At 35.5% G+C, this 58,283-nt stretch overlaps 6 protein-coding genes across 7 annotated transcripts; 3 read left to right on the forward strand and 3 right to left on the reverse strand.

Moving 5' to 3' along the window:
- The first annotated feature begins 696 nt into the window (after positions 1 to 696).
- Positions 697 to 1,664, forward strand: LOC111982904 (uncharacterized protein At4g22160). Its single transcript, XM_024014524.2, has 2 exons — positions 697 to 1,292; positions 1,396 to 1,664. The coding sequence occupies exons 1-2, from the start codon at positions 859 to 861 to the stop codon at positions 1,442 to 1,444; spliced, it is 483 nt and encodes a 160-aa protein (XP_023870292.2). The 5' UTR covers positions 697 to 858; the 3' UTR covers positions 1,445 to 1,664.
- A 1,595-nt stretch (positions 1,665 to 3,259) lies between these two features.
- LOC112006693 (zinc finger CCCH domain-containing protein 44) lies at positions 3,260 to 14,126 on the reverse strand. The gene is made up of 8 exons (XM_065781678.1): positions 13,595 to 14,126; positions 8,900 to 8,979; positions 8,115 to 8,302; positions 6,757 to 7,561; positions 6,440 to 6,552; positions 6,106 to 6,165; positions 4,493 to 4,543; positions 3,260 to 4,120 (listed from the first exon to the last, which is right to left on the reverse strand). Exons 1-8 carry the CDS (start codon positions 13,876 to 13,878, stop codon positions 4,001 to 4,003), a joined length of 1,701 nt encoding a protein of 566 aa, XP_065637750.1. The 5' UTR covers positions 13,879 to 14,126; the 3' UTR covers positions 3,260 to 4,000.
- A 7,875-nt stretch (positions 14,127 to 22,001) lies between these two features.
- Positions 22,002 to 22,673, forward strand: LOC136070971 (uncharacterized). The gene has a single exon (XM_065781663.1). The coding sequence runs from the start codon at positions 22,002 to 22,004 to the stop codon at positions 22,671 to 22,673; it is 672 nt and encodes a 223-aa protein (XP_065637735.1).
- Positions 22,674 to 28,532: 5,859 nt separating this feature from the next.
- LOC136070972 (uncharacterized) lies at positions 28,533 to 29,231 on the reverse strand. The gene has a single exon (XM_065781664.1). It carries the CDS (start codon positions 29,229 to 29,231, stop codon positions 28,533 to 28,535), a length of 699 nt encoding a protein of 232 aa, XP_065637736.1.
- Positions 29,232 to 41,497: 12,266 nt separating this feature from the next.
- Positions 41,498 to 46,005, forward strand: LOC111998155 (ultraviolet-B receptor UVR8). Of its 2 annotated transcripts, XM_065781681.1 has the most exons (5): positions 41,498 to 41,761; positions 41,923 to 42,102; positions 43,052 to 43,087; positions 43,234 to 43,361; positions 44,504 to 46,005. In XM_065781681.1, the coding sequence occupies exons 1-5, from the start codon at positions 41,680 to 41,682 to the stop codon at positions 45,776 to 45,778; spliced, it is 1,701 nt and encodes a 566-aa protein (XP_065637753.1). In that variant the 5' UTR covers positions 41,498 to 41,679; the 3' UTR covers positions 45,779 to 46,005. The 2 variants fall into 2 exon arrangements, with proteins under 2 accessions (XP_065637753.1, XP_065637751.1); XM_065781679.1 differs by lacking the exons at positions 41,498 to 41,761; positions 41,923 to 42,102; positions 43,052 to 43,087; positions 43,234 to 43,361 and adding an exon at positions 44,253 to 44,414.
- A 2,668-nt stretch (positions 46,006 to 48,673) lies between these two features.
- LOC111998090 (uncharacterized) lies at positions 48,674 to 56,699 on the reverse strand. The gene is made up of 14 exons (XM_024030202.2): positions 56,499 to 56,699; positions 55,665 to 55,819; positions 55,073 to 55,234; positions 54,363 to 54,493; positions 54,107 to 54,251; positions 53,699 to 53,970; positions 53,057 to 53,181; positions 51,279 to 51,322; positions 50,551 to 50,682; positions 50,292 to 50,369; positions 49,999 to 50,081; positions 49,777 to 49,899; positions 49,186 to 49,246; positions 48,674 to 49,027 (listed from the first exon to the last, which is right to left on the reverse strand). Exons 1-14 carry the CDS (start codon positions 56,614 to 56,616, stop codon positions 48,854 to 48,856), a joined length of 1,803 nt encoding a protein of 600 aa, XP_023885970.2. The 5' UTR covers positions 56,617 to 56,699; the 3' UTR covers positions 48,674 to 48,853.
- Positions 56,700 to 58,283: the final 1,584 nt, after the last annotated feature.

Below are 58,283 nucleotides of genomic sequence, written 5' to 3' on the forward strand. Positions count from 1 at the left end.
TTATGTAAATTTTGTTCCATTTCATAAAGGGAAAAAAAAAAATTTAAGTTAGTATTAAAAAGTTCTAAACAATTTATTGAAAACTGAAGTAGATTTAAACTCTTACAAAAAAATTAAAAATTTGAAACAAATATTATCTAGATATCATATGACATATCTCAGGCTCTTTTTTTTTGGCCAAATATTATGTTTTTGTAAAAAAAAAAAAAAAAAAAAAAAAAAAAAAAAAAAAAAAAAAAAACCTTATTGAACAGCTTAGCCTAAACTTATTTAGTTATTTAGCACATTTTTGGAACTTAAGTTTGCTAATCTTGAGTTCTAAGCATTATGGCAAACATATGCTATCCTTTTCACACCTCTAAAGACATTTATACTTGTGGTATTGTGATCATTACACATGGTTTATCATATTATATTGGTTTCAGTTAGATTAACTGATAAAGTTTTTGATGATTTAATAAGAGATCTGAAATTTAATTTCCGTCTACACCAAAAATTGATTGGTGTTTTTGCATAATAATAAAAAGTTATCATAAAAAGTAGACAGCATAAAATATATTGAAAATCACTTTAAAAAAAAAAAAACCATACTAAGCATTAAAGTATAGTGTCGAAGATTTATCATTTTATTATTATTATTATTATTATTATTATGTGAGAATAATTTTAGTATTCGCTAAGCTGTGGAATAGAGGTCACTACTCGGTAAAGGGTCTCAACAAAAATTGCTTTTCAAAAAGTTTTATCTTTCTCACAATAATTCTGTCTATTACTTGTTGAGAGCATCTCTTCCGCAAAAGGTGACACAGCACAACACAACAATGCAATTCTAAGTGCTACTGAGTCACTCACTGACTAATGGCAGAGCAGACCGGTCGAGCCGGACCAAACCGGGCCGTTGGCAACGAAGAGAACCGTCTAAGATACGCCGTTGACGCTGGACTCTTATCCGGCGCACACCCCCACGTCGAAGATTCCAATGAACCCCCGAGTTCTGACCCTGAGAGCACCGACTCGCCCACTGAGTCGACTCGGTTCACCGGTCTGGCAGCTAGCTTTCGAGTCTTCTCCGAGTCGCTGCTGAGGATGGAGCGAGCCCAGTTGGAGATGGCCAAGGCGCGGGAGGCCTCGCGATTGGAAGCGGAGAAGCGGCGGGTTGAGTCGGAGGCCGAGTTGACTCGGATGCTGCTCCAGACTCAGCTGCAGATCGCCTCGTTTGCCTCGTCGAGGCAGGGCCCGAGTCGGAAGAGGAAGCGAGTCGAAGAAGGTGACTCGGCTTTAATTTCCGAAAGGTAATGAAAATCATAAGCTTATTGAACTCGTGACTCGGCTGAGTAACTGGTTTTATTTGAGTCACTCACTGAGTTTGTGATTTTTTGTTAACTATTGTTGCAGGGAAGGAGCTTTGCTGTTCAGTTTAATCCAGTGCAATTTGCTCTTTTGAAGTTCACTTATTACTGCTCTAATTTTATCGCATGGAAATGTTATGTAATGTAATGTAATGCAATGTTTTTTTTTTTTTTAAATAAAAAATAAATTAATTATGTTTTTATTTGTTTAAAATAAGTAAATAAATTATGTTATTAGAGTTACTCCATGTTAAAGATAAATTATGAGATAATTGAGAAATATTGCATACAATTTACCCACCATCTCCATTTCAATTGATTGTTGTTTCCTGTGAGTATAAAGTGTATATGAAATAATATCATTTTAAATTTAAAATTAAGTGTTAATATATACTTTTTAGATTTATAATATTTACTCTGGATCAAGAAATGAATTTATTTCAAATAAAATTATTTCTAATTTTCTTGATGTATTCTTGCAATGGTTGTGCTCCATATTTAGATGCTTGTCCTCCTTTTATCTATCAAAGCTATGAATGAATTATGAACAATGCCATGGGATGAGACCACATAAAAAAAAATGATATGAGAGATTCTAGCAGTTGGGTTAATTGGAACCAACAAGTGGATTATGGTCCAATTAAAATGTAAAATTTCCCAAAATAAAGAAAATTATTGAATTGTACGTCACTTTCAACAACCCATTTTACTAATTAGAACACATTGGGATTGAAGTCAGTAACATATTACATATATACATACTAAATTCTCACACATATGAAATCCGCTGGGTTTAATTATTTGAATTTTATCTCAGTTACTTTGTTAAAGCAGAAAATAACATTCTGGACAAAATTTCAGACAACACAGTTTTAACAAATAGAGAAATACTCCCTATAAGTTTCCCTTCCATTTAAGTGAAAATAAACAAAAATATGAGAAATGGGTTTTCGATTATGAGCAAGAAGAAAATCTAGAGGGAGTGAAAGAGAGGGAGGTCAACTGTTTGCTTTTGATGGAGATTGAGAGCCATGGCCGTGAAATTTATGCTAGAAATGAGCAATTTTCTCTTTGTAAATATAATGATTTTTGATCTCTGTAATATGAGGGCTCTGTATTAATCCTATAAGGTATGCTTTCGATGTTATCAAGATTCCCAATTCTGATTCATCTGTTCTATGAACCTATTGCCTTAATTTTTTATTGTTTGGATATAAGGAAGTAGTGTCTCAAGTTTTAGCCAAACTATTTCATTTTCTGCACATGAGATACACTGAAAATCCCATAGACCACTAGTGTAGTTGATTGAACTTGAAACTTTTGAAGTTTATGTCACGCCGCACAATCTAATGAGTCTGCCACTTAGGTTCCCTCTTGGGGAGTCTATTACCTTAGTTCATATGATTAGAAAATAGCAAAAAGTGGGGAGAATAGAGAAGATCATAGAATTGAAAGGAGAGATGGAAACCTGGATCCATCGACTCCAAATGTACATCAGTATGAACTCCTAAAATTCAAGAAAAATTTTATTAATTGGAAACTTTAAGAGAGATCAATTTAAAAAACGGAAAAAAAAAACATTTTCCCCACGGGTAGTTCACAATTCTTCTAATTTTCTGGTAAACACCTCACATTTCGCACTCAATTAATTTGACAAACTAGAATAATTAATATAAATATATATATATATATATATATTGTAATGAATCCAATAGATTTGTTCTCCTCGTTTGCCAAGTTTTTTCTACGAACAAATATGAGGCCAGAGAGATCTCCAATATACCCAGCTCAAATTTGTGAGTAATTCTAAATTGCTTCAATTGGTAGTTCCGGAAAGTATGAAAAGAAGCAATATCAATCATCTAAATTCAAATAACATGATGCATAAAAAATATATTTACAAAGCTGTGAAAGTACTGTTTCAAATTTTTAGTTTCTTCAGACTAAAAAACCTTGGAAAGGAATTCTCCAAAGCTGGAAAAGATCAAGATAACATGATGCATCTAAAATATATAACATAAAATTACTAAAGGGTAAAATTCAATTGCATTGGACAACTCTTAAAATTTGAACTATTTTAAGTCACAGCCCTGCAGAATTTAACTCACCAATAAAAAAAAATTCAATTCAAGTACTGGGAGTTTTGGGATCATGCAAAATCGATTGTGGTGAGCATGAACTGAGTTGTTTATCAGATTCTGAGTTTCCAGAAGCAACTTCGAGCTCTACAAACTCTGCAACAACCTCTGGCACCTGATTTATCAATCGTTCCTGCTCAGAAGGCTTTTGGAGCAATGCTCTTTGATCTAGATATTGAGATAATGTATAACACAAAGCAGGTTAAGGTCCACGCCATCTACTGAGAAGCACATGGACAAATAAACAAAAAAGGATGCTCCTACACAAGTCAGCAAATGGGTAGAAATGATGCATGAACACATTAGATGAATTCGTTAAAATGACTGCCCAAGTATAAAGATGGGATGAAGTTCGTGAAAGAAAAATAATGGTAATTTGTGCATTACATTATAAATCTAGCTTCTTTGGAGAAACTTTAATGGTTTTTTAATCCCAAGATAAATTACCCTTCTGTGCTATTGAGTATTTAAAAGAATAAGAATCTGATATAAGCATTCATTACTTGGAATATGTTAGCAGTCCTGATTCAAAAATAACAAATCATACACCATGAAAGGATATTCTTTTCGCAGGCCCTTCTCATTTGAATAATCAATGCGGTTTTGTAATTGAACCAGCTCTCTCTCAATCCACTACAAAAATTGTGCATCAAATGCAAAAAAGGATCAGAAAATGAAGACAAAGCAGTAGATCAAATTGTTTAATAAAATTAGATGACACCAAAGTAAACAAAAATAAATAAATAAATAAAAAGATAAAACAAATGCATATATGAAAATGATACAACATTTCAGGCGCCATTAACAAAGTTATAAAGATAAAACATTGAATATTGCATTAGATAAAACTATCGATGGGATAGCTATCTTTATCATCAATCATCATGATATTTTGTAAGCATGTTCATTCAAAAGTTATTGATTATTAAATGTGTGTGTGTGTGTGTGTGTATATATATCATTTGATGATACTACTACTACTACTACTAGCATTAAATCACATACATGCTTCATTATATCCGCATGCAGACTTTTGGCCTTCTGTTCTAGCTCCACCTGTCAAAAAATGTATTCTGGTTCAGGTTTTGATTCTCCATATTAATCATTAAACTATAGAATGCAAACAAACAAAGAAACTGGGTAAATATCTGACAATTATCTAAGAACTGAAAAGTGAAATCCTTATTTTCTCATAAACATATTTTATAAAGAACTTACAGAGTTGAAAGAGCTTTCTAGGTTATGTCAAGAAGTGCACAAGCCTCCATGGTGAAACAATAAAAAGAACATGAAAATTCATTATTTCAATGTTCATTAAGAACTAGTTAAAGAGAAATCTAACCGCAAGTTTGTCAAGTTTCTATCAACAGTCTGGACTGACAAGTTACAACAGAAGGACCTAGATGATGGAATCTTCAAAAATTACATATGTCAATGATTCACGCAAACAAAATTAAAGGTTACTTCTTTTTTTCTTTTTCTTTTTTTAAACATTGTCATAGGATTAGAATTTACTTTAATTCTTGGGATGAATTTCTGGTGCAGAGTTCTTACAAATTATCAAATGTTTACTCACAATAATAATCATATGACAATCATAACAGCAAAATTTCAGGAGATTATTACCACAAAAGGCAGTCTGAGAATTCAAAGGCATCCCACAACTTCTAAGATTGTTCGACAAGCTCCAGGAAGTCATCTAGTCCTGGAATTTATTTATTTATTTTGTTTATTTATCTGCTTGGTAATTAATTCTTGCATGACTTAATACCAGCATATATGTTTTTGAGATCAGTGTAAATATCTACCTTCTTTACTTTATACATAGTTTCTGCAACCAGTGCTACCGCTTTCCCATAATCGAGGTGATGGTTTCACACAGTTAAGATACATGAAAAGCGTCTAATTATCTAAGTATACCTAGGTAATTGTTTCACGCAACAAATGGACATGAATAGCATGCAATTATCTAAGTAAATTTTTAAACAGACATGCAATGGAAATGAAGAGAATTTCCACAAGATGATGGGATGTTCAAGTTGAGGTGAGAAGATGGTAAGATAGTTTACCAAATTCCTATCAATTTATAGCTTACTTTTTTTGATAGATAATTTGTAGCCTTATTTCTGAAGATCTTTTTACAGAATATGGTTGAAGAATTTAGTTCAGATAAAAAAAATGGCTGGTTCTTTTAGTTTAGAAAGGGATTTCAATGCCAGAAAAAATTGACGTCTAATTAAATTAGCTAGAAAACTTTTCTTGAGAGAACAAAGATAACTTTTCATTGCTTTTTTCTTCTCAAAAACATTTTCTGCCATGGCATAGTTTTCAGATAGGCACCATATGGATCTTCAGTCTTTTCTGTAAATGTAATTGTGTTCAAATCTAAAACTTTAAAATTCATCTCATTGTAGAATAATCATGCATAGGATTGTTCTTCCTTTGCTGTTCTAAAAGAAATATCCCTCATAAAATCATTTTTTTGGTAATTTATTATTATTATTTATTATTTTCTTTCTTTAAAAAAAAAAACTTTTTCCGGATAAAAAACTTTGAAAAGAGTACTTACTAAAAACAACATAAATGAGAGATAGCTGCTTATGAATGAGAGAACATACAACAGTCAGTTTTTTGTGCACGCCGTTTTTTACTTTTTGCTGCAAATCCTCCAATTCCTCCTGCGAACAGCACTACACAATTAGCAACACAATGTTGTGGAGGGTATTTCTGATCAACTGAACATACTCCAAACTTACTACTCCAATTTTACAATAGAAACAACTGTTCAATGGAAATTTAAAAAAAAAAGACAATGGCTGTTCCTAATTTATTCTTATGAGTTATGACTTGTACCAGAAAAATAATTGATTCAGCCGATTTTAAATTAATCAATATTTAAAAAAAAATATTTGCTTCATTTAAAATGAGAAAGTTTCCAAACAATTTAGTTACCTTGGTGAAGTCAGAATCAGACAGCAGGGAAATGCGAATGTCCATTGGCACACTGGAAGCTTGCAGGAGAATTTCACTATTGATTTTACCAGCTGATGAGCTTTCTTTCACGCCTGAGACCGTAAAAAAAAAAAGGAGGGAGAATAAATATTATAAAAGAAAAGAAATCAATCATTAGTTATTGAAGATCATGGTTTACGTTTAGCTTAACAGACTATCTTATTAAAGAAACTAGACGATTCAAACAAGAGACCAAGCTTATCTAATCTGAAATATAAACACAATGCTAGCAGATCACTTTGCTTTGTAACAATTACCTACAACTTGGGCAAGCTGGTGAGAATTTTTCTGCAAATAATCCATGGGGTCATTTTTAACTTTCACAAGACTCCCCACTATTTTTCCATTAAAGCTATCGCGGTCCTTCAACAACACCTCCACTAAGCTCCTCCGTAAGTATAGAAGCTTTATGTTTTCAGTAATTATGGAGGCATAGCCTGTTTGTTGGAAAATTCTTTCAACTTCCTCTGACGGAGATTTATCTGAGCTCAATATTGTCTTCTTCTTAGACGGTAGCCTAAAATTTTCATTTTTGACTCTGGAATTGGTTTTTTCTTCATGCTCAATTTCATCCTCCTCTGACTGAACCAAGTTCTCAGCAAAATGTACATCCAAAAGATTATATATACGGTTCTTAGAAACTGATTTCTTTCCAAAAAGAGATTGCAACCTTTCATCACAAAGGACCTTCTTCTTCTTTAATGGGTCTAGAAGTTTGTTTTCTTGAATGTATTCAAAAATGAGACGATCAACATCAAATTGTGTTAACTGTTTGGTTACATCTTGACCCAGGGATTGGAGAAATTCAATGAGAGGTTTTGATCCCCATCCCATGAACACTTGCGCCTTGGACTTCCTCCGCTTGCACAAAGGCCTATATTGTTCCATATCATCCAAATCACACTCAGATCTTATCAGTTCATGTTCATTTTCACTGTTCTTCATCTTGGCTTTTGTATTACTGACATCATCCAAAGTCAGGCCTTCTTCATCCTTTACAATATCCCAATATTCCTTGAACAGCCCCTCATAGGTATTTCTGTTATTAAAGTCTAGCTTGCCCTGAAAAATCAACAACCATACAACCAAGGAAGAAACAAAAAATAGACATAAAAAAATGCTCCATTGACAATAAAAAGTAATTTTCCAGAAACAGAAAAACAAATTCAATCAACTCTCTTTAGTGATTATGCCAATGATTTTGTCATTTTTTATATAAATGTGAATCCTTAGCTCAATTATCTAATAAAAGATGACGCAATGAAGAGCAGAGATAATAGAGGCTGCTTGAAATCCAACTTCTCTCTCTTTGACATGCACACAAATTTGAGATTTTTTTTGGGCAAGTTACACAAGCACCTTGTGGATCGTGAACCCATGACCTCCATCTCATTATCAAGGAGGAAGTGCCATTTGATCTAGAGCTCACTGGCCAGTGGCTTCACGCCAATTTGAGATCTTAGCACCCCATTTTGGTAAACTTCTAAAAAGTTGACTGCAGTCATAATCTCTACAGAGTTTCATCAGCCCAAAACCCTATTTGGGTAATGAAAAGGATGTAGCAGAGGCAAAACCTATATATTTCATACTAAGCTTGTAGGATTGCATCACATACCCCATCAGAATCATACTCCACGTTTTCTTCTGCACATAGAACAAGCTTCAAACACTCACTGCAGAATCCCTTCTTCCCACGAGTTGGTGCAAACTCAGCAGCATTCATGCAGCACTCACATATGGCATAAGGACAGCAAAAGCACTGAAACTTTGGAGATTTATGGCAAATTGAGCAATAGTGCCAATCTGACATGTAAAGCTTATCATTTAATAATTTTGCAAAGCAAGCATGTGATTGAAAATGCGATGAGACAAAATTCCAGTGTGATAAAAAAAACTATTAAGTAGGAATTCAGCGCAAAATAGGAAGTTTCAACATATATTGAAGTCCTATCAGTAGGATCAGTTAAAACATGTTAAACTAGTTGTAGTATAAATAGTACTGAGAAATTTTTTTTATACTAATTTCTTGTGAGGTGATAATTCACACATACACATACTACATTTATAAAATAAGTAAATAATATAAAAAATAAAATAAAATTGTTAGAACAGAGAGCTTTTAATAGTTGATTTAAAAAAAAAAAATTGGAATAAAAAAGTGTAACATAGGAGAATCAGAATCATTTATTAAGATTGGAATGATCTTAGAAGATAGCCAAATGATCAAGCATGAGCCTTCATGCATGCTAGATCCACCAAAATCGTGCCATACTTGATAAGCAAATGTTTTGATGGAAAAGACGGTACACAATCATATCCTAACTTATTTATTTAAAAAAATAATAAAAAAAATCAAATCAAATTCGAACTTATCAAAGTTGAAAAATGTAAATGGCTTACTGCAAGTCCAGCTTTCTCTGCCCTCCAAAAATGAAACTTTCTTTCCCACACATCCAGGATGATAAACTTTTAGACAATCCCTGGAATCAGCAGATACATGAATAAAATAATGTAGACAACAATCTATGTAGAGCAATTAAAGGATCATTCTGTTTATATGGAATCCCCAAAGAAGCACAAAGAAACACACACACACATATATAGTATTGAATCAAGATTATCGTGTTACTTATTAAAAAAAAAAATCTACACGATCGTGTTATTTTACTTGATCAGCCCCACTAATTTTTCACTCTCACAAAAGCATACCAAAATTTTCACATGTATATTAAACTGTCAAGCTTGTTAGAATCTAGGTGCTGACAAATCCAACATGTGCCAAATCGCAAGTTTCTTAAATTTTGTCAAGCCATATTTGAGAAGCTAATGAACAACAATACAATCAAATGATATGCAAATGGTCCTTTGAGACGTGATGAATTACTACACTAGCTAAAAGACGCACGCTTCTTTAACATTCAAATTCTGGAATGCATATGTTCAAGTTTCAACAGCAGGAAAACAAAGGGTTCGTCATTAGAAGATATTTTCCATAATTTTAGAATAAACTGTGAACCCCTTGGCACTCTCCAAATTCAACTAATATATTTGGCAAATAAGTACAACGTTGCTCCAAACCTACAACAATGCCTCAAAGAAAATTCCCAACCTGAGCAAAATCAAACCAAATACAATTGGAAACTCCATTGACATGATACTCATTTATGACCCCTTTACTCTTTACTGAGATGTTCCTCCACAAACATAATATACAACATTGCAGCAAGTAGTTAACATAACTTAAATGCTATGGATACTTGATGGATTATAAGGCAGCAAAGAGCTCTTTCTGATGATGGTATTTTGATTAAAAGAGCTAAGAGCTTAGAAAAATGTAAAACAATACATGATAGTAAAGTGTAATTTAAATAAGATTATAGAGGGACACAAAGGGTGGTGGGGTCATGCATTTGGCCTATAAACAAAACCCTTTACGAGGGATCATGGATTCCTGCTGACTAGAAAATAAAAAGGGATCAGCGCAAACAAATTTTTCAGTTTAAATGGCCAAGAGGTAATCATGACTCATGAGCTAGCATTTATATATTATCATTTTAAGTCAATATAATAAATGAGATTCTGCATAGTATCACCATAGGTAATTCACTTGAAGGAAGCTTTCAAAAAGGGAGACAAAACATCATTCCATGTCTTTACAGGACCAATCACAAACCAATCAAAAAAAAAAAAAAAGTGGCAAACGGCAGAATTAAAAAATATTAAAAATATTTTATTTTATTTTAAAATAAAATAAAATTTTAGTTATCAATAATTTTAAAATAAAAATATTAAAAATTTTAATTAAAAATAATTGTTATTCATGTTCTTCCCCCCCAAGAACATGGTTGCCCAGAAAATATTTCTTCTCTTTTATTTTATTTTCTCGGCATCCAAACAAGCAAAAACATATACAAAACTCATTTCCCTTCACGCTCCGCCACCGATGCCTTGGTCTTCTTCTGCATAGTGATCAACACATTGTGCCAAGTGTTCACCCTCGACCTCTCTTTCCCAACAACTCCCACATTCATTTCCACCAGAAAAAGAAACCCAGATCAGAAGAACACAAAATGCAAACGAAAAAAAATGAAAAAATAAAATACTAAACAGGGAGAATGAATAACTAAGAACGAGTGAAAATTCAAGGAATTTCTATTCCAAGATTTGTATATGTTCTTCCACAAAAATCAAACACAAAGACCTTTAAAGATTCTTTCACTCAGATGAAAACCAATTCTTTCACAAACCACATCCATGTGTGTCTCAAGGTTAGATGAAAACCGATTATTTCACAAAGATTTCAACAATTACTCAGCCAATTTTTCACTATCTCACTACAAACACAAAGGACCTTCAAAGATTCAAAACACAAATAGCAACAAAGCAAACCCAACAAAGTAAACCGAGATGTCTTGGGTTTGGCTTTGGTGTTGTGGTGCCTGTCGTGGATGGTGGTGGTGCTCGTGGGGTTTGGCTTTGGTTGAACTAGAGATTTGAGGGAGATCTAGGGATAGATCGAAGCGAGAGAAAGAAAACAGAGAGAGAAGCGAGATCTGGGAATTTTCAGATGAAGGAGAGAGAGGGCGGTGGGGTTTCGTAGTGAGAAACGAGGGAAGCACCGCTTGGATAGGCGGTGGTGTTGAGTGGCGGTGATCAAGGAAGAGAGATCTGGGCGGAGAAAACAGAGAAAGATAGAGGGAGATAGATCGAAGCGAGAGAAAGAAAACAGAGAGAGAAGTGATATCTGGGAATGTTCAAATGAAGGAGAGAGAGAGCGGTGGGGTTTGGTAGTGAGAACACAGAGGGAGGCCTTGCCAATTTGTGGGTATCGAAGCTTTTGAGAGAGTGAGATTGAGAGATGATGATAAGGACGAAGAGGAGGATGGGGAGGTGGAGGATGAAGATGATGATAAGCAGAAAAATTTCTTTTTCTGGGCAACCATGTTCTTAGGGAAGAAGAACAATTATTTTTAATTAAAATTTTTAATATTTTTATTTTAAAATTATTGATAACTAAAATTTTATTTTATTTTAAAATAAAATAAAATATTTTTAATATTTTTTAATTCTGCCGTTTGCCACGTCAGCAATATCTGTTTATGATGTAACGGCAGGGACCAAATGGGAACCGTTTTTCAGGATAGGGACTAAAAGCGGTAAAAATAAAATGTAGGGACTAAAATAGAAATCGCCTTAAAATGTAGGGACTAAAATGTGCTTTTCGCCTACAATCAAATGATATGCAAATGGTCCTTTGAGACGTGATGAATTACTACACTAGCTAAAAGACACAAACTTCTTTAACGTTCAAATTCTGGAATGCATATGTTCAAGTTTCAACAGCAGGAAAACAAAGGGTTCGTCATTAGAAATATTTTCCATAATTTTAGAATAAACTGTGAACCCCTTGGCACTCTCCAAATTCAACTAATATATTTGGCAAATAAGTACAACGTTGCTCCAAACCTACAACAATGCCTCAAAGAAAATTCCCAACCTGAGCAAAATCAAACCAAATACAATTGGAAACTCCATTGACATGATACTCATTTATGACCCCTTTACTCTTTACTGAGATGTTCCTCCACAAACATAATATACAACATTGCAGCAAGTAGTTAACATAACTTAAATGCTATGGATACTTGATGGATTATAAGGCAGCAAAGAGCTCTTTCTGATGATGGTATTTTGATTAAAAGAGCTAAGAGCTTAGAAAAATGTAAAACAATACATGATAGTAAAGTGTAATTTAAATAAGATTATAGAGGGACACAAAGGGTGGTGGGGTCATGCATTTGGCCTATAAACAAAACCCTTTACGAGGGATCATGGATTCCTGCTGACTAGAAAATAAAAAGGGATCAGCGCAAACAAATTTTTCAGTTTAAATGGCCAAGAGGTAATCATGACTCATGAGCTAGCATTTATATATTATCATTTTAAGTCAATATAATAAATGAGATTCTGCATAGTATCACCATAGGTAATTCACTTGAAGGAAGCTTTCAAAAAGGGAGACAAAACATCATTCCATGTCTTTACAGGACCAATCACAAACCAATCAAAAAAAAAAAAAAGTAAAAAGCTGGCTGAGAGGATTGCAGATTTTATTTTATTTTGTCAAAGATGATTAGCCTTTGCAATTTTGATGTTGGTTTATCATATATACATTTACTAATCCCGATTTTGCAATTATATACACACACACATGTGAAGAATTAAGATTATTTTAATTGATGATCCATAACCAAAACTGACTCCATAGTTTTGAGACCAAGGCATTGCAGTGTAGTTGTACATAAATGTTCACTAAACAAGTATGTTTCTTTTCAAGTAAGAGAGGGTTCTTCTTAACCAAGTAGGTAATTATCTATCTCTACACCCATGTTGAATTTTTATGCTGGTTTCATAAGCTCAGACTGGTCCGTAAAAACTATGAGCAATAAGTAAATGAAGCACGCAGGGATCAAAAAAAATCTATAAGTATAATATATTTTCTTCTAACTATTCTAAAGGCCGTACTATTTTTTTTTTTTAATAAATAAACTCATTATAACAGATTTATTTAAAAAATCAAATTGACATTCCCTATTCGGTTGTCCCATCCATCACTTAAATTTTTATTTTATTTTATTTTATATCAACGTATTCTTCCTCTCTTACATAAGTGTGGAATCCATGTATATTATATACTGAAACATATACATGCTATTAGAATCAAGAAATGCAAGAATTGGAAAATATAAAACTAATAAGTACGAGGACACAGTATAAAACCAATAAAAGGATATGTGGTGACTGATTTGGATACTCCACTTTTCAAAGCACTGGCATCTAAAATTACACAATTACCCTTAAATTCCAATAAAAACAAAATTCCAAAACAATGATTTTTTTTTTCTTTTTTTGGGTGAGAAGTACCAAACAAAACAATGATTCTAATGTGAGACAAAAACAAAAAACAGATCTTTTCAGTCAACAACAGTACTGGAATTTTCACACAAACAAATAGTTTCTTTTCTTGCTTGATCAAAATCCAAAATACAAAAATGAAATAAAATAAATAATAATTAAAAAAAAAAAAAAACTGACCCGAGCTCGCAGATAATTAGCTTTCCACCATCTTTGCAAACGAAACACCAATCTTCAGCTACATTCTCTTTGTCAATCTCTTCGGCATTGTCACTCTCTTCCTTAATCCTTTTCCTTCTTCTCTCGTACATCATCATCTCAGACGACCCTTTCTCTTTCTGACTCTCTTCCTTGATCCTTTTCCTTCTTCTCTCGTACCTCATCATCACCATCTTTGACCCACCATATTTCTCATTCTCTTTGTTAATGCTTAGCCTTCTCGAGCACCTCCTCGTCATCATCATCTTCTTCTTCTTCAGATTCTCTTACTGTCTCTCTCTCTCTCTGTGAGAAGAGAGAAAACAGAGAGAGAAGTCAGAGCTAAGTTTGACGAAATGGGTTTTAATAATTCAGTACGAGAGTGAACCCAATTGTTTTGAAATTTTAGGCCATGATCCTCGGAGTCACAGATTTATCAAACAGACCAAGTTCTTCGAAAACAAGGTTGAGGTCGACTAGGATTCTTCTACCCAATTTATTTAAAAAAGTGTACAATAGTGATGGGAGTATGGAGTACTAGTATTACTTAACCGCAATTTCTTTGATTTATTTTTTTCTTTTTCAGTAAAAGTACTTTTTTTTTTTAAAGTAAAAACACCTCAGCAAAACGAAACCCAAAGAAAAAAGGAAAAAGATAAATAATAATTAATTTTATCATATGTTTTTTTTTTCCTAATCAATATTATAGGATTGGCTTACTTCAAGGACTACAATTAGACATATCATTTTATTTTAAATATACAATGACAAATGACAATGGGTTTTAATTCTCACTTTCTATTTAATTAATAGGTAATGTGACAATCTCTCATTTAAATAAAAGAAGATTCATTTTAAAAAAATACTGAAGATAAGTTAAATCTCAATTTTATCATATGGTTAAACCTTACAAACGTTATCAAAAACAAGAATTGAATAAGAGATTTGAAGTTCAATTTATGTCTGCACTAAAAATTAATTAATGTTTTACTTTGATGTCAAAAAACACAATCATCAAAAATTTTCTAAAAAACAAAAAGAACGATTATAGAAAGATTTTTTTTTTTTTTTTGTGTGTGTAAAATTGACCAAAAAATAAATCCAAATTTGATTGCCCGTTGTTTGATTAAAATTGTGTTGGTCAAACATCATGAAAAGAATTTCAAGTTCCTACCAATTATGTAGTAATTTAAAAAACTACTTAAGTAAATTTTTGAATCACATCATATTATGTACTGTAGAATAAAATTTGATTCTAAAAAATGAGAACAAATGACTATACTTTCATTAATTATTAAATAAATAAATTTATTTATTATTAATTCTTAGGATATTTTAATTGAACTAAAAAACTCTATTACTTATGTTTCAAGAAATTAAAATTTTTTTATTCCAACTAAAATTTAATAAGTATGATGAATTTATTACAATAATAATTAATAAATAAATTATTATAGTTTCAAGTAGCTCATTAATTGTTATGAAAGTTTAGATAATATTTACAAATTATTTTTTCTTTTAAATAAAATTTTGAATTAATTAGCCCACGCATCACACAAAAGTATTACTAGAATTTTTTTTATAAAAGAATATTATTAGTACTTTATAATAAAATTTGACTCTTAAAAATCATGGTTATCCTACCTTATTGACATGTGTATTGTTTTTAATAAAATTTTTGCATTTAACTTATTTAATACATATCGACCTTTTTTTATTTAATAGTTAGTATCAACTTTTTAGTAATATTTTTTAATTATTGTTTAATTGTTAACTTATTTTGTAATTATCAACAATTTTAATCGTTTTTACCACTTCTTAATAATAGTTTTCTTAATTTATTATTTATACAAGAACTTTTCTTTTTTTAGAAACAGAACCATATAAAATTTTTTTTTTTTTTGAAATTCTTCGTTTTTAAGAATCAACAGCAGCAAACACTTTTTTTTTTTTTTTAAATCAACAGAATATTTTACGAACAATTACACTAACAAATCTAAATTTAAATTTCAAAATTTGAAATTTGAAATTTGATCTTGTTAGTGTGATTGTTGATCCCGTAAATGACCACACTTATCTCGCGTGGGGCACATTCTGGAGGAGATCCAACAGAACAGGTTATGCCAGAAGATTCTCCTCTTCCGGTTTTGGAGCCTCTTATTTTGATTTTTGATTCACTCTCTTGATTAAAGATTTTTATGATTCCTATGATTTCTCTCTAAAAAAAAAATAAAGGATTTCACTATTTCAAAATTTAAACCATCACAAATTCTTAACAGACTTTACGGACGGTACCCTTTTTATTATGGGATTTCCTTCGCCAAAAAAACTTCTACCGTCTCTCTCTTTGTTTGCCACAACATTAATTTGTAAAAATAGTTTGTGTCTGTAGCATTACAGCTCAAATGATAAAGCAAGTTTATCAATACAAATATTAAGAATTTAAGAAAATGTTTTTATATATATAATAAAAAATAATTATTGTATAAAAAATAAAAAATAATAATTACATTGTAATTTTTTAGGGAAAAAGACAAAAATTAATTATACAAGGGTTTAATAATAAAATAAAACACCCAACAAAAAAAAAAAAATTAATACATATTATATATTCTCTTACTTTTTCTTCTCAAAGTAAAGGAAATTTACATCAATTTTTCATTTTCTCACTTTTTTGGTCCATATATTTATCAAATCAATAATTATTTTATGTATCCGACAACTTCGTCATTTCCCTCCAAAATAATAGTATTTGTGACGGTTATAACACATAATTGCGATAGTTTTTCTTATTGGTCACAAATATTTCACATTTTATTAAGTATTTGAGTTTTATTTTGTTGTCACAAATAAGATTTTTTGAAAGGGTTTTTTGGGCCCGTAAAAAATTCTTACCCATTTATCCATTATTAGGTGCAAACGGTTTGGATATGGTTTGGATATTACCCATTTACTCATTATTACTTATTTAACTAATTAAATCTAACTTAAACCTAACTCAACTAAATTATTATGGGTAAACACCAACCCACCCAATTACCTAATAATCCAAATTATCAAATTGCCCCTAAAACTTGCAAATAACCAAAATACTCCTAAAATCTTCTAAAATTGCCGAAATGCACCCTAAACCTAAAAAATGACCGAAATACCTCTAAAATCATAAAATTACCAAAATACCCCTAAAACTTGAAACATTACCAAAATATCCCCAAAAACTTAAAAAAAAAAAAACCAAAATACCCCCTAAACCTAAAAAATAATCAAAATACCCCCGAAACCTTTAAAATTACCAAAATACCCCTTGAAACTTAAAAATGACAAAAATATGTCCTAAACCTAAGAAATGACCGAAATACTCCCCAAACCTAAAAATTACCAAAATACCTATGAAACCTAAAAATGACCAAAATACCCCCTAAACTTAAAAAATAACCAAAAATACACTTGAAACCTTAAAAAATGACCAAAATACCCCTAAAACTTATAAAATAACCAAAATACCCCTTAAACCTAAAAAATGACCAAAATAGTCTGAAATTATAAAAATGAGTATTTTGGTCATTTAGGGGTACTTTGGTCATTTTTAGGTTTGAGAGGATTTTGTTCATCTTTTAGGTTTAGGGTTTATTTTTATCATCATATAGGTTTTAGGGCCATTTTTGTCATTTTATAAGTTTCAGGGGTATTTTAGTCATTTTTAGGTTTTGGGGGGTATTTTGGTCATTTTCTTTAGGATTTGGGGTATTTTGGTCATTTTCTTTAGGATTAGGGGTATTTTGGTAATTTTCAAGCATCAAGGCTATTTCAGTCCCTTTTTAGGTTTTAGAGGTATTTCGGTTATTTTTTAGGTTTAGGGGTTATTTTGGTCATTTTTTGTTTCGGGGGTATTTTGGCCAAATTATGGTTTTGGGGGTATTTTAGTCATTTTTTAGGTTTTGTGTGTAATTTGATCATTTTTTAGGATTTGGGGGTTTTGGTCATTTATTAGGTTTAGGGGATATTTTGGTAATTTTTAGTGGTTTTTGGACATATTTGGTGATTTTGGAGGTATTTTGGTCATTTTTGAGGTTATTTCATAAGTATTTTGCTCATTTTAGAGATTTTGGGATATTTTGGTCATTTTAGTAGTTTTTTTTAGCATAATTGGTGATTTTAGAACTTGTATGAGTATATTGGTCATTTTAGTGGTTTTTGAGCATATTTGGTGATTTTATAAAAATCGGCTTTGGGTAGGGTATGAATATCTACGGATAAACAAACCGGGTATCAATTGGGTAAGGTAATCAGATATCTATGGATAAATTAATTGGGTCGGGTATTGGGTATACCTTGCCCATGGTCATCCTTAATTATTTGTAAACAATAGGTGACAAACACTTATTTTGTCACCAAAAATAGTCTTTGGTTAAACAATAGGTGACGAAAATTTATTTCGTCACCAAAAACACTTACATCCTAATATTGGGTGATGAATTTAGAATTTCGTCACCTTTGGTAAGTCTTTGGTGATGAGAATATTTCGTCACCCTAGGTCTGCCTTTTTTTAATGACCTATAGTGACGAAATAAATATTTTGTCACCAATTTATACATCTTTGGTGACGAAATATTGATTTTGTCACCAATTTTAAAATTTTAATAATATTTGGTGACTAATTTTTCTTTTTCTCACTAAATGTTATTATTTGGTGATGAAATTGTTTATCCTCACTAGATTTCATTACCATAGCCCACTTTTGTTGTAGTGATGAGATGTATAGTATGTGATTTAGTCACAGAAGATATAAATCACAAGTTCTTTATAAACTCAGAATTTTAGTTCATAGCTGGTGATGAAATTGGGCATTTCATCTGTGAAGAGTATAACATATCAACTAAGATGATTTGTCTTGATCATGGAAGTGGGGACTTTTAGTTGATATGTTTTAAGAGTTAAGACATATTAAACTGGACTGCTGCGAGATTTATTATTCTACTAACGACTGTCAAATGAATAATAAATCTCACGACTTCTATTAACATCAACTCTTAATCTTGAGAGAATAATGAACCTGATCATGAAGTATAGGTTGCTTTGATATATCAGGAGCGAGATCTAAAATCACGATCAAAATCTCAGTATGTTGGGCAGCCACATTTAGTGTTGAGGGAACATATATTCTCAAAATGGAATTCATAATCTCTATAAAATCTTTCCTTGAGATAAGTTTAATGGGTTTAGTTATTCAGAGTGTTAGACATAACCACTTTAGTAAGGAGTTACTAAAGTATATATTTATGAAATTGAATTTCATAAATATATGATGAAAAACTTAAAGGATTAAACCGGATATTCACGGATTAAGATGTAGTAATCTTCAAAGTGGTAGTCAACACTCATGACTTTTTATTACTACGAATATTTTATGAAGGGTTGAATGTATAATAAAGTCTTGGGATATAATTTATTAATAAGGCCTAGAGTGCAATTATATTTTTATAGTGGTATTAAATATAGCTAATGATAATTTTGGACTTGTCAAGAGTTGACATAAAAGCCCAAAACCCATTGAAGCTAGTGTCTTATTTCTTTTTTTTTGTCCCACTCCAAGCCACAAACTAAAACCCTATTGGAATGCCCTAAAAGGCTAGTCCAATTAGATAATCAGTTATATATAAAGAGAGAAAAATACAGAATTTTGTATTGCATATGAAAGTTTATGAAATGGTGTGTATATGAGTGTAAGCCACTTTCTTATTCTCCCTTGAACTGATTGAGAGACCACACTTCTTGGGTATAAGTGGAATTGGAGTGAAGATTAAAAGTGTTCCCAAGTACTTTTAATCTTTGGTTTTGAATTTCATCGTACCAAGGTACGCTCTCTTGTTCTTAAATTTTGAAATTTATATAGTACATGTTATCAATTGCGAATGAAGAAGATCCATTAATTTTCCGCTGCGTATGTTTTGTATGCGATACAAACATATGTTTTTCCAACACCTTAGAGTGGCTAAGGCTTCAATTTCCTCTAGGCAGTAAGCTTGTGGAAGTTGTTGCAAGAGAGATGCAATCACCAAGCATTGGTTATTTAGAACAACCACTCCAATCTCAGATTTAGTTGCATATGAGAAGATGGCTCTATCAAAATTGATTTTAAACAAATTATTTGGTGGATGCATCCAGTGAACATGAGGGCGAGGAAGACAAGGCTTCAAAGGAGGTTGTATTGCCTGAAACTTCTCGTACCGGTCTTTAGACACCTAGGCAAATATATAGGGATTGAAACTGGGTTGGTGTAACCACCAATGTTTTAAATTCTGTTTTGTTCTAGTTGGAATATTACATTCTGGTCCTTAATCTAGTGCACATAACCCCTTGTTCTATTTCAGTCTAAATTCTGGGTTGTTCCCGACTATTTAGGTGTACTGTACAAATTCTAATTATTTCGGTCTCTAAATTCTGACCTATTCCGGAATGTGTTGATTTTTAAAAAAAATTTGAAGCCCAAAGTTATCATCTGACTCATGTTATTCCCATATCATATTTTAAAATTTGTTTTGGTTAATTAATATAATGAAATACAAAGTTATAAGTATATAAACTATGTACATGTGTGTGTATATATATCCAGTGTGTAATCCTGAAACAATGCATTGAAACATATCGGTATTGGAATATTCTATTCAAATTGTCAATCCAGAATAGTCTCCGAAACGGAATTCAAAACCTTGGTAACCATAGTTTTAAAAACCATACTAGAGGTTGACCTAGCTAAAGAATTGGTTCACTAGTTCAACCAGTGGTTCATTAGTTGAATTGTAGGTTTATTAATTAATTAAATAATATATTTTATAATTATAAAAACCAACTAAAATAAAATAAAAATACTCCATTTAGTTAAATTAATAAATTATAAAATAAAAAATTACATCACATGACATAAAGTAAGATAATATAAAAATAAATAAACACATCATTAGCATAAATCATCCAATAAGCAAGTTATACAGTCCAAGAGTATTGAAACAACATATCTCATAGAAATTCAAAATAAATTTTTAGCTTAATCATAAAACCCTAGAGCATAAAAAAATTATTCAAATCTCCAAATAAAATTGATGATTAAAATCAATTAGGTATTATCGTTGTGATATTGGTTGTTGTGGGGCCAGAGAATTTGGCGACCTTGGCCCATTTCATACTGAGCCTAAGGCCACGCCGAGGAGGAAGGGATGTCTGAGGATGAACAAATAAAGCCCAAATTGCCGAGGATCATAGTCGAGGATAATCCTGTCCTCGGCCAACCAAGATCATAGAGGGGAAGAGTGACATGCCATTAAAGGCAGCCACCTAGAGCATTCCAAAAAGAATGATGAGTACGATGGACCAGCCATGGGAGCATGGTGGAGGAGCAATTCAAGGAGAAGCTATCACCTCCGCATTAAATGCTCATTACTAACGTTCTGGTCGCAGTACTGAAGAAATGACCCCTAAACAGTGCTATCTTGGTTGCTGCAACTCAAAGAAGGTTTGGAAAGACGACTGATGGGACAAGCAATCGAGTAGTAACCTGCATTATCAACAAATGAAGGGCCAAGATCAATTGGAAGGGGGTATATAATGTAAGAGATCCTCCAAGAAGGGGGATCAGGAAAAAAAAAGGGAAGGAAAGAGGAAAAGAAAACTCAGTAGCCATTTGTATGGTATTTGAAGCCCTTGTAACCAAGCACCGAAGAAGTAATAAGAACTGCAAGCTCTTCAAATGAGGGCCGAGAACAGAATTTCATACTTTAAGCCCATGTTCTTATTATTCAAATTAACCCGTAGCCGTGCCTAGTTGTTGTATCCCTTATTAAGACCTAGCTCTTTGACCCACTCTCTAGAAATCTATTGTATTGGGCTAGTATGGCTTGAGTTTGCTCTTCCAGTAGCAGAAGTGCTTAAACCCAGTCCCTACAATTGGCGCCGTTTGTGGGAAGAACTTGTGTGTTAGTAAGGACAACAATCAAGCATGGTAGGATCAGGCCCTCATCAAGAAGGCCCCCATCAGCCTGAACTAGCTAGATCCCAGCAACAGGGTAACTTTCCTAACCCGAAGCGCACTCGAAACGAAGAGAATGGAAGGTTTTGGGAGGAAAGTGTGCACACCACTCAAACTAGTAGAAGCCACTCTTGTATGGGTAGCTACGTACTCTAGAGACAAAATGACAATCGGGTCATGCAATAAGAAGAAGTTAGGAGCCACGTATTCTAGAGACAAAATAACAACCAGGTCATGCAATAAGAAGAAGTTAGGAGCCACGAATCCCAGAGACAAAATGATAATCAGGCCATGCAACGAGAGATAGAGGACTTGAAGAGAAAGCTATGCCATGCACAACGAAGGTGGCCTTGTTCTAACCCTGACATGCCCTTCGATGATGAAAGCGATGACGACTATAGGCAAAGATTGAGAACTCTTCCAAGTGAGACATTCTCTCACGAAGAAGAGCACTACCGAAGGCGTAAACATAAAAGCCTGTCCCCTAGGGCCTTAGGGAGCGACGCCATGAGTAGGGCAGTGGATCAACTCTCCAAATCACCCTTCACACACCATATAGAAGGGGCTACACTTCCTCGACAGTTCCAACAACCAACCTTTACCATCTATAACGGCAAAACAAACCTCGTGGAGTATGTGAGCCAGTTTAACCAAATGATGGCCGTCCACTCTAAAAACGAGGTGCTAATGTGCAAGGTTTTCCCATCTAGCTTGGGACTGGTGGCAATGAGGTGGTTCAATGGCTTAAAGACAAATTCCATAGGTTTGTACAAGCAGTTAACCCAAGTCTTTGGTTCCTGTTTCATTACAAACAGCAGAGCCCCTCGGCCCTTGAGTGTGTTACTGTCTTTATCCATGCACGATAAAGAAACCCTAAAGGCCTACTCGGACAGATACTTGGAGATGTATAATGAAATGGACGACAATTTTGATGATGTCGCCATCAGCACCTTCAAAAATAGCCTCTTCCCTGAGCATGGCTTGAGGAAGTCTCTGATTGACAAGCTTGTTATCAGTGTGCGCCAATTGATGGATTAGATCGATAAGTATAAACGAGTAGAGGAAGACCAGCTGCAAGGCAAGGGAAAAGAGAAGGCTATCCCTCAGGAGAGGAGGGATTTCAAGTTGGATCATTATAACAGCAACCGCCCGAGGAGAGATTTCGTGGGACAATTCGGAGCATCCAACACACAGGTTGTTAATGTCGTATTCTGAGAACTAGTACACCAGGTGTTGGAGAAAATCAAGAACAAGCCATACTTTAAATGGCCGAATAAGATGGCGGGAGAGCCCACGAGGCGTAATTATAACTTTTATTGCTAATATCACCAAGACCACAGACATACCATTGAGAGCTGTAGGAACCTCTGGAACTATTTGGACTAGCTGGTCCAAGAAGAAAAGCTGAAGCACCTTCTGCATTACTCCAGTGGTCATCAGAGCCAGATCCATTAAGAGCCCCAGAGAGATACTGCCCTAGGGCTGCCCGTAGGGATGATTAATGTGATCTTGGTCGCGCTAGGAAGAACAGGCACGTGCCCATCACGAGTGTTATTTGTGGCCCAGCTGCTTGCAGAGGAGTCCTAACCAGAGCCGAAGAGGGTCAGAATGAAGTCTCACCCAATCCTAAACTTCTCGGAAGAAGACAAGATTGGAACCACCTAACCCTATGATGATGCGCTGGTGATCACTCTTAGAGTCGGGGACTACGATGTAAAAAGAGTGATGGTGGACGGTGGCAGTGGGGCCGAAGTTATGTACCCCAACCTCTACAAGGGGCTAAGGTTAAAACCGGAAGATTTGACGCCCTATAGCTCTCCTTTGATGAGCTTCGACGGGAAGCTTGTTATCCCAAAGGGCATGATTAGGCTACCCATCTAGACCGGCCCAGAGATAGTGAAGGTGAACTTTATCGTAGTGGACACCTACTCTCTATATACAGCCATCGTTGGTAGGCCCTGGCTCCGTACCTTGGGGGCTGTCACCTCCTCCTTGCATCAGAAAGTGAAATTCTCGACCGAAGATCAGGTCCTTAAGGTCTGTGGTTGCCAATCCACAGCAAGGCCGTGTATGATGGCCACCATTTCACATCGGCTCGATGCAGAGTCATCGGCCTCTGCTGAAAAGGACTTATAGCAATCAAAGGCCCCAGTGTTGCCTCTTAACAATGCTGCCGATGGGGCAAAATGTGAAAATATAGAAAAGGTGGTCATTGGTGATGACCCGGAGAGGTTCTTCCAGGTCGGAGCTCAGCTGCCTCTTCAGGAGAAGGAGGAGTTGATTGGGTTTCTCAAAAGAAATATAGACGTGTTTGCATGGGATGCCTGTGATGCTCTAGGGATCGATCTAGCCTTTATTTGTCACCATCTCAATGTCAACCCATCCATAACTTCCAAGAAGCAGCCACCTCAACGCCTATCAAGAAAGCACTTCGATGCGATTAGAGATAAGGTGAAGAAGCTTAAGCGTGCAGGAGCCATCAAAGAGGTTTTCTACCCTGAATGGTTGGCCAACATTATGGTGGTCAAGAAGAAAAGTGGAAAATGGTAGGTCTATGTAGACTTCACAGACCTGAATAAGGCATGTCCCAAGGACCTGTTCCCCATGCCTTGGATAGACCAGCTGGTGGATGCAACTGCGGGCCATCCTCAAATGAGCTCCTTAGATGCCTTTCAAGGCTATTATCAAATACTACTGGTCATAGAGGATTAGGAGAAGACAGCCTTCGTAACACCCATTGGGAACTATCACTACAAGGTGATGCTGTTCTGTCTGAAGAATGCAGGGTCCACTTACCAAAGGATGATGACGAGGATGTTCGAGCCGCAGCTGGGCAAGAACATCGAAATTTATTTCAATGATATGGTGGTGAAGAGTAAAGTAGTGTCTGAGCATTTAGGAGACTTCGGCGGTACCTTCGATGTCTTGAGGGAGCACAAGCTGCGCCTAAATGCTTCTAAATGTTCATTTGGCGTGAAATCAGGCAATTTTTTAGGCTACATGGTTACTCATAAGGGAATTGAAGTTAACCCAGACCAGATCAAGGCTATCAATGATTTAAAACCGCCACGAAATGCCAAGGAAGTCCAAAAGCTTATTGGAATGATCGTAGCCTTGAACCGATTCATTTCTAGGTCGGTGGATAGATGCAGACCATTCTATCTCTTAATCAACAAGTGGAAAGTGTTTGAGTGGTCTGAGGACTATATTACGGCCTTCTAGCAACTCAAGGAGTACTTATCTCGCCTACCTATCATGTCCAGTCTTGAGGTTGATGAAGTCCTGTATGCATATATTGCTGTAGCCCCTCGTGCTATAAGCTTGGTGCCGATACGGGACGATAATGGCCTTCAAAAGCCAGTCTACTACGTGAGCAAGTCACTGCATGAAGCTGAGGTCAAGTGCTTACCTTTGGGGAAAGTCAGACTAGCTGTGGTCTATGCTATGCGAAAGCTTCCCCATTATTTCCAAGCCTACACGGTGGTTATCCTGACCCAACTACCCCTAAAGTCTGCACTTCGGTTTGCTAATTACACTAGAAGGATTGCCCTATGGAACACAATTTTGGGAGCTTTCGACATCAAGTACATGCCTCAGACCTTTATAAAGGGCTAGGTCCTGGCTGACTTGGTGGTTGAATTTGCTGAACCACCGATGGAAATAGTGGCCGAGGAGCGAAACATGGATGGAAAATCCGTTGGGGTAATCTCTGCACTAGGACCCCCACGTTGGAAAGTGTACATAGATGGCGCGACGAATTAAAGAGGGTCTAGAGTGGGGCAAGTCCTAGTTTCTCTTGAGGAAACTATCATAGAGAAATCCCTGAGACTTGGGTTCCCAGCCACAAATAATGAGACCGAGTACGAGACCTTATTACAAGGAATGGCCATGGTGCAGAAAATGGGAGGAAAAGTAGTAGAGATGTTCTCAGACTCGAGGCTGGTAGTGGGCTAGGTAAAGGGAGAGTTAGAGGCTAGAGATGTAAGGATGCAAGGGTATCTAAGCCAGGTCAAACGCTTGCAGTTAGACTTCAACTTTTTCTGCTTGTCTCATGTCTATAGAAGTGGAAACACCTATGCAGATTCACTTGCCATGCTTGCCACCTCCTCGGCAGGGAGCCTGCCTCGGACTATTATTGTCAAGCATCTGGATAGGGCAAATGAGATTACAAAAGGCGTGGTTCATATCTTTCAAGTTAGTATGGGCCCTAGTTGGATGGACCCTATGGTGAGATTCCTCAAAGACGATGTTCTACCTGAGGAAAGTCAGAGGCTGAGAAAATACGAAGAAACGCTCCTTGGTTCTGGTTGTCCGAGGATCACAAATTGTACAAGCACTCTTACTCCGGGCCATATTTATTGTGTATTCACTTGGAAGCATCAGAATTACTACTTGAAGAGCTGCACGAGGGGATCTGTGGGAGCCACACAGGAGGAAGATTCCTATCGCACTGAGCCATTAATCAGGGACATTGATGGCCAGAGATGCAAAAGGAAGCCCTAGAATATGTCAAGAAGTGTGACCAGTGCCAAAGGTTTGCCCTGAATATTCATCAGTCAGGAGGGGTCCTCAGCCCCTTATCCAGTCCATGGCCATTTGCCCAGTGAGGCCTGGATATTATAGGCCCTTTCCCCAAGACAGCAGGAAATAAGAGATATCTATTGGTCGGCGTAGATTATTTCATCAAATGGGTCGAAACTGAGCCATTGGCCAACATCAGAGATATGGATGCTCAGAAATTCATCTAGAGGAACATTGTCTCGCGATTCAGGGTCCCTCATACCTTCATTTCGGATAATGGACTCCAATTTGACAACAAAGCCTTCAGAAGATATTGTTGTGAGTTGGGGATCACAAACAGGAACTCAACTCCAGCTTACCCTCAGGAAAATGGGCAGGCCGAGGTTGTCAACAAGGTCATAGTCAATGGGGTTAAGAAGAAGCTGGATGACGCCAAGGGAAGGTGGGTAGAAGAGTTGCCACACATCTTATGGACCTACCAGACTACACCACGACAGTCGACGGGGGAGACACCTTTCGCCCTGACTTATGGGGCAGAGGTTGTCATCCTTCTAGAGGCAAGCTTCCCAATGCTAAGGACCAACTCCTTCACTCCAAGCAGTAATGATGAACTGCTGGGGAAGAGCCTAGATCTGATTGATGAACAAAGAGAAAATGCAGTGATCCAGCTGGCCTACTACTACCAGAAGCTTAAGCAGGGATATGATGCCAATGTGAAGCTGAGACTACTAGCACCAGGAGACCTAGTGTTGAGGAAAGTTGTGGGTGTTGCCAAGAACCCCTCTTTTGGAAAGCTCGAACCCAACTAAGAAGGACCATACCAAATCACCTCAATAGTAGGGATAAGAGCATACTACTTAGAAGACTTAGATGGAAGGGCTGTACCTCGTCCCTGGAATGTAAATAACCTGAGAATGTATTATTATTAATAAAAGCATTTCTCTGTCTCAAAATTTAAGTCTATTATGATTATATGTCTCGTATTTTGAGAAAAATCTAAGTACTAGACAGAACCAAGGTCTTGCATGGTCCTTAGACTCAAACTTATGGAGAAACTAGTTACTTCAAGAAAAATCTAAGTACTAGACAGAACTAAGGTCTTGTATAGTCCTCGGACTCAAACCTATGGGAAAACTAGTTACTTCAAGAAAAATCTCGGTACTAGACAAAACCAAGGTCTTGCATGGTCTTCAAATTCAAACTAATGAGGGAAACTAGCTACTTCAAGAAAAATCTAAGTACTAGACAGAACCAAGGTCTTGCATAGTCCTCGGACTCAAACTTATGGGGAAACTAGTTACTTCAAGAAAAATCTAAGTACTAGACAGAACCAAGGTCTTGCATGGTCCTCGGACACAAACTTATGGGAAAACTAGTTACTTCAAGAAAAATCTAAGTACTAGACAGAACCAAGGTCTTGCATGGTCTTTAGACTCAAACCTATAGCGAAATTAGGTACGTCAAGAGAAATTTGAGTACTAGACAGAACCAAGGTCTTGCATGGTCTTGGGACTCAAACCTATGGGGAAACTAGTTACTTCAAGAAGAATATGAGCGTTAGACAGAACCAAGGTCTTACATGGTCCTCGGACTCAGGCCTATGGGAAAACTAACTATTTTCAACAAAAGCCTAAGTGTTAAATAGATTCTGGGTGTTATGAGACCCCTCCGACCATACCTTTGAGGAAATTAACGAGCTTGAATATTCGTCCAAGTTATAAATGCAGCCAAAATGGAGCTTGACTCCTCGGACCACCTGCCCTGCTTATCCATAAGCCTCATTTAAAGTATTTCAAGGTATGTCTAGGTCATCTCACCTAAGGTGTCACTTAAAACATCAATTACTTTTCCTTTTAAATCAATGTTGTAATATTCCCTTAAGGTTAATAAATCCCCGAGAAATGTTTGTTAACATGTACTACCATGACCTGTAAGTCTAAAGAATATGAGGTCCGCATTATAAACGTAAGTTCTTTTGTAGCCTACCTGACGGAAAGCAAATTTTGTTGTTGAGGACGTTCAGTTATCAATTTAAGTTTGAATTAAAATTTACGTGGTGAGCCCGATTAGAAAAGAATGGAGCACACTACCAAGGATAACCAAGTGTCAGCAAAAGCATGAAAACATAATAGATAGTAGGACGTCACCATTAAGATAAATGAGAACATTCCATTACAAAAAGAACTTGCTTCGTTACAAAAGTTCAAAGTACACTAGAAGAGAAAGAAACATGAGGCAAAAGCGTAATAAAGGTAGCCTATTTCTTCATCTTTATGACCAGCTTGTCCATAGAGGGATGCTGAGAGGCTGTGTTAGAAGCTGGAGGATCCTGGCTTGGATGGATGGCTTCGAGGGGAACAACCTGAAGGGGCTTAACTAGGAGGGCTGACTCCTTGGCTTGAAGGGCCTGAGCATCGGTTGTAGACTCTGCGGTTTTCTGGGGCTCTTCAGGGTTCGGCCTTCGCTTGTTTCTTTTGCCCTAGAAAACTCACCCTCCTCGGTTGGCTTATTAGGAGTAGTCATTGCCAGAGCAGCCTCAAGTTGAGCAGCCTTAGCCTCCTCAGGAGCAACCTCAGTCTCGGAGCTAGAAGGGGCAGACTCCATGATGGCAGGAGGGTAGTATACATTCTCCACCTTCCAGAGGTTAGATGAAGCCTTAACCCCAGCCTGTTTGAGGGCTTCATTCCAAACCTGAGAATAGTAGAGCCTGCATACCCCAGGTATTTGAGACTTGAAAAGGGCCTGGGTCTCAGCCACTCCCAAGTCACAAGCCACCTTCTCAGCCTTTTCCTTAGAGGTCTCGGCCTCTGTCTTGGTGAATTCAGCCTCCTCTTTACCCCTCCGGGTCTCGTCCCTGGCCCATTCGGCGGCGTTTTTGGCCCCCTCTGCCTCAGCCAGCTTTTTCTTCAGATTAGTGATCTGTTCCTTGGCGATCTGCAGCTGACCCTCAGCTTCCAGCAGACGCTCTGTCTGGACCTCGGCTTGTTTTTGAGCGCCATCTAGGCCAGATACCACGCTATTTTTGGCCCTGATCATCTCCTTCAGTTCCTCCCTTGCCTTCTTAGGATCAGCCATAGAGTTCTTAAGGGTCCGCGTGGTATCTAGGCACTTGTCGCGCTCCTGACCTAGGGTCCTGCTTTGATTATTGGCCTCCTCCTCCAACCTGTAGGTAGCCTGGATGGCCTGCCCGTTGAAACAAATACACTATAAGTTAGAGATCAAGGAACAGAAATCAACAGAGGCACAAGTGTCAAAGGTCTTACCGTGCCCAGATGCCTCTTGAGACTAAGGACAACCTTCTACCTCCTCAAGTCCCCCAACTCGGCCATATCGGCAAAGAGTAGCAGGGACCTCTCCAGGGCATCGACCTCATAAGCCTTCACCTCCTCGGAAGTCCCTGAGGGAAGCATTATTTATCAAGGGCTCCCCATGGAGCATAGGGGTAGGCAGCCAGGCCTAGGGCTCGGATTGTAGGGCGGCCTCCTTTTCCTGGCCCTAGTGCCCAATTCTCAACTGCTTGGAAGGTCATTGGGATTCATCTTCCTCTTGGAATGAGCGAGATCTCCCCCCGTCCATTGGCCCTTTGCCTTTGGAAGGCCTCTTCCTCTTTGGATCAGCAAACTTAAGCTGAGAAGTCAGGGTCAGCTGAGCAGAGGATGACCTAGTCTACACGGGTAGAGGCTTAGGTAGGGGAGGAGGAAGCTTGGGTAGAGGAGGAGGAAGCTTGGATTGTTGCTTTCTCAACGTATCCTTTCCCAGCTGGCCCTCAATTAGGTTGAACAGGCTGGTTTGAGGTTTCCTCTTAAAACCCATCTCGGCTTGGGAAGAAATCCCTTCTGATAAGATATCAACTTCGGTTAAGTTGGGGTCGCTTAAGTCACCAGAGAGCTCCTCAGGTGGATTGACTTGTTTGAAAGCTCCAAATTCGTCCTCAGACTGACCTAAATCAGCAACTTCCTCTTCTCTCTTTGCACTTTCTCCCTTGGCCTCTATAGCCTGATAGGATGAAGAAAGGCCTGACAACGGAACACCTTCTGGGATGGGGGATCCTTCGGGAAGCAAGAACCCGTGCTCTGTTATGGTGATCTTGTGAGGCCAAGGATCTTTGGCTCTAATCACGTACTTTGGAGCCGAAAAAGTTTTCTATAGGGGATCGTACTCGAGAATCTTGTGAGCGGCTCTGATTTGGTTGTCAGCTTCATTCACAAAGACCTTTGCCCTGAGGATGGCTTGCAAATCCTCCTGATTAACCAGATGGAAGTGTCATTCAAAAGCGTGCAGATTTAGAAAAAGAAAGCACATTAATATTAACAACTGGACAGTGCAGACTGTGAAAACATAAAAGATCAACCCTTTCCTACTCCAAATACCCCACCTGACTCCTCCTCTACTGTCGGGTAATGAAGGCTATCGTGCCACTCCCCGGACATAATGAGAAAGTCCTTGTTCAACCCCTTGCTGGACTTAAGAAGGCACTGAATAAGACAAACCTTATCGTCCCTCGTCTTTATATAGTAGGACTTACCTTTTAGGTGTTAGAGGTTGTAGCACCAATTTACATCGTGGTGGGTTAACCTTAACCCCATTTTTTCATTTAAAGCATCCACGCAACCCAAGATCCTAAATACGTTGGTGGCGCACTAGGTGGGAGCTAATCGGAAGTGCCTAAAATAGTCCCTCATCGCCGGCCCCATAGGGATTCTCCTACCACCTTCCAAGAAGGCGATTATAGGAATCGCCACTTCCCCCTTTTGCCTCCTAAAATACCACTCACCCTCTTCACAATATCTTAAACCTACATTATGGGGTATCAATCGGCCATGAACTTCTCCATTGCCTCTTTAGACTCAACCAACTTCTTAAACCTACCCATCCATAGGAACGGCTAAGGACTCAGGGTAGGACGAAAAAGAGAGAGAGAAACCATGAATTAGAGGGAGAAAAAGACTTACAGAGATGAGGAAAAGCTCCTCGGACAGGCTTTTTATGCTGAGAAAAGACGTGTGTTTGATTGGAGATTTGACCGAATTCAAGATATGTGCGCAAGAACTCTTGAATGTAAAAGTGAAGAGACAAATAAGTTCAAATGTGTATTTATACCTCCTATTAAAAAGAATCGTGTGGATTTCCCGCCCATAAAGTTAAAGAGACCCCCACCATTGGATTACCATCACATTGTTGAACGTGGGGAGCACAGAGCCGCCAGAATTTAATGAGGGCACGCTCCGCATACCGAAGAGCTAGGAACGTGCATTGGGCTGGTGAAGAGACTCAGGTGCTGACGGAAGACAAGACTTGACGAGCTATGACAAAGATCCAAGGACATCAATATCCTCCTCTCCGCCTGAGGATTCGGATAGCAGGATTTTGAGGGGCTATTATGGGGCCAGAGAATTTGGCGACCTTGGCCTATTTCATACTGAGCCCAAGGCCCACGCCAAGGAGGAAGGGATGTTTAAGGATGAACAAATAAAGCCCAAATTGCCAAGGATCATAGCCGAGGATAATCCTATCCTCGGCCAACTAAGATCATAGAGAGGAAGAGCGGCATGCCATCAAAGGAAGCCACCCAGAGCATTCCAAAAAGAAGGATGAGTACGATGGACCAGCCATAGGAGCATGATGGAGGAACAATTCAAGGAGAAGTTGTCACTTCCACATTAAATGCCCATAACTAACATTCTGGCAGCATTAATGAGGAAACAACCCTTAAATAGTGCTACCTTGGTTGCTGCAACTCACAGAAGGTTTAGGAAGACGACTGATGGGACAAGCAATCGAGTAGTGACCTGCATTGTCAACAAATGGAGGGCCAAGATAAACTGGAAGGGGGTATATAATGTAAAAGATCTTCCAAGAAGGGGGATCAGGAAAAAAAGAGGGAAGGAAAGAGGAAAAGAAAACTCAGTAGCCATTTGTATGGTATTTGAAGCCCATGTAACCAAGCACCGAAGAAGTAATAAGAACTGCAAGCTCTTTAGATGAGGGCCGAGAACAGAATTTCATACTTTAAGCCTATGTTCTTGTTATTCAAATCAACCCGTAGCCGTGCCTAGTTGTTGTATTCCTTATTAAGACCTAGCTCTTTGACCCACTCTTTAGAAATTTATTGTATTGGGCTAGTTAGGCTTGAGTTGGCTCTTCTAGTAGTAGAAGTGCTCAAACTCAGTCCCTACAATCGCTTATGTTCAATGCAGACCAATCGGTATTTTTTTTTATGGGTTAAAATAATTAACTGGTGCAATCCATTGATTTACCCAGTTTGATAATGGATTATTGCATATTTGGTATTTTACACCAAAAAGTTCTAGATAATGCTTTGGTTCATGGTTTTCACAGTTTAACAGGTAGTTTGGTATAGTTTTTATAACTATGGGCGTAACCAAACTTGGTTTTGCTGTGTCTAGATTGACCATGCTGTCATTGCAAATAACTCCAAGTGAAGCTGCCTTTGTAAAATCCATGTCAATTGTTCCTTAAAATCCATGAATTGAGTGGACATACTAAAAGCCCACAATTCAGAATCAGACCACAGGCAGGGACAGAGTTATTCCTAGAACGACTCACCAATTTTTTCATGTATTTATTTGGAATTACCCATTAATATAAAATATTCCTTGCCAAAATCGTAGAAAATTGAAAAACAAGATGTTTGAGCAAAAATCAATTTTATTAAGTTTGGCCTTTCTAAATGTTGAATGTAGGTAATTTGAAGTGATGTTTTGAGATGAAATTATGGTTCAAAATAAAATTTTGACTTTGTGGATTAGGATAAGGGTTTGAAAATGCCTCCAGTCGATACCATATCTTGTTCAACCTTGATTCACATGTCAAAAAAAAAAAAAATGCCAAAATCTGAAAAATTCAAAAAGGGTGCAAATTGCAAGTTTCAGAGCCAAAAAAGGGTAACAAATAAATGCAACATGATTAGATAGGGGATTAGAGGGTTACAACATTTAAAATCCCTTTGATAGCAATTTAGACCAAAAACCCTAGCTAGGTATGGTAAAAAAGTTGACTTTTTGATCCAACCGTCTAATCGGGTTGAATTTTGGACCGTTTCGTAAGTCATATTTTTTCCTCTGAAACAACAGTTCAAGGGCCAAAATTGAAGCTAAAATGGATGAGATGTCAATAAAACACCCAAACCCTAATTAAAATTCACTTTTTTCATATCAAATAGGCTGTTTTAGGACCAACTTCACACAAAAATCTGTACCGATTGGGCAGAATTGAAGCAATCCGATTGAACCAGCTTGAAGTATCAGGTCTTGAGTACCTCTCACAAAAAGGGCTCAATGATATCTGCCATGGATTGGAAGGGAATAAATTTTTTAGGAAAAATATCACATAATTTCTTGCATTTCATCACCTCCCCTCTGGATGCGATATCTTGATGACCGTAGCTCCAAATCTTGCAAGGTAAGAACCTGTGGAAACTAAACATCCAGTGCTTTCCAAGGGTATAAATTTTGAAGAAAATAGAGCTCAGAAAGGCCTTCAAATAGTTGCACGAAAATTGAATCAGAAATTGGAAAAAAGACAATATAGCCAAACGGTGTAAAAGTGGGAGGCTATGTGATGGTGCCCATTTTTTTTGTAAAATATATGAAGTTTTTAGGAGAAAAAAACTATAAAAATACTAGAAAAATATGAAAAAAAAAAAAAAACATAGAAAATTTTGAAAAAATTTCTCTCTCCTCTCTTTAGGAAATCTATCACAAAAATTAAGCCCCTTGATCTCATCTTTATTGTTATTTTTGTGGGTAAGGTGTAGGGATGGGGTAGTTTCTTAATAATTACACCCATCTCATCCCTCACTATTTCCTCCTATGTAAACATCATTCATCTTATTTATATATATATATATATATATATATGAAATTCGATTCATTTGCTTGTTGTCTCTTTACTTTATTGCTTTAAATTCCTAACATTTTGTTGTTGTGATTGTGGATATCTATCTCTTTTTTCCTTTATGCTCATATTATTGGTTGTTGATTTTGATATTATTTTTAAGTTTCTGGATGGGTATTGAACCATACATTAGACCTATTATGAGAAGTACCCTTAGAGAGAAGAAATCTCATATCTTCTAGACATCTAGGAACTCTTTGCATTTTGTTCATCTGTTTATCTTGTGTAATGTTACCAATTTATTTAATGTTATCCCTGCATCCCTTTTACTTTATTGTCACAAACATCATAAATTCAATTCTTGAATCAAGACAATTAAATAGATTAATTAACACCTTCCAACTACAACTCATATAATTTGGAATTAAGAAATAACTTCAAATTTGTGTTGATGCTATCTTTGAAGGGTTTGGTTAATGAAAAATTTTAGGAATGTTTTGATATTACTTTTATAGGAAATATAAAAAATTAAAAAAAAAATAGCTACTTTTTTCATTTCCCATAAAAAATTTTTAAAAATATTTACTAAACCAATTTCCTTAGAACATCCATTAAAATTTTCTTTTTTTTGAAAGCTATATATGTTTTGTTAGGATCAAAATCCAGTTTAAAACCAATAAACTACCGCAAAACCATACCATAAACCTCTCCATCACAACTAAACCTAAAAACAAAGATGAAAAAACAAGAACCAAGAAAGAGGAAAAACATAAAATCTCATAACAAAGTAGTAAAAGAACTCTTAACAAGATATTGATTAGAAAGATTTTTAATAAATTAATACTCATCGATGCCCTTGAAAGCCCAAGCATACTCCTTGTGAAGCTTCTCTCCTTATGGCACTCGTAATCACTTTCAAATTCATGACTCCTTCATTTTACTTTTACCGTCTCCTCTTAGACCTTGTCCTCTTGTTTTGCCTTGGACCAATCACATCATTATCATCATCAAGCAAAAGAAGACTCCCAATAGAAGTTACCGACGACGCAAACATTGCAGGCAAATTCTGAATCTTAACCGAGTTTCCTCTTTTCTTTTCTACGTCATACCAAATAAATTTCACACGGCCAAAATGAATGCCCTGAAACAGAACTTTCTTGCCATTCCTGGAAAATATTAGAGGTTTGATAGACCAAAAAGCCTCCGGCATTGCACCTTTCTCAATTTTATAAACCTTAGTCCAAGAACTCTCAACCCCATATTCCTTGATCAACCAAACTCCATAATACATATCTTCAGCATTTTGAACATTCACAACAAAACAAAGGCATCCTCCCAACACTCCCAAACTTGTATTTGACATATTATTATCATTCTTTGGCTGAACTGGCGCATTTTCTTATTGACAATATCAAAAGCAAGAACGGACTGCAATTCTGACACCGGTTTCGGATCTCCACCACTTGGAACAATTAACCAATGCACAGCTCCATTCAAGGAGGCGGTCGGATTTTGAGATAGCATGACGGGCAGCTTGTTTGGCAAATGTTTTTCATTTCCATGCTTGTGATTTAAGACTATAAATCTTTACTTCAATCTCCATATATCTGCCATCAACAAATTCCACAATCCTTACCACCTTATAGTCATCTTTATGTGGATCGTGACATACTACACCAATAATTACCATTCCCGAAACTAGAAGGCTTCTGTATAATTGGTTCCCTCGGCAATTTCAGTGGATTCCATATTGCAATAGTCTCAAGAGTCATGAATGCAAACTGCAATAACCCACGATGTTGGTAACTAGCGGCGGGTAAATTTCCATGGCCTTATCGAAACGATTATTGTGGTGGTAAGGGAAGAATAAGTGATTTGGTACCAATAACTGCCGGAAGTTTTGGGTAGCAATAACTGCGGGCAATTTCGGTGACAATTATAGTGCGATCTCTGCCGCTGTCGACGGAGTTCTTGAGGTGGATGTTGATGAAATATGGGTCATGGATTAGGTCGTACCATCGCTTGGAAACACATAGAAAACGTTTGAGTAAACACATAGAAAACGTATGAGTGACTTGACGAGTAGCCTGGATAGTATTTCGGTTATTAACTCGAACGATATATATGAGTTCACGGTAGAAACAGTGGCGGTGTCCATTAGAGACTGGATTTTTTAAGCTGTGAAAAGGAGGTTAAAGATTGTATTTATACTGTTATTTCTTTAAACCGACCAAGTTACTCATAATTGAATAGATGTTTAGGTCCACCAGTCTTCATCTACCATTAGAACTTTGAAAGTTTGATATATATCATTAAATCACAATTTCTTTGTTTTTTTAAAAGGAAAAATACTTCTGGTAATCTCACAGTTTTACACATCATTTTATTAAATTATTTAATAATTATTTACACCATATATGAACCAGAGAGTTGCAAACCGAAGAGAGTTGTAAACCAATACGTCAACCTAAACTAGAGTTTGCAAGAAAATTAGTGTAATTTTTGGTCAACTCTATTATACTCGACTCTACTTCAAATTCATCCTTTAATCCAAACAAGTCAAGTTGAGGGCCGAGTTGAGGTTGTTGGGTCCCAATAATATTATTATTATTTTTAAAAACTATCAATTCAAAATAGCAATCACGCACAAGAATACAAATATTTATGTAGAAAACCCTTTCTCTTCAAAGGGGAATAAACTCTAAATAATTTCATTATTATCAAATTAATTACAATAATTTTTGTGTATGCCTCACGGCTAAAGAAAAAAATTTCTTTTATTTTTCTTTGCTCTCACACACACAAATTATCTTTTTCAAAGGCAGCAATCATTTTTCTCTATTCTTCAATATGCAGCACCCACAAATTCAACACAAACCATATTTATATATAACCTAACCTCACACTACAATCCCAATACCAGTCAAATAAGGAGTCTTTCCACCAATAGTCATGGTCTCTTATTTCAAATAGGATTAGTTCTTTTGCTTTCCTAGGAGTTCACTGACTCCTAATTCTACTTGAAGTAGAATTCTTGATACAAGCCCATTGAATGGGCTATCACGTGGGCTGGACCCACAACAATCTCCCCCTCCAGCCCATTGAGGAAGGAGTTCTTCATTCTAGCTCTTCAGTTCAGATCCATGTCGGTCAAGCCAACTTTAAGCTTGACCTTCTTTATTATCTTCATCAACACTGAGAACACTTCATCAATGTCAATTCCTTTCATTCTCAAATAATTAATCTCATCTTGGATATCCTTAATCCAATCTTTTGGCTCCCCCTCATTAGAAGCCCAATTATTCTTGAAGCTAACAGTTCGATGTTCTCCAGCAGTCCTCTTCTCATGAGATTCATCAATCTCTAGTGGAGGATATTGCTCCCCTTGCTTAAGACCTCTAGGATCTTTCGTCATCATTATCTCACGTAGCCTTAGCATCTTCGTATTCTTCATCACCTACCACTTCCTCTTTTGAAGTACTATTAGGCAATGAGAATTTCACCTTCTTGGTTTCAACACCGTTAATCCCAACACTCATCTTTGGAGTCTTCTCAAAATTTTTAATCTTATTGAACTTCTTCTTACAAGTCTTCACATGAGACTTGTACAAACCCCAACATGCATGTCCTCTTGCAACAACCAATGACCCTTTAGTAAGTTTCCATCTTCCATTAGCAAGGTAGTTACAATAACCCGCTTGATTCATAGCCAATGTAGAAAACATATTCATTCTTAAATCTGGAACATGTCGCACATCTTTCAACATCATAGTGCTATTGACATTGGTTTCAATGCCCACATCACCAATTCTTACAATTTTTGAGTAACTAGAATTACCTATCTTCACTGTACCAAAGTCTCCTGCTTTGTTTGTGGTAAACAACCCTTTCGTAGGGATAATATGGTGGGGGGCTACAGAATCAACAACCCACTCAACATCATTATTAGCAACATACTCACACTTTTTCTCTTCAATAGAGAGCACCACAACATCCTTAGCAATCACAGTAGCTATAATATTTTTCTCACTATCATTCTTTTCATATTTTCCTTTATTTTGTTCCTTATTCCAATGCCAATAATCTCTTCTTAAGTGACCCTTTTTCCCACAATGAAAGCATTCTCTAGTTTTGCTGAACTAAGATCTATATCTTAATTGTGACCTACCATTGAATTTTCAATCATTAGGTCTTCTGCTTCTACCTTTGCAAAATTTGATAGGGATTCCTATATTAATGTTTTGGACTTGACTATATGTGTTTTTAAATTCAACTAAAAAATAATAACTAGCTTTGTATGATTCCCAAGTACACAAACACAAGCAGATTAGTATAAATAATGAGGTAGAGGAGTTTAACAAGGTTTTGGGCATATGGAGAAGTCAGTGGAGAGTTTTTGGACTTTCTTTGGTTAGGTCCAGGCTAGAATCCTACAATATTGTGAGTATTTTTGAAGTGCATTATTTTGGATATTGGGTATTTTGTCGTCCAATTTTTTGAGCACAAGAAGAAAATAGAGAACCTAGGTATAAATATTTGATATGCTATTTGCTGTGTCATACTGCTGAATTGCTTTTGTGATAAGTATGTAAGGTTTTCAGCTCTAATGTTTCTGTTAAGCACAGTTCTATATAAAAAAAATGTAGAGGTTTATTAATAGTTATAATGTTATGATCTATGTAAAGTAGTATAATTGATTATTTTAATATAGATTGGAGAAGTAAAATCAAGTTAATTAAGACTTTTTAGTGTCAAAGTATCTGTGATAGTGATTATCAGCATATGAATATATGATGCATTACAGTTTCTTATAACATTATTCATGAGATATCAAAACGCATATATTACACCTTTATGCAAAGCTCACAATGTTAAATCTTGCACACTGATGTAGAATTATTGATTTTCATTCGTTTTTAACTCATTGGAGCTTTAAAAAAAGTGAAAATATTTCAGCTTTGCTAACTATCTAGTGCATCTCATAAGTTAGTGTCTAGTACATTATAAAAGATAAAAAAAAATAAAATAAAACCCCAAACATTACCATGATGGCATGAACTTCCTTTGATATGCCAATAATAATAGAATCTCATCTTTGTATAGGATTTTCGCCCCTTCAATTCAATGCCTTGAGGCTAGTGAGGAGACTGTGACTGGACGGTGTTTTCGTTGCTAATCTCTACCTTTTTGTTTAGTTTTTCGTATATCATTTTTTGATAGCCATTAAATATTGCTTTGATATAAAATGAACACTATTTGAATTTTTGCCTTAGAAATATCTAAATCTCTCTAAGGCAAAAATTCAAATAGTATTTATTTTATACTGAAACATTATTTTTTCAAAAAAAAAAAAAAAAAAAGGTATCCACCTTTTAGGCAAAAATACAATCTTACATAAAAATCATGTCTCAAAAACACTATTTTGGTTCCACATATCAGTTCGATATTAGACATCCAAATCTTAGCTTTAACACAAAAATTCAATAGTATTCATTTTATACCAAAATGAAGTCTTAGAAATAGTATTTCAATTCACATATAAGTATGGATATTAGACATCCACATTTAAGGGTGTGTTTGTTTGGAGGTGAAATAGGGTGAATGGAAAATTTTGAAGAAAAAATGGAAATGAAAACTTTTTTGGAGTGTGTTTATTTGTCCGGGCCCACCAAAATGTTTTCTCCCAAAAATAAAGAGAAAACTTAAGGGACAAAAAGGGGTTGCTTAATAGACAAAAATGCTCATGGGCAATTCGTCTTTTTTTTTTTTTTTTTTTTTTTTTTTTTTTCATGACTTATTAATTAAACAGGTTAAACGTGTCAGGTTGGGTCAACCTGTTTAATAAACAGGTCGGGTTAGGGTTGAGGATTCTTGACACGTTTACTAAACAGGTCGGGTTCGGGTCAACCCATATAGCAGAGTACTTATGGCTCGACACGACACGAACCCAAACCCGCGAACACGATTGACACCCCTAGGATTGAGGTTGGCTATGTTCTTGAAATAGTGTTTGTAAGACACGATTTCAGTATAAATTGAATACTATTGATTTTACATTAAAGATATCCAAACCTTAAAAGGTTGGATATTTGATATCCAAAATGATTTGTAGAACTGAAATCATATTCTTAAGATACGATTTCTGCGTAACATTAATAAAATTGTATTTTTGCCTTAATGATGATATGATATGTAAGCTCATATGTGAAATGAAATAGTTTTTTTTAAACATGATTTTGGTATAAAATGAAACCTTTTTAATTTTTGCTTGAAAGATATCCAAACTAATTTGTAGAACCAAAATAATGTTTTTAAGACACTATTTCTGTATAATATGAATACTATTTGAAGAAGTTGATCCTACATTAAAGATATCAAAACCTTTAAAGGTTCAAACGTCAAATATTCGAACTGATATGTAGAACTGAAATAATGTTTCCAAGACATGATTTATGTATAACATGAAATCAATGAATTTTATCCTTAGAGATATCGAAACTCATTTTTAAGACATGATTTCTACATAATATGAATGCCATTAAATTTTTGTCTTAGGGTTTGTATGGTTGGAGGGTGGAAAAGTGGGAGAACAGAAAAAATTTTAATTTCTCTCCTTTTTGTTTGGTTGAGAGTGGAAAAGTGGAGGGATAAAAAAAGTGAGTTTATATAAATTTACTCATACACTCTTGTTAAAAAATGATGGCCAATTAAAACAAAAAAAAAGTGACCAAAAAAAAAAAAAAGGCAATCACCCAACTAATTTTTTTTTTTTAAAAATCATGTCCCAAAAAAAAAAAAAAAAAAACCATGTCTAGTTAAACAAAACAAAAAAAAAGAACGTTCAAACCCAGAACCCAAGAAATCAAAAAAAAAAAAAAAAAAAAAANCGTTTAACCTGTTTAATTAATAAGTCATGTAAAAATTAATACTAATAACCTGTTTGATTAATAGGTCATACATGATCTAAATAATCTATTATTAATTTCTATATATCTAAAATTAAAATACAATTACAACCATAAATATAATAATAAACATATAATTACAACAACAAAAATTAAGCAATAATAACAAAATTTAATACATTTATTACCTAAACGGGTCAAACAGGTCAAACGGGTTCACATGTTAAACACGAACACGACCCGTTTATTAAACGGGTCAACCGTGTCGACCCGAATATGACCCGAACCCATTTAGCCTCAACCCATGACCTGTTTATAAACAGGTTAGTCGTGTCGGGTTCGCGGGTCGTGTCAAATTTTGCCACCCCTACTCAATCCATTCTCATGCTCTTGAAGAACCATCAATTGGGAACTTGGGAGAGAGACTGAGCTTAAGTTTGACATCACTAAGTTTTTGGCCATTTGGTTGGTTTATATTTAGATATTATGAATAATGATTACTTGGAATTAGAAAAGCTAACTATATCACATTTTATTGTTTTATTTAGCTGAGTGGCCTTTGTGGGTACAGGTGTGTTTATTTCGGCGCGTGAAATAAACACCGCCCAATACTGCATTTTTTGTTATATATCTAGGCTTGTGCATTACAGTCTCAAACGACTGTCGTTTAATTGCCGATAGTCGCCGCTTGTCAGCACCGACTCTATTTTCAGCTCTCAAGACTCAATCATTTCGTTTTCACTATTATTCGGCAACCAACAATGGATGATGCCGGGCCTCTCCTAGCCAGTAAAAAAGTGGTGGCAGTAGCTACCGGTGAAGCTCACACTCTCGCTCTCACATGTGAGAAAATCACACCCTACTTTTAACTTTGCTTGGACTTTTCTGCTCTCATTTATTTGATTGCTTTGCAAACAGTTATTATAGGATACTGTAATTGTAAAATCTGCTACTTTCCCACATAAGCATTCTGTTTGGTTGTTCTGTTTTGCTGGAGACTGCAGGTGATGGGTGCGTGTACACGTGGGGAAGAGGCATGTTTGGCCGACTTGGAACCGGTTCAGAATCCGACCAGCTTTTTCCGGTTCGGGTCAATTTTGATTCTCCCGGTCGATCCAACCAAGACCCACCTCTCAAGTTTGTTGCTGTCGCTGCTGGTGCTTATCATAGTCTTGCTCTTGCAGGTTAGTATTATCTTTCTATGGATTTCACTTTTTTTTTTTTTTCTTTTCATTATTCCTTTTTAGAAACAAATAGTACTGTATGTTTTTTTTAGTGATTGTGCTTGGCTAATTTATTTGAAGTGCCCATTGAATTTGGTTGCGTTGGTTTGTATTAAATTTGTTATTTCCCCCAACAGTTATGATGGTTGTTGCAAGGTTATGACAAATTACTGTTCAAAAAGATTAAAATGTGGCTGGCATTGGGATAAGTATATGGTCTATTGGACAAAGATAAGCCTTTTCCTTTATGTTCTTGGTCTGCTGTTGGTTCTTGCCTTTTTGGGGAAATGCATTCTTTCTTTTCTTTTCTTTTTTTCTTTCCTCTTCAATACCATGAGATATTTAAAGGATCAAAATGTATTATTTAATTTGGAATATGGTTAGCCTAATGGTGTTTAACATTCCTACCAGCGAACTAAATGATGAACTGCGTTAGAGTTGAAGTCTTAGTGACTAGTGAGGTCCTTAAATAAATATACTTTCTTTGTTTTTTTTTTTAAATAACCAAATAATTGGCATCTCTAGAGCACAAAGATATCATCTTTTCCGAAAGATGGTCGTTTAAAAGGATATATGCTTTTTTTTTTTTTACTTTGTTGCTGAAATTTTTGGTTTTGTAGTGAGGCTACAGCTTCTTGCCAAGAAATGTATGGAATTTGTGAGCTATGTGCTCCTCAGTTGTCTAGAATGATCAAAGGGATGTGTGGGTACAGCTTAGTAATGTGACACGCTACACAAGGCTCATGATGATAGTCGAGTTTAGACTTGTATAACCATAAGATTTCAAAAGGGGCATCTAAGAATTGGTTAAATCTAAAGCTAATTTTAACTCAGAAAAAAATGAAATAAGTGGGAATCGGAAGCAATTTTTCCCTAGCTCTGATTTTTTTGGCTTTCTGTGTATTGGCAGATGATGGATCCATTTGGTGCTGGGGGTATAACATCTGTATCCTTCATACTGGGGTTTATTACCTTCTTTCACTGCAATTGGTTCCCAATAGAGGGTAGTTTTTGAAGTTTAATTGCTAATATTTCTTCCCTATGCTTTTGATTCTTTTGTGTATTTTCTGTGCATCCTTGACTATTATATGGATGGCCAACTTGGTGTCAGTGGAGAGAATTCTGCAGTAGTACCATGTTTGCTGAAGCAATTCATTGAGCTAGACTCTCCTGATCCTCTGACAGATGAGTCAGAAATAAAAAGTAAAGTGTCACTGAAGGTATGAAATCCTTTGTATTGCTGCTGCACTGGAAAGAGTGTGGTCTAGAGTCTTATCTAGTGTACTTGGCATCACATTGTCCACCGCAGGTTTGTTCTGTCAAGATTTTGGGGAAATGCATTCTTTCTTTTCTTTTCTTTTTTTCTTTCCTCTTCAATACCATGAGATATTTAAAGGATCAAAATGTATTATTTAATTTGGAATATGGTTAGCCTAATGGTGTTTAACATTCCTACCAGCGAACTAAATGATGAACTGCGTTAGAGTTGAAGTCTTAGTGACTAGTGAGGTCCTTAAATAAATATACTTTCTTTGTTTTTTTTTTTAAATAACCAAATAATTGGCATCTCTAGAGCACAAAGATATCATCTTTTCCGAAAGATGGTCGTTTAAAAGGATATATGCTTTTTTTTTTTTTTTTTACTTTGTTGCTGAAATTTTTGGTTTTGTAGTGAGGCTACAGCTTCTTGCGAAGAAATGTATGGAATTTGTGAGCTATGTGCTCCTCAGTTGTCTAGAATGATCAAAGGGATGTGTGGGTACAGCTTAGTAATGTGACACGCTACACAAGGCTCATGATGATAGTCGAGTTTAGACTTGTATAACCATAAGATTTCAAAAGGGGCATCTAAGAATTGGTTTAATCTAAAGCTAATTTTAACTCAGAAAAAAATGAAATAAGTGGGAATCGGAAGCAATTTTTCCCTAGCTCTGATTTTTTTGGCTTTCTGTGTATTGGCAGATGATGGATCCATTTGGTGCTGGGGGTATAACATCTGTATCCTTCATACTGGGGGTTTATTACCTTCTTTCACTGCAATTGGTTCCCAATAGAGTGTAGTTTTTGAAGTTTAATTGCTAATATTTCTTCCCTATGCTTTTGATTCTTTTGTGTATTTTCTGTGCATCCTTGACTATTATATGGATGGCCAACTTGGTGTCAGTGGAGAGAATTCTGCAGTAGTACCATGTTTGCTGAAGCAATTCATTGAGCTAGACTCTCCTGATCCTCTGACAGATGAGTCAGAAATAAAAAGTAAAGTGTCACTGAAGGTATGAAATCCTTTGTATTGCTGCTGCACTGGAAAGAGTGTGGTCTAGAGTCTTATCTAGTGTACTTGGCATCACATTGTCCACCGCAGGTTTGTTCTGTCAAGGCTGGAGGAATGATGTCACTGGCAATTGATAATCTTGGGGCCCTCTGGATGTGGGGCAATTGCCCACAGCCAAGCAGCAGCAATGAGGGTGTGTTCTCTCTTGTAAGCATTTCCACCCCAACTCCTGTCTGGGATTTCCATGGCCACACTGTTGTCAAGGTGGCATGTGGAAATGAGCATGTTGTAGCCCTGGTTAGTGCTGGAGAAACAAATAAAGGTGAAGATCTATTATGTTACTCTTGGGGTAGCAATAACCATGGCCAGTTAGGCTTGGGGGATAGAGAGAGCAGGCTACATCCTGAAATAATTAAAACATTTAATGAAGACTCCCCTTGGACAGTTTATGAGGTAGCATGTGGGGCCTTCCACACAGCTTTACTTACTCACAAAAAGAGTCCAAGTGATACTCTAGAAAGTGTGTGCTGGACATTTGGCCTTGGGGAAAATGGGCAGCTTGGGCATGGAACTACACAGAGTGCATTATTTCCTGAACTTGTGAAAGAACTGCCACAGCCTGTTTATCTGATCTCTGTTGACTGTGGCTTGTTTCACACTAGTGTTCTATCATCAGCTGGAGATGTGTGGTCATGGGGAATGGAGAAGGGTCTTGGCCTGTGCCCAGATGCTACTTTTACTGGTACTGATGCGGGTGATGCTGTTTCTCCTCTCCATATTGGGCGTAAATTTCATGATCCGGTTCAAGTTGCGTGTGGGGCTGCACATACTGTTATTGTTGAACATGATGGATATAAGCTTTGGTCTTGGGGTCGGGGAAGGAGCGGGGTTCTTGGAAATGGTAAGACAGTTGATTGTTATGCTCCTACTATGGTAATGTGGCCTCCCCTTTCAGAAGATTTTGAACAAGAGGAATTGAAGACTTCTAGTGAGGAAGATGGTGTTGGAGCAAAGGGTTCTGAGGGAGTCACAGAAGCAGATAAAAGATTGTCTTTGGCAATGGAGGAGATGAAGCTGCTTCAATCAAAACTTTCTGTGATGGAACGGTATGCTAGCATACTTCATGGCTCAGTTTTTGGAAAACCTTTTGAAGAGCAAGATATTCCAGCCTCATTGCAGAGCATAGGTACTTTTGACATTGCAAAGGAATGGGAGAACATGTTGGAGGCAGCAGATTGTACAAAGCTTGTCAGGTTGGAAATGTTCTACCGAAATATGCTTGCAGGTGTCAAAGACAAGCTAATGAAGAGAAGAATCCAGGAGATTGTAAAGGAGTGTCTCCCTTCATCTTCTATCAGACAGTAGTAATAAAACTAGAGGAGTTGAGGTGCTTTTTATTCTAAATAAAAAAGGTAAGTTCTGCAAACATGTTATTAAATTGTGCTCATTATATAATTTGTTAGGTCTCTTCGCTTCTTTTTATATGAACTCTGTGAGATCTCTTGTTATATATGTCTTAAGTTCTGGATATTATTCTGTGTGTACAAAAACTCTTTCAAAATAAATGTGAGGAAGAGGAAGTTGGGAAACAAGATTGTTTTAGTATGATTTGCACTTAATTTCATACTGAGATACTTACTTAGTGGCTAACTCTTTTTTGAGTGTTAATCCAACATGTTTTAAATGGAATTGCATAGGTAGATAATTGCTCGGAAAATTATTTTCTAACAAAATATCACCATGCATGTTTGGAAAACATAGTATTTTTGGTATAACAAATTTCTTTTTGTTGATAAAAAACTGAACATTTTTTGCTTTATATTATATTTTTGTCGCTCCACCATCAACTCCTGTGAATCTGTGATCATGATTGGAGTTTTCATTGGTGTCCATTTTTTCATGAGGGAGGGCATTGTTCTTGCAACTACTAATTTAAGCTCCAATATAGAATTTTATAGATCCGGTGAGATGAATCCAAAGCTTTAACTGTTTCAGAATAATGAGACTCACCAAGCTTTGTTGGCACTAAATCTGCTTGAACAACAACAGTATAAATGCACACCAGATCCCAGGATTGGCTTAGTTAAGGAATAAAGATGGATTTTGAAGGATATCTGGGACATTTGAAAGGTATACACACACACACACACACACGAACAACACTGGTATAAATGCATACCAGATCCAAAAATTGGCTCAGTTTAGGAATATAGATGGATTTTGAAGGTGATCCAGCACATTTGAAAGGTATAAACACACATGACAGGGATCTATGCGTCCTTATATATACTTGAACAACACTAAGTATAAACGCACATTGCACACCAGATCCTAACGTACACAGGTTTCTACATTTAACTAACACAATTTTTTAAATAAAGTGCACAATTTTGTACTTTAATGTATTATTTTTTCCCCTAAAAATGTAAACAATTTTATGTATTCAACGTACACATTTTTAAAATACTATACCCATTTTTTAAGCACACACATTTTTTCCAAGAATGTACATAATTAAGTCTACAATCAACGTATGCAATATTTCAAATAATATATACAATTCTATACCTTCAACGTTCATAATTTTCAAAAGAATATACAAAATTTTGTATATTCAACATATACATTTGAAAAATAATGTACACAAATATATACAATGAATGTACACGTTTTAAAATAAAAAGTACACAATTTTGTACAATCAATATTCACAATTTTTCAAAAAATGTACACAATTTTATACATTTAAAATATACAAATAAGTACACATTTTTAAATACTATACCCATTTTTTAAGCATACACATTTTGTCCAAGAATGTACATAATTAAGTCTACAATCAACGTATGCAATATTTCAAATAATATATACAATTCTATACCTTCAACGTTCATAATTTTCAAAAGAATATACAAAATTTTGTATATTCAACATATACATTTGAAAAATAATGTACACAAATATATACAATGAATGTACACGTTTTAAAATAAAAAGTACACAATTTTGTACAATCAATATTCACAATTTTTCAAAAAATGTACACAATTTTATACATTTAAAATATACAAATACTGTAATAATATACATAATTCTATACATTTAATCTACACATTTTTAAAGGAATTTACACAATTTTGTACATTCAACATATATATTTTTCAAATAATGTATAATATTATTTATATTCAACATGTACAATTTTTCCAATAACGTACACAATTATGTACATTAAACACATATTTATCAAATAATGTACACAATATTGTACATTTAACGTACATATATATATATATATATATATATATTTTTAAATGCACACATTTTTCAAATAATGGATACAATTCTTTACGTTCAACGTACTTAATTCTTCAAAGAATATACACAACTCGTACGTATGTAAGTACGTACACACACACATATGTGTATATATATATATATATATCAAGAATTTTTTAGGACCCTTACTAGTCCTTATTTATCGAAAATAAAGAACTAGTTAACTATGATTATTTCCAAATCATTTAGCATAATTGCAAGAATTGAATTCATAAAGGAGGGAAGCATGAGTTCCAAAGAGCTTGATGCATTGGTGTCTGTTTAAGAATTAGCTAGTGGAAAGACATGACAAAATTGGACCTTTGAAAGAAATCAGAGGGAAGGTATGTAAATTGTAAAGGTGCCATCTGTAGAAAAATCAGTTGATACTTGAGTCAATGGGAGTGATAATTTATGGACTTGATGAAGACACTGATTATTCCTCTAAAATTGAGATCTCTTTCATGGGACGATATTCTGAGCATAATAATAAAAATGGGTATGTAAAGGACTAGGGTGTGTTGCATCCATTGTTGCTACATTCTCAATCTAATTTTGTATACCATCTCATTTGTTAACTTGCAATGAATACAATTCCATTACTGCAGTGAAAACTTTCGGAATCTAATGGGCTATGTTTAAGACTAGGCAGACAGCAACCAAAATAGAAGAATTTCTTGCTTCTAATAATTTGAAGCAGAATATGGCTACTTATTACGTAATGATTTATTTTGACAACAATGTGCTTGCTGGGGATTATTGCCGAATTTTTATGTTTATGTAGGTTATTGTTCTTTACTATTTTATTTGAGTTGTAGTTGGACTGGTGACTTGATTGAGTAACTGATTTATTTGACTCACTGACTTGGTGATTTTTTGTTAACCAGTGCGGGGAAGGAGATTTCCGGTTCACTCTAAATCGCGTCGTTAAGTGTTACTCCATGTTAAATATATGTGTTTTACTGGTTTTATCATATTTAATTTAATTGTATGCCCCTACCAATAGATGATTATTGATGAATAACATAAATTTTACTGCTAACTAAATCCTAATAAATAAAAATTTAATACAAAAAGCCACCCATGTACCACCTCTACCACATAAGCATCTATCCACTTTCATCAACACAAATCTAACTTAGGGTTATTTTGGAGAGGATTAGAGTTCTGAATCTTCTTCGGCTCTGCAACACTAAGTAAAGCCTTCCGCCGAGTAATGGCGCTCTCGATGTACTCTTGCAAAGGAGGACGAAGAGACACTGGTTCTCCATCTTTAGATGCTTGTCCTCGAATTATCTATCAAAGCCATTAATGAATGGTGAAAAATACCATGGGATCAGACCACAAACAAATGGATTGAAAAAAAAAAATGACTTCCTTTTCTGTTGATAAAACAAACAAGAGAGACTAGTACCAGGGAAAAGATAGAGAATCATGAAGAGCTAGAATCTTACCTTTGATGCCCATGACCGCTCGGCTTGTTGACATACATCTCTGATATCCCTTCCAGACATTCTGAAATGGCCAGGGAAATGAAAAAGTTACAAGAAGATTAACAATAATGCAAAAAATAATATTTTGTAGTAGGCTACACTGCATGGCAAGAAAGAACCCATGTAGCCGATCCCATGCCCATGTGGTTGGGAAGGTTTTGTTAAGTTGAGGAACAAAGGACACAAAGGTGGATCTCAGTTTAAGGAGAGGATCTTATTTTATGAATCAAACAAATTGTCAGGTCAAACTTACCCAAAAAAGAAGAAGAAATAAATGGCACTATGGCAGGTTGGCATTAAGCCTTATAACAAGTTAAAAGAAAAAGAAAAAGAAGAAACACTAGGACACAATGGTGGATTTTAGTTAGAGGGTCTTATTGTTTGAATCCAACATTGATCACGTCAAACTTCCATCAATAAGTAGGGGCTGGAAAATAAATGGCACCGTGGAAGATTGGGATCGAGCCTTAATTGAGACAAATGAGCTGAACTAGAACATAGTTTTCATATTCCAGATCTTTTCTTAAATATGTCAGCATATATCAAACTCACTCTTCTGTAACTCTGGCAACTTCATCTAATTCAGGTTTTGTCAGGTGCTTTGCATACTGAGCTGCTATTTCCTGACGATTTTGCTGATCAGGTAAGCCGAAATTAATCATTGAATCAAACCGACTGAAACAACATAGATAAAACGAATGTTAGAACACACTTCCATCAACTTTGGGTACAATTGTCATCTACAAAGGAAACCGAAAATATGCATCATCTGACCTAATTAAAGCAAGATCTAGGTCTTGCTTTCTATTTGTTGCACCAATTACAACCACTTTTTTATCCTGTTCAAACCCATCGATCTGCATGGAAAAACCATATCAAAGGCAGAGCAATAGCGGCATGACATCAAAAAAGTTAAGATACTCATAATATATGCACACATATATTAATACACATGGAATGACATGGGCATCCAGCACCCTTTCTTAGGGTGTACACCCTGTGTCAGAAAGACATGCTAAATGGCTCAATTTCTGAAATGTGTAAATCAAAGGAAAAACTGGATTTACCTGCCGCAACAACACTGATAAGATTCTTCGTGTTGCTTCATGCATTTCACTATCACGAGCAACAGCAAAAGAATCAATCTGTAACATAAAATAATACCATATCATTAAGAAACCAAACATCTCAACCACAGCATAAGATAAAAAACACCTGGAGCATAAAACAGAAAGAGCAATAATGAAGAAAAATAAAATAATATATATTATTGCACAAATATGACAGATAGCTAGTGTTGAGTAAGCAATAAAACCTTCAACTTACCTCATCAAGAAAAATTATAGCACCGTTAGGGAGCTCATTAGCAAGTGAAAAGACTTTTCCTAACAAGCGTTCGCTTTCACCATAGTACTTTGACATTACAACCTCCAGTGGCACATACAACAAAGGGACACCCTGCCAAGTAATGAAACAGCTCATTCTTAGTTTGTCGAAAATTCAAGTACACAGGCAGAGAAAACCTTTTTTCTTGGTTAAATTACACATACACCAAATGGATCTTGAACCCCTCCACCTAAAGCTTATAAGGGGTGGAGATGCTAGTTGAGCTAGAGCTCATTGGCCACAGACAGAAAAATACATGATTCATCTTCTTCATCTTTTTTGTTGTGTGGCTAAATTAAGAGATTTATTTCATAGAATGATGAAAGAAAAATCTTATACTATATCATTTTAACTATTTTGAAGCCTGTGTACATCATATTTTTAGGTTCCAGTCAGAAACTACCACATATATGCTAGTTTTATAGAGTCCAGGAAGTATTTTGGGGAACTTACTAGCAAATGATTCACTCTACTTGTTTAAGAAACAAATACATCCCTCCTCCCCCCCTTTTTTCTCACCCTCCAAAGAAGAAGAGTATTGGTAATGTAAGGCTTTTAAATCACTGCATTTGTGTAGGCATACGTAAATAAAAGCAGTGATTACAACTAAAGTGTACAGATGAGATAGAGAATAAAAGTAAACTGCAATAAAGTGCCCAGTGGCTCACCGCTTGATTAGCAATAACACGAGCACAAGATGTCTTTCCTGTCCCTGAATTGAACATGCATAATCAGCAAGCTATCCAACATCAAATCTAAACTTATGGATGAAAAGCTATATCTTTTGGTTTTTTGACAGGTAGGAGTAATTTTATTAAAGTTAAGGATGAAAAACTATATCACCTCAGTACATACTACAGTTCTCAATTTTCATATCAATAGGCAAGAAAATACAGTCCAAGATATGCAGAGCAGAATATTGTAAAGATAAAAGTGATGCAAATAGTAAAACGTTTGAGGAAAAACAATATCAAATACAAATAAATTCAAGAATAACGGTCTAGACTCGATGTGGGGACTTCTTAGCATCTTTCCTAATCTACTTTAGTTATTATTGAGTCCCAGTATCAAGTTTCTTTAGGTTAGAAAGTTGCTGGGTCAATTTTAATAAAGATTCACTAAAACAGGGGAAGTTTGGTAATTATCACATTCTCTAGAATAGCTGTACTAGAGGTCCATTAGTCTTATTTTATATTTTGAGGCATTTTTCTATTTGGTTTAGAAGTTCTTAATTACTTTTCTCTATTATTTGGAGTTCTATTCTTTCTAGAAAATGTTATTTAGGAGTCCTAGTCTTTCTAGGTATAGTATTGGCAATCACCCATAAAAGAGTCTTTATGTATTCAATTAAAGATAGAAATAGAGAGATTGCCTTTGATAAAATTCCAAAATAAATAAAAGCCAGAAAACGAGAGACTGAATTTAATAAAATTCCTACAACCTATTTTAAGCTACGAGGGTGTGGTTCTTCTCCTCCCTAAGTGTGATTGCCTAGGATTTATCTTGCTTTGTTTCTTGTTCCATTTACCATTATAACACCAAACAGCCATCAAACTCATTCAAGATCCAATCCTGTTATCATCTAAAACTACCTAAACCCTTAAACAAAAAACCTTATTCAAAAAATCTTCAAGATCTCATCAAGAACCCTAAAATTTTATTTAACTCCGAAAGATTCTACATCAACATTGTTATTAAAGTCCATTAAGGCTTCAGTCCTGTGTCAAAATGAGAAACACCCTAACACATGCTAATATAAAAAAAAAAGTTGCACCATATGCACAAAGCCCCCACTCCTGCTAATATATGCAAAAGTTCCATGAGTTAGTGCTCAAATCTTGTAGTTCCAATTATATATACGTGTGTGTGTGTGTGTCTACACACACACACAACTCATCACACGCGCTTTACACGTGCAATAAGGCTCTTTTTAATTTTTTAATTTTAGGTTTAATGAAATAATGCTTAAAAGTGAGATAAAGACAGTTTCCTAATTTTTAGGATTTTGACAAAAGTTTGAAAGCCTAAAACTTGGGAACTCTTTTAAAAATAGTATATTACTCTTTTAACCAAATTGTGTTTTTAAATTTAAAATTATTGAACTAAAAGATAGGGGTATTTCAGAGGATTTAAGAATTTGTATGAAAGTATTTTAGTATGCAAAATGATGAAAACCAAACACGGAATCCTGTTATTATTAGTATAGATAGAGACAAGGAATTTTTTTTGCAAAAATGCGTCATGTCCCAAGTTTTAAATACTTATTCCCTTATTGCCCCGCACATTGGATCATTAATTCAGATGCCCTGGAGCCTACATACAAGAGACATGCCTCTACAATTTACAAAACTGATCAAAAAGGGGGAAAGGGTATTCTGTACATTCTATATAAGTATAATCAATTCAAACATAATCACTCAACCAATTTTGGGGTTAAAGGGCATACCGGGTGGACCATCAAAGAGCACAGCTCGAGGCCTATTTGACTCAAACTTTCGCCGAGTCTCACGAGCAATATCATCATATACTTCAGGACTATGCAGAGCCAACAGTATTGTATCCTCTATCTCTCTACACAACCAGCAATCAACAGTAAGCACTTGTATAAAGATAATCATGGATAAATCTAACCCGAAATACAACAAAAAGAACAAGAATAATCAAACTAAAAAGGACTTCAATTGACATAGGTTAAATGGCTCTTCAAAGAGAAAGTACAGGCTCCACCTAGTCCTTGAACAAATGAACATAAAAGATTTAGTTTACATACATATGACGGATTACCTAGATATGCCACCAATCTGAAACACATTGTTGTCAAAATAATTCCTTAGGTATAAACAGGGAGATTCTGTTCTAAAATACAAGAAACAATCTCTTGAAGAAGAAAGGCGCAATTATCTTGGCTATTGTTTGCTATTCTTAAACATAGGCCATGAGATTCCACCTCACTATGATAATATGAAGAAAGTTTTCATTGCAACTAATGTAACAGTATTGATTGAAAGTAACCAAAATGTAATAGTATACAAAATAAGATTGAAAATATAACAAAAATGGATGCAATGCACCATGGTCCTTTACATACCGCTTTTGCTGATCATACCCAGCAATATTGTCCCATGAAAACTCAATGTTTGAGGAATAAACAGGGGCTTCATCAAGTCCATATATTTTCACACCCATTGACTCAAGACTAGCAACTGATTTTTCCACAGATAGCACCCTTGCAGTACCTTCCCTCGGTTTTCTTTCAAAGGTCCAATTTTGTCCCAACTTTCCACCAGCTAATTCTAAAACAGATACCAAAGCTTCAAGCTCATTGGAACTCAAGCTCCCCTCTTTAATGAATTCAATTTCCTGCAGTTTATGCTAGCTGATAAGGAAGTTCTCATAATTGACCAGTTATTTGTTTTGGATAAATAAGAAGCATAGAATGAGAAATAGAAACTTGATATGAATATAGTTTCATAACTAAAACAAAAAAAATACTAACAGCTTTTTCTGAGCTTATGAGTGAGCGAAATATGAGGATGCATAAATCCCCATCTTGCGCATTTATATCTTTTGAATGTCCCAGATCCCCTTCAACTTCGACTTGTTTTCCTGGATGAGTAAGTGTTATTTGCCAAGCAACAGCACTGGAATAAGTCACAAGAACCACAAAACATTGTTTAGTACATTTCAGTAATGACCAGGACTAACATAGATGCAATGACAAGACAACTGAACAAAACTAAGACTGACTTAACCTGTCCCAAGCACGTAATGACATATCTGATCCACCACCACGCTCTTCAACCTTCAGTCCAAGATGTGAAACAAGGTTTGTAATCAGCTGTGAAACCTCACAACCAGGAGGAATTTGGAATTTGATGGTGACCTATAATGCATCAAAAGCTTTAGTCAAATATATTTTGAAAGACTCATCTACTATGAATTTACATGAAAAGGAACTGCATTAAACTTAATTTTGAATTCTAAAACCAAAAGAAATAAATCAACCTTGTATTAAATCTACAAAAAACTTAGCGTCCAAGAAGCAATAAATAGAAAAGTGAAACGACAAAAGATGTTTTCAAAGAAAGTGATCTAGTGAAGAAAGTTTAGTTGGTTTACCATGTTATAACTACAAATTTTATTTTATTTTATTTTTATTAGATTACTATGTTATGACTACAAGACTCTTAAATTTTGAATCTCAAGATTTATGGGACAATCAATGAAACATTTAACTTTTAGATTAAGCATTTCCTTCACCATTAGTAATATTTTACGTTCTGCAAGGACAAATAGACTATCACCAAAGTTTTTTATTTTTTTATTTTTTATAAGAGACTACCACCCAAGTTGACTCCCTATTGGCTATAATAGTAATTTACAAAGTGAAGTAATATTAAGGAGAGCCACTAAATAGCCCATATTTAATGCTGTATTATTCTAAAGAAGAAAATGTACTAACCTTTTTGCCCTTAATGGCAACCGTAAAGCGGGGACAAAAACCTTGTTTCATTCCTTTACTTCTAAGCAACTCTTCAATTCGCTGTCGTTCTTTCTTGGCAGTTTCCTCTAAGTCCACATACCCTGGAGAAGATTGTGATGGCAAAGGAGGATTGGCAGCAGCCTGCAGAAAGCTAACATCATAATCAATTCAAAGAATGCACCTTTGACATGGTAAATGCTCACTGATCACAAAGTACACACATGTGCGAGCTCAAGTAATTTGAGGGGGGGTGCTTTTTAGCTTTTATTTTTCTTTTCTTTTATTTTAAAAAAAGGAGGTGGGAGGAGGGGGAGAGTATATTAAGGAAAATTTTAAAACTACTATCAATTTTACTATAAAAAAATTTTCAAATTGACCTAACAATGAATGTGATTGGTGCCTCATCACCAATTAATTACTTTTTTGTTTTGTGTTTAAAAGTTGACATATCAATTTGTAAGGCTGTGTAGTAAAATTTGTAGTATCACTAACACCAATCACAGTATTAGAAGTCATAAATGACAAAACATAGGACCCCTAAACAATTAACACAGACAAAAATCACACAAACCTGATCACCATCTGCATAGGCTACTTGTAGCCCTCCAACTCCAAAAAAACCAGCCAAGACAGCCGGAAGTATAGAATATGGTCCAGAAACATTGGGCACCAATCTCAGTGGCCGAACTTCAGACGCATTAGAATGACTCTGGTTCTCAATAGGCCCTGCAATGGCCCATTACTAATGCTTAAATTTACACATTATATAACAAGAATCGCCACGTAACACATCAGACCAATATTATTAGGAATCTAATTTTCGATTTGCCAAACAGAAATGATGACTTGGAGTTATCACAGCCACAAAGCCAAGAGCGTCATAGCTCAAATGACACTTCCTGGTGCTTTCAATCAAAACGTGCAAGGTTCAAATCTCCCTACCCCATCGTAACTATCGATCAAAAAAGTTATTACAGTCACAGTGTAAACAAACTAATCTAAACTATAAAACGCATTAGGATCCTTCATTATAATCATTCATCTATTCAAATTATTGTTGACAATGTGGCAAAATCCAATAAATTTTTTTTTTTTTTTCAAAATCAATTAATAAGATTTTAGGACTAGAAAACATGTGGCACAATCTGTTTTATATATCATAGTCAATTTAAAGCGAAGCGACTTCATAGTATTAACTAGGAAAAAAAAACTAAAAATAAAAAATTGATGCAAACCAAACATTCAAAGCAATTACATGAATAACAATTAACTCGGAAAATTCATAGCAATTACAATTACGCCAAAGAGAATCAAAGAATTAAAATAAAATTGAAAGAATTTTGAAAAAAAAGAAAGATGAACAGTGTGACTATGATGATGGAGGTGAAGAGGTAGAGAAGAGTACGGTGGTAGAGACGGCGAGGAAGGCCACGCGAACGCGGAGGCGAAGGAATTAGGGTTTTGGGAGAGGCAACAGTACGCCATGCGCGAGCTGTTCGCACTAGTCGTCCTAAAACCGCCATAGTTTGTTTGTGTGTGTTGACTGTTTGTGAGCCTCTTCTGAGTTTTGTAAAGGCGGTGAATCTCGTAAAAGTAGAAACTTCCATCAAATATATATATATATATATATGGAAAATATGACAAAAAATATCATTATCATATTGGGAAAATTAAAATTGGGCTCAACTCCCCCAAAGTTTTTTATTATTACAGTCGCGTTCCCCCTTTGTACTTTTGTAGCAAGGTACTCCTTTCCTTAAAGTAGAAACTTTTTAGGATAAATTGTAAAATATACTTTAAAAATTTGTGAGTTCTTGAATTTTATATTCTAAAATTTCAGAATTTGAATTTTATATCTTAAAATTTTATTCTATTTGCATTAGCATTTCTTTTATCCATATTTTAAAAACACGTGTGGTAAGTTTATAAGGCACTTAACAAAAAATATAGACAGATGGAATGATGATGCAAATAAAATAGAATTTTAGGTGGTAAATCCAAATTTTGAAAATTTAGGATATAAAATTCAAACATTCTCAAACTTTAGAGGTGTAGTTTGCAAGTTAGATCGATGTTTCTTAAATAAATGAAAAAATACCAAAAATTTTAAACAATCTCAAAATTCCTATTAGGAGGGAGTGTGGATAACAATTTAAGTAGATGGTAAAATAAGAATTCAATATTATTTAAAGCCTTCTTTTTAGTCATCCATGGGAGGTTAGTGTAAATAGTTTACTAGTTAATGTGATATATTTGTTCTAGAAAATATTATTGTAAATCTTTTATTTAATAATGAAAGCTTTTATTGGACTAAGTCATGTTTTTTTTCCGTCTCATTAAAAAGTTTTCCGCGTAACAATTTAGTTTCTTAATTGTGATTACCAAGGAAAGGAAGGACTCCTAATTAGACGTGACGAAGGGCCCGTTGGGATTGAGGGGAGAAGAAGGAAGAGTGGAGGGGAGTAGAGTAAAGTTGACTGAAAATAGGCTAATTAATTTTGGACCAAATATATTCTACTCCCCCTTCTCTTAATTCAAACGTACCAAAAATGATAAGTTGAATCGTCATGTTAGCTAAACTCAAATGCTGCTACAAGCTAAAATGTAAATTGTACTCATGATTGATCTTTTTAGTCTTTGATAATAAAATGGTCGGTCTTCTTTCTCAAAATAATAATAATAATAATGTAGATTGCATTGTTTGTCTCGCCACACCATCTGAGTCGGAAGAGGAAGCAAGAGGAAGAAGTCTCATCATTAAGGTGGGGGTAGGCCCATTTTCTCTTAATACAGGACCCTCAGGAGTAGGCCCATGAAAGCCCCACTCAAGCAAGGATAAGGCCCATAGAAAGGATCTTTGGCAAATCCCAGCTCTCAGATTCCGTAAGGTCTCAAGAGTCAAAACACTACCGAGCTAAGCTTCTTACAGTATATTTCGAGAAGATTGAGGTCAAGGACCATGGAGGGTGACTGAACACCGAACAATGGCTCCTTGGTTGAAGTTCATAATATCTCTTGATAGGTGACTGAGCCATTCATTCGAGATTGTTATTTCTACGTGTCATTTATGATTTTCCTATAACATAAACAAATTTATTTGTATCGAGTTATTGAGTTTATTTTTAACCACTAAAGATAATTTCTAGTAGATAGCGAAAGTCCTAAGCATCTTTGTCACTTTAGTAGTTGG

This window comes from Quercus suber, unplaced genomic scaffold, assembly GCF_002906115.3.
Source record: "Quercus suber isolate HL8 unplaced genomic scaffold, Cork oak 2.0 scaffold_275, whole genome shotgun sequence".
Classification (NCBI taxonomy): Eukaryota; Viridiplantae; Streptophyta; class Magnoliopsida; order Fagales; family Fagaceae; genus Quercus; species Quercus suber.

Bases quoted from the DNA above. Each gene is read 5' to 3' on its own strand.
- LOC111982904 (XM_024014524.2), top strand. From the start codon at position 859: ATGGCAGAGCAGACCGGTCGAGCCGGACCAAACCGGGCCGTTGGCAAC. The intron at 1,293-1,395 runs GTAATGAAAATC...CTATTGTTGCAG, and splicing joins TCGGCTTTAATTTCCGAAAG to GGAAGGAGCTTTGCTGTTCA.
- LOC112006693 (XM_065781678.1), bottom strand. From the start codon at position 13,878: ATGATGATGACGAGGAGGTGCTCGAGAAGGCTAAGCATTAACAAAGAG. The intron at 7,562-8,114 runs GTATGTGATGCA...TTGATTTTTCAG, and splicing joins TGGAGTATGATTCTGATGGG to GGCAAGCTAGACTTTAATAA. The intron at 4,121-4,492 runs GTATGTGATTTA...CAATTTTTGTAG, and splicing joins ATGCGGATATAATGAAGCAT to TGGATTGAGAGAGAGCTGGT.
- LOC136070971 (XM_065781663.1), top strand. From the start codon at position 22,002: ATGCCCTTCGATGATGAAAGCGATGACGACTATAGGCAAAGATTGAGA.
- LOC136070972 (XM_065781664.1), bottom strand. From the start codon at position 29,231: ATGGCTGATCCTAAGAAGGCAAGGGAGGAACTGAAGGAGATGATCAGG.
- LOC111998155 (XM_065781681.1), top strand. From the start codon at position 41,680: ATGGATGATGCCGGGCCTCTCCTAGCCAGTAAAAAAGTGGTGGCAGTA. The intron at 41,762-41,922 runs GTGAGAAAATCA...TGGAGACTGCAG, and splicing joins TCACACTCTCGCTCTCACAT to GTGATGGGTGCGTGTACACG. The intron at 42,103-43,051 runs GTTAGTATTATC...GTGTATTGGCAG, and splicing joins TCATAGTCTTGCTCTTGCAG to ATGATGGATCCATTTGGTGC.
- LOC111998090 (XM_024030202.2), bottom strand. From the start codon at position 56,616: ATGGCGGTTTTAGGACGACTAGTGCGAACAGCTCGCGCATGGCGTACT. The intron at 51,323-53,056 runs GTATGCCCTTTA...TGTTCAATTCAG, and splicing joins GCTCTTTGATGGTCCACCCG to GGACAGGAAAGACATCTTGT. The intron at 49,028-49,185 runs GTAAGATTCTAG...TGGCTTTGATAG, and splicing joins AGCGGTCATGGGCATCAAAG to ATAATTCGAGGACAAGCATC.